The 72089-nt window shown below is 39.8% G+C and overlaps 1 protein-coding gene and 1 long non-coding RNA gene across 2 annotated transcripts in view; both read left to right on the top strand.

Annotated features, from left to right (window-relative positions):
* The window catches only part of LOC138904290 (uncharacterized), a 15058-nt gene extending 6556 nt beyond the window's left edge, over positions 1–8502 (top strand). Inside the window, exon 2 of the long non-coding RNA XR_011413421.1 lies at positions 8085–8502. This is a non-coding gene — a long non-coding RNA (uncharacterized lncRNA). The remainder of the gene's footprint in view (positions 1–8084) is intronic.
* A 15875-nt stretch (positions 8503–24377) lies between these two features.
* On the top strand, positions 24378–48278 carry LOC138904440 (uncharacterized). Its single transcript, XM_070192938.1, has 3 exons — positions 24378–24722; positions 47621–47767; positions 47949–48278. Exons 1-3 carry the CDS (start codon positions 24378–24380, stop codon positions 48276–48278), a joined length of 822 nt encoding a protein of 273 aa, XP_070049039.1.
* Positions 48279–72089: the final 23811 nt, after the last annotated feature.

Genomic DNA, 72089 nt, shown 5'->3' with positions numbered 1-72089 from the left:
TGGTGGAATAGAAATGGGCTGAGTGCCCGGAGCCAAATCAATGCAGAAGTCAATATCTCTATCGGGTGGCATCCCCGGCAGATCTGCAGGAAATGCTTCTGCAAATCCACGAACAACTGGTACTGAGTCTATAGAAGGAACATCTACACTAGGATCGCGAATATAAGCCAAATAGGCTAGACACCCTTTCTCTACCATACGCCGAGCTTTCATATAAGAAATAACACTGCTGGCAGAATGACCAGAAGTTCCTTTTCACTCTAACCAAGGTAACCCCGGCATAGCTAGGGTCACTGTCTTGGCATGACAATCCAATATAGCATGATAAAGGGACAGTCAATCCATACCCAAGATGATATCAAAATCTACCATATCAAGGAGTAGAAGATACACACTAGTCTCAAGATTACCAATAGTAACCACACACGAATGATAGACATGATCTACTATCACAGAGTCTCCCACCGGTGTAGATACACACACAGAAGCACTCAAAGAATCACAAGGCACAACCAAATATGAAGCAAAATAGGAGGACACATAGGAATAAGTAGATCCTGGATCAAATAGAACTGAAGCGACTCTATGGCAAACTGGAATAATACATGTGATCCCAGAATCGGATGAGTCGGCCTCAGGCCTAGCTGGAAAAGCATAAAATCGAGGTTGGGCCCCACCACTTTGAACAGCGTCCCTGGGACGGCCTCTAACTGGCTCGCCTCCACCTCTAACGGTCCGACCTCCACCTTTAATGGCCTGACCTCCACCTCTAGTTGCCTGACCCCTACCTCTAGCTGGCTGAGCAGGCGGGGAAACAACTGGTGCCGGTATGATGGCACGAGAATCTTCTCGAGATCTATTACTCGCCAATCTAGGGCAATACCTCATGATGTGACCAATGTTTCCACACTCATAACACCCATCCTGATGACGTGGCTGCTGAAGCTGAAGCTGACCCGAATGGTCCGGATAACTGCTGTAGTAACTCTGGAGTGGTGATGCACTAATAGGAGCTGAATGTGCACTGAATGCTGGCTGCCCAGAGTAAGGCATAATAGGACTATGACTCCCTGAAGCACCGGGAGATGCATGAAGTGCTTAATGAAACGGTCTGGGAGGATGACCCCTACCAAAATTACCCCTGCCTCCAGATGAGGCACCACTGAAGCCACCGAACTGACGAGGCCTCTTATCAGACCTCTTCCCTCTCTCTTGTGCAAGAATCATCTCGATCCTTCTCGCGACATTAGCAGCCGCCTGAAAAGAAATCTCACTTCCGGTCTCCTTGGCCATCTGAAGCCTGATAGGGTGAGTGAGTCCTTCAATAAACATCCTCACTCTCTCTCCCTCAGTAGGTAGTAAAAGGAGAGTATGACGGGCCAAATCCACAAAACAGGACTCATACTGAGTAATAGTCATACTGCCCTGCTGTAGACGCTCAAATTGCTTGCGGAATTCCTCTCTCAGTGTGATAGGAAGGAACTTCTCCAGAAATAGCCGAGAGAACTGCTCCCAGGTAAGTGCAGGTGATCCAACTGGTCTGGTCAATGTATAATCTCTCCACCATCTCTTGGCGGAACCCGTCATCTGAAATACAGCAGAATTAACCTCGTTAGTCTCAATTATACCCATGTTCCGTAACACCTCGTGGCAGTGTTCAAGATAATCCTGTGGGTCCTCAGAAGGTGTACCACTGAAGTGAACTGGAAAGAGCTTAGTAAACTTATCCAAACTCAATAAGGCCTCAAAAGACATGGCGGGCCTATCACCGGTCTGTGCCGCAACAACTGGCTGAACTACTCCAACTGGCGGGGCTGCTGGAGCCTGATTCTGGGGAGCCATCTACTTCGGAGCGGGAGTAGTGGGAATTTGTGCTCCTCCCCCAGCCTGTGAGACGGCTGGTGCCACTGGAAATGTACCATTCTGGGCCACGCCCTCCATAAGACTTACCAAAAGGACTAGAGCGTCCTGAAGTACTGGAGTGGCTATGAATCCTTCCGGGACCTGAACTGGTCCAACTGGTACATTCTGAACTGGAACCTCCTCCTGAAGGTCTACCTGAGGTTCTACAACAGGTGCAGCTGCTCGAGCTCTGGACTGAGCTCTACCTCGGCCTCTGCCTCTAGCATGACCTCGGCCTCGACCTATACCCCTGGCCATAGTTTCTACCGGGGGTTCTGGTCCCTGTCCATCGGTAGAGGTATTACGTGTTCTCACCATCTGCGAGAGAATAAAAGTAGAGTGATTAAATCATAGATGATAGAATAAATTCACACGATAGAATAAGAAAGAAGTGATATTATTCCTAAACTTTATAGCCTATGAGAGATAAGTACAGATGTCTCCGTACCGATCCTTCAGACTCTACTAAGCTTGCTCGTGACTCGTGAGACCTATGTAACATAGGGCTCTGATACCAACTGTCACGACCCGAAATTCTCACCTTCGGATCGTGATGGCGCCTAATATTTCACTTGCTAGGCAAGCCAATGTTAGAATAATATTATCAATTTTTAAAACAATTCTTTTCAAATTTATTAATAATAAAGAACTATTGGAGAATTAAATTCTGAAATATAGTGAATAATCCATAAAAACAATGGTGTCTAAATGCCATCCCAGAATTGGTGTCACAAGTGCACGAGCTTCTAGAATAATACAAATAAGGGTCTGAATAAAACAAAGCTGTCTGGAAATAAACACACAGCTAAAGTGAAGTAGACGGGGACTTCAGAACTGCGGACGCCGTGCAGTTATACCTCAAGTCTCCTTTGATAGCTGAAATCCGAGCAAGCCTATGATACGTCGCTGGGACCAACTCCGTAATCTGCACAAGAAGTGCAGAGTGTAGTATCAGTACAACCGACCCCATGTACTGGTAAGTGCTGAGCCTAACCTCGATGAAGTAGTGACGAGGCTAAGGCGGGTCACTTACATTAACCTGTATACAATATTAGTAACAACAACAAATAATACAAATAAATCAGATAACTCATTTATAATAATTGAAGCCAACTCAGCAGTCATAATCCATTTATCATTTCCATCAATTTCCGTTGCAGCGTGCAACCCGCTCTCACAATATATTCATATTCAATTCTGTTGCGGCGTGCAACCCACTCCTATAATATATTCATTTTAATCATGTATTTTGCGGTATATATATATATATATCGACTTTTAAATAAGTATGTTGCGGCGTGCAACCCGATCCTCCAATATGGACTTTTAATAAGTCTATTGCGGCGTGCAACCCGCTCCTCCTATATATTCATTTACCAATTCTTATAGAAGAAATTTTCTCAATAAATGCAACAATTAATATAAAATTACAAGACGACAATCATACAATAATTATGATTTAATTATGAAACAAACAATGAAAAATAGCAAGTTATTATGAAAATCAGGGAGAAAATAGGCAGTTTAATATTTAATATGCTAAATGTCAAATAACAATTAAGACACATAATTCAAATAGCATGTAACAATTAATACAGGAATTCAAGAATTAATATTTGACAAAGAATAGGAGAGAAATAATTATTATAATAATTAATTCATGATTTAAAACGATTTATGGTTTTTCAAGTAATTATGCAAACAATTAATTTTATGACGTATAGATACTCGTCACCTCGCCTATACGTCATTCACATGCATTTCATAAAATAACTAGTGTACGGTTTCTATTCCCTCAAGTCAAGGTTAACCGCGACACTTACCTCGTTTTGCAAATTCTAATCAATTACTCGACCACAACTTTTTCTTTTAAATTTGTCTCCAAAAGCTTCAAATCTATTCACAAACAATTCGATATACTCAATACGAATCATAAGAAAATAATTCCATATGAATTTATTAATTTTTCGGATAAAAATTTGAAATTCATTAAAATATTCGACAGTGGGACCCACGTCTCAAATCTCGAAAAAACTTACAAAATCCGAACACTCGTTCCGATTCGAGTCCAACCATACAAAATTTATCAAATTCCGATGTCAAATGGACCTTCAAATCTTAAATTTTCGTTTTTGGAAGATTTTATAAATATCTGATTTTTCTTCCATAAATTCACGGATTCATGATATAAATGAGTGAGGAATCATGAAATATAATCAATATAGGATAAGGAACACTTACCCAAAAATTTTCCTGTGAAAATCTCCCAAGAATCGCCTTACCCGAGCTCAAAAATGGAAAAGGGTTGAAATGGGACGAATCCCATTTTCTAGAATTTAAGTTTTGTTCGCCCAAATTTTACCTTACGCGATCACGTACAATGCTTCGCGATCGCGAAGCACATTTTTTTGGCTGCCCAGTTTTTTCTTAATCGCGATCGCACGAATAGCCTCGCGATCGCGAAGCTCTACTTTGCTGCCCCAAAAATTTACTCTACGCGAATGCGTGAAATGCCACGCGAACGGGATGCTTTGACTCGCAGACTTACGCGATCACAAACGACCTCACGCGATCGCGATGAGTAAGCGCGTGGCTCAGCTTTAGCCTCTTTAACTCTACGCGAACGCGACCTTGTTCACGCGTTCGCGAAGCACCACTTCACACCCCTATGCGATCGCGTCCTCAAATTCGCGAACGCGAAGAGCAACTTTGGTTGGCCTCTCAGTTTGCCTTACGTGATCGCGAACAACTTCACGCGATCGCGATGAGTAAGATTTCTGCAACAAAACACCAGAAATCTGCTATCTTCCTTAAGTCCAAAATGGCCCGTTGAGCATCTGAAACTCACCCGAGCCCTCGGGGCTCCAAACCAAACATGCACCCAAATCCTAAAACATCATACGAAATTGCTTGCTCGATCAAATCGCCAAAATAACATCTAGAACTACTTATCGGACATCAAATCAAAGGAAGTTTTCAAGAAAACTTTAAAACTTATATTTTCACAACCGGACGTCCGAATCACGTCAAGTCAACTCCGATTCTCACCAAATTTGGCAGACAAGTCATAAATATTATAGTGGACCTATACCAGGCTCCGGAACCAAAATACGGACCCGGAGTCAATAAATCCAACATCTGTAATTTCTTAAAAATCATTAAACTTTCATCTTTTAATTGTTCATCAAAATTCCATATCTCGGGTTAGGGACCTCGGAATTCGATTCCGGGAATACGCCCAAGTCCCAAATCACGATACGGACCTACTAAAATTATCAAAATACTGATCCGGGTCCGTTTGCTCAAAATATTAACCAAAGTCAATTTAGTTGAGTTTTAAAGCTCTATTTCATATTTTAATTCATTTTTCACATAAACATTTTTCGAAAAATTGTACGGACTGTGCACGCAAGTCGAGAAATAATAAATGGTGCTTTTCGAGGTCTTAGAACACATAATTACTTATTAAATTTAAAGATGACATTTTGGGTCATCACATGTTATGAGAAATAGTGAAGTCCCTCTATATTTCGTTTACTCTAAGCATAGATGGGGGGAACAACACATTGGATTTTTGAGGGGAGGTTGGCAACAATGTTCAGAGTCTTTTTTGTTCTTTTGTGTCACAGAACTCAAGTGTTGTTCGTTCTTATATTCACAAAACTTAAGTGATGTCGAAATTTTTGAGAAGCATGAACTTTGAGATGGAAAAGATAGATATTGAGATATAAAGTCTGATGAGATATACCTCCTGGTAAATTGATGAAAGTAAAGAATGTCATGCTTTTTGTTAGGGAATACGGCTATAAAGGTTTGCTTAGAAAGAAAAGGTGAATGCCTTTGAGAGCAACTAATCATAGGATAACTGACGATAGCCTGGAGCCTTGAGAGTAGTGTGTTGACACATGACCTTTTTCAATGATCACTCATTATTCCTATTAGAATATAGAACTTTGAAAGAATCACAGGAACAAAGACAACTTTTTTGCCTCCTGATGCTAAAACTAAAATTGGATGCAAAGTTGTTGAGCTCAATTTTGACATATTAAAAGGTATACTAAACCTTTCTCATTTTCTAGCCTGCTCAGAGGAAGGTTTGAGCTTTACATCTATTTTCTAAATGACTATTCATGCTACACATTCAATTTTGGAACATTTCATTAACAAGTTTGTGCAGTATATTATATAGAAATCCAGCAAATGTATCTTTGAAGTAAGTGTACTTAAGGTACATTTATTGTAATCGTATCTCTGGTAGCATCTTTATTTATCCAGCTAAACCTTTTCTCATCATGATAATTATTTTTTCTCTGTATGTAACTAATGACCTGCCATTACTATCTAAATGTTGTAAAAGGACTGTTCTTGATAGAAACTTTAATTCATTTTCTTTTATGAAAGGCTTTTTTCATATTTGCTGAGCTTTTTTTATCTTAGCTTTTTCGCAAATTTCCTACTTTAGGCTTCTTCATGTGATAGATGCAAAGTTAACATTAACTTCTAATTCGGAGAGCTAGGTTTTATGTTTCTGCTCGACTTTTATCACTATTTTCCCTGATAGTTGGATGTTGCTACAACTCGCTTTTATCATATTACTCTCTTGTGTAAATATATGTGTAGCTCACCGATTACTTCGATGATAGGAATAAGGACTAAGGATTAGTACTACAAGGCTGACACCTATAAAAGATTTTGGGATAAAATGAAAAAGGAGATATGGGATAGTTTATGCTGCTAGAGAATGAGTAGTTTTTCTTCCATGCCTACAACTTGAAAGCTGAAGGCTGCCTGTGAAAAATTTGAAATAAGCTACAGTATGGAAATTACTATAGAAACGTATTTATCGATTTATCCTTTTTTTTCTTTTAAAATTAATTGGTTTATTTGTTTATTTGATTTCTAATGATAGACTTGCGAAGCTATTTAATTCAACATTCAAACTCTTACATCAAACTCACAATCTCAATGTTCTCCTACAGTACATTTGGAATCCACTAAATTTGTTTCTCTATGTTCTCCTTCCCAATTTTCTACGGTTTTATTCAGATTCAGCAGAGTTCCTTTTTTTTCATTATAGACTTTAAAATTGACAAGTGTTCATATATTCTTTTGACAAACATTGGTGCGAGTGGCGGAACTAAGTGGGGTAAACTGTGAAGGTAAACCCCTTCATCTGAAAATTATATTACACAAATAGAGTAAAAATGATCTTTTTTTTTGGTTATATGTGAGCTATTAAATAGATCTCCATGATACAAAGAAAAATTCAACTATAACAGTAAATGGGTCCAATTTGCTTTAGGTCATAGGTTCAAATTACAACTGTCAGATAATAGATTTTTTTTTAATCCCCTTGTATAAATTTTAGATTCCACCACAGACTGTTGCTTTCTAAATTTGGCGTGGAATCAATATACAACCACAAAAATTCTACAATCTTCAATAACTAATGTATAACATTTTTCAGTTTTACAGACTCCGACTTTATAAATTCTTATTACTACTATTTTATTCATCTACTTTAATTGATAATGATTACTAAAAAGAAAAATAGGAGGTAGGTTTATCTTCAGTATTTTACTTATAATCATTTCTTATTTCTCTATTTTTGTGTAACTTGGTATAGTATTGAAGATTCATGATGGAGATGAACTTTCAATTGCTCAATAGATTGCGTTGGAAACAAAGAGATTTAAGATATTTTTGAATGTTGTTGATTAAATTATGAATGTGAATGGCACGATGTAGATAGTCATAGTACTCCCTGATTCGGTTAGTATATAATAATACTCTTCTCTATATATTTTCGTCACATTCGTTTCACTTTATGGTATATTCATACTTTTCTCTGTAAACGTGATCTTTTAAAGTAGGCGTCACTTGCTTATCAAAAAGAGCAGGCTTCACAGAAATTATCTTCTTTTTTTACCTTTCGTTGCTTTCTTCCCTTCATTTTTTCCTTGGGGGTAAAATGGTTAGTAAATTAAGAGAATCATATAATAATCAGGTACTTTTTCCTTTTTAATGCTTTATCATCTATCTTTTTGGTTACTTATTTTGGTTTAAGAGTACTCTATAGTTTTTATTTCTACAATGATCTGCGATTGCGTACTTTTCTACAGGACCAAAGTCGTCTATGTCTCTAATATAAGCTCTCTTTTTTCTATTTGGACATGAATTAGGATTCTCAGTTAAAGCTGGTGGTGTTGCCGTGATATTTTACAGGTTTGTTATGTGAAGTGAAGGAAAAAATGAGATGTGATGGTGTAATGAAAAAGAAACCAAAAGAGTGAAGAATGTGAAAAAATAAACGGGAGAAGGGGAGAGTGCTATTTTGTAATGTCGGTGATGATATAGTGATATGTGGTGAAGATTTGGTTTTCGTGCAGTTGTGAGTGATTACTTGCTTGTGCTCCTTAGGCTATTGCAACAATCAACGATGGAAAGGGAATCACATTCCAATTTGATAGAGCAACCTCTTTTTGAAAAAGTTTCTAACCTTCTAAGGTTCTATATCCTATACTTTTTAGTCTTTGAGGAGATGAGGCTAAGTGCTGGTTAGCACGTGGTTTGTTTTTCTTTTCCTCACTATTATAGAAATATTTGATGTTGTTTGGAACTAAGATTATATTATACTGTGTTGCTCTTTGTTTAGTGTCTAGAGAAGCTATTATAACAGATTATTTGTATTATAGGACTTGATGACACTTGTAATGATCCAACCGGTCATTTTGACTTTTAGAACCCCCGTTCCCCAAAATAAAACTCTGTGTATGTGCTTTTAATAATTTATGACTTGCGAGGACGGTTGGTTCGGAATTTGTAAGTGTTCAGGTTGAAATCAGAACACTTGGTTCCTTAAGTTGGCCTTAAAATGCTAAGTTTGACTTCGGTCAACATTTTGAGAAAACGACTCCGGAATCCGGATTTGATGGTTCCAATAGGTTCGTATGATAATTTTGGACTTGGGCGTATGTTCGAATCGAGTTTTGGACAACTTGGGAGCGTTTCGGCGCTTAATAGGAAAAATCAACTATTTTAAGGTTTAATGTTCTTTAAATTTGGTTTGGAGTAGGTTTTGGAATAATTGAGGTCCGTTTGGAATTTCGAGCCTTAGAATAGCTCTGTATGGTGATTTAAGACTTGCACGCAAAATTAGGTGTCATTCCGAGTAGTATAAGTATATTTTGGCATGTTAGGAGTAAGTTTGAAGAATTTGAAAATTTTAAGTTGAATCAATTTGGTTTGAGGTGTGATTCTTAGTTTTGATGTTGTTTTACACGTTCCTAGGGTTCGAGCGAGTTCGTTTTATGATTTCAAACTTGTTAGTATATTCGGACGGGGGCCCGAGTGTCAATCGGATGAGGCTCGGACCAAGTTGGAAATTGGGAGCCCAAAAACTGAAGCTCCCAGCTGCTGTCAGAATCGCACCTGCGCTTGGCCAGTCGCAGATGCGACATTTAGGTCGCAGAAGCGGACAATTCCGCAGGTGCGAAGGCTTGGGGCGCAGAAGCAGACGCGCAGGTGCGGATCCAGGCCAAGAGGAAAAATCTCGCACCTGCGAGACCTTTTCCGCAGGTGCGGCTAAGCCTCCACATGTGCGGAAATGATTGTTGGACCGAATGTTAAAAAGGGGGAAGCTCAGTCATTTTAGTCCATTTTTCCTCCATTTTTGGGCGATTTTGGAGCTCTTTGAGAGAGGATTTCAACTAGCAACTTGGAGGTAAGTTAATTCTACACACTTTGAGTTAAATACATAGATTATGGGCAAATTATAACCTGTAAATCTTGAAAATCAAGGGTTTAGATGAAAAACCTAGGTTTTGACAAAAATGAGATTTTAACCACGAAAATAGTTATGGAATTGGATGGAAATTGTATATTTGAGTTGTTGAGATTATGGGTAACGTTTTTCTCCAAATATTTTAAGAATCCGGGCACGTGAGCCCGTGGTGAATTTTAGGAATTTACCATTTTTGGATAGGGTAATTTATTTAATAGTCTAATTTCAAATTATTGAGCATGTATTAATTATTTTATATAACTTTTGGATAGTTTCGGATTTCTCGGCACCGAATTGAGATTTTTTGCGACATTATGATCGAGAGTGGGCTTTGAGACAAGGTAAATCTCTTGCCTAACCTTGTAAGAGGGAATTTACCCCATAGGTAATTTACATTAATAATTATTGCTAATTGTGGGGGCTACGTACGTACGAGATGACGAGAGTCCTTGCATAGCTACTAATTATATTTATGTCCGGATAGTTTTAGGATTCAAATCATGAATTACTTGTGATAATTACTCCTTTTATTTAATTAAATTACTGGAATTATATTATAAATTGTTTGAGGAAATAGTAAAAAATCGAAACTTCATATACTCGAATTTTTTGTAAATTATTAAATTGTTAATAGATATTGAACATCCTACGTGTTAATATTATAATAACTTCTCATTCTGGAGGTTCATAAGGAAATGTCTTCCTTTCTTCTGGAGCGGGCCGAACGTCTCGGCAATACAGATACATCTATGGATCGCGTCGCACGTTTCTCGACAGTGTACACGACACTCTGGATCCGGCCGCAGGACCTCGGCAAAATTTGTGCTTAATAATAATAATTACACGATACCTTGATACTTTAATTGCCGCTTGTGAAGTTAATTGATAAATTAGAAATTATTGGAATGTAAGGAATCAATTATTTCTGCTTGTTTAGAAATTTTTTGTTGTTCATCTAAAAATCATGTTTAATTAAATATCTCTATTGTAATATTATTGACCCATAGTGAGTGTCAAAGTCGACCTCTCGTCACTACTTCTTCGAGATTACGCTTGATACTTACTGAGTACACATTGTTTATGTACTCATGCTACACTTGCTGCACTTATTGTGCAGGACCTGAGACAGGTACTATCGGAGGACCTATCGGAGCGCACCCACGTTGTCTAGAGGCTTAGTGGTGAGCTGCCTTTCTGAGCCGTTCTGCAGCAACTAGTACCTCTTCTTGTATTTGTATTCTATCTATTTTATTTCAGACAGTGTTTAGAATTTTGTATAATCTACTAGATGCTCATATACTCGTGACACCAGGTCTTGGCACACACACTAGTAGAATTTTTGGATTTAATTAATTTACTTGGGTTTTAATTTATCTTATTTTTTACATTGTCTTAATTTTTGCAAATACTCCGAGTTTTATTACTCGGATAATTTTTAAAGAAATGAATATATGTTTAAATCATTAGTTGGCTTGCCTAGCTGGGATGTTGGGCGCCATCACTACCTATAGGTGAATTTGGGTCGTGACAACATGGTATCAGAGTACTAGGTTCACGTAGGTTTCACAAGTTATCAGCAGGCCTAATAGAGTCTTGCGGATCAGTACGGAGACGTCTGTACTTAACTTCGAGACGCTATAGGGTGTTAGGAAATCTACATTTCTTCATCTCCCATCGTGCAAATAATGTAATACTAAATATCGTTCTCTTATTCTCTCACAGATGGTGAGAACGCGCTCTAATAAGGTTCCATACCAGGGAAGAGCTACTCCCCTTATTGTTAGAGGCTAAGGGAGGGCTCCAGTCCGGGGTAGGGAACGAGGACGTCCCAGAGTTGTTCCAGTTATGCCACTAGTGGGTCCAATAGAGGATCCTATTATTGAGGAACAGGGCGAGGTGCCCGTAGCAGAGCCAGCTCTGGTGGATTTTACGTATGCACCGTGATTCCAGGTGGTCAAGGGCCGTATGCTGCGGTTCATGGACACTATGACTCAGGCCGGTTTATTTCCGGCAGATCCAGCCACATATCAAGTGGGCGGGGAAGCACAGACCCCTACCACATAGGCTCATGGGCAGGAAGCTGCTGTATATCAGACCCAGGGTGCACTACCCATGGGTGGAGTCCAGTCAGTGGCAACAGCTACACCTGAGCCCAGACCAGCTGTGCCCGCCAAGCCGCAGAAGCTATTGGACCGATTGACTAGACTTCATCCTTCTATCTTTGGGGTTGAGCGACATGAGGATCCCTAGGATTTCATTGATCGGTGCAGGGACAGACTGCACAACATGAGGATATTGGAGTCTCATGGGGTAGACTTTGCTACTTTTCAGCTTGAGGGCAAAGCCCGTAGATGGTGGAAGTCTTATCTTCTTGGAAGACCAGCAGATTCTCCTCCCATGACTTGGGACAGGTTCACCCGTATTTTCCTGGACAGGTATATTCCACCCTCCCAGAGGGAAGAGTTGTGGTTTCAGTTTGAGCAGCTCCAGCAAGGTTAGATGTCAGTGATCAATTATGAGGCGAGGTTCTCTGAGTTATCTCGCCATGCACTTATGATACTCTCTACTGAGTCGGAGAGATTGCTGAGGTTTGTTGAGGGTTTACATACTGGCATTCACACCACTAGGGACCGAGAGGTTGAGATGGGGACTTCTTATGAGTTGGTTGTGGAGATAGCCCGAAGGATTGAGGGTGTGCGTCAGCGTAGCCGAGAGCAGGTTATGAGGGATAAGCGGTTTAGATATTCTGGAGAGTTCATAGGTGCTCCGTCCGGGGGTAGAGGTCAGTTCGCGAGAGGGCAGTCCAACAGGCCCCCATATCCAGCACCACCGCCTCCTCGGGGTGGCCCAGTGCGACCTTATTTTAATGCTATGCTAGAGAGTTCTTATCGCCCACCAGCTATTCAAGGTTCTTCCAGTGGGTATTTAGGTCCCCAGGGTCAGACTTCTAGTCAGAAGCCCATCGCACTGAAAAGTTATTACGAGTGCGGGGATCCTAGTCATATGCGGAGATTCTGCCCTAGGCTTTGAGGTAGACCAGTGCATTCAGGGTCAGCAACCTATGATTACCGCACCAGTTTCTCCACTAGCCATCCGACAACCCAGAGGTAGAGGGAAGGTGGGTAGGGGCCATCCTCGAGGTGGAGGCCAGCCAGTTGGCGCTCCAGCTCGGTTCTATGCTTTTCCGGCTAGACCAGATGCAGAGGCCTCAAATGTAGTGATTACAGGTATTGTTTCTGTTTGCGACAAAGATCCCTTTGTATTATTTGATCCATGATCTACGTATTCATATATGTACTCTCTATTTGTTCATTTCCTAGGTGTTTCTCGAGAGTCCTTGAGTACTCTTGTTTATGTGTCCACTCCTGTAGGCGATTCTATTGTAGTGAATCAGATTTATCGGTCCTGTGTTGTTACATTCTATGGTTATGAGACTAGAGCAGATCTTTTGCTACTTGATATGACCGACTTTGAGATTATCCTAGGTATGGACTTTATATCCCCATATCATGCCGTCCTAAATTGCCATGCTAAGACTGTTACTTTCGCAATGCCGAAATTTCCTAGGTTAGAGTGGAAGGGTTCATTTTTTAGCGCATCTAATCATGTTATTTCCTTTCTAAAAGCTTGACATATGGTCGAGAAGGGTTGTTTGGCTTATCTAGCCTATGTTCGGGATGCTACTACAGAGACTCCGGTTATTGATTCAATGCCTGTAGTTTCGGAGTTCTCCAATGTAATTCCTTCAGATCTTCCAGGCATGCCACCAGATCGTGATATTGATTTTTGTATTGACTTGGCTCCATATACCCAGCCTATATCTATCACACCGTATCGCATGGCTCCGAAAGAATTAAAGGAATTGAAAGAACAACTTAAGGAGTTATTAGCAAAAGGGTTCGTCAGACCAAATGTATTGGCTTGGGGTGCACCAGTGTTATTTGTGAAGAAAAAGGATGGAACTATGCGAATGCGTATTGACTATTGCCAACTGAACAAAGTCACCATTAAGAACAAGTATCCGTTGTTGCGTATTTATGATCTATTTGACCAGTTGCAAGGTGCTAGGGTGTTTTCTACGATCGACTTGAGGTCGGAGTACCATCAGTTAAAGATTCGGGATTCGGATGTTCCGAAGACTGCTTTCCGACTAGATATGGTCATTATGAATCTCTGGTAATGTCTTTTGGTTTGAGTAACGCCCCGGCGGCGTTTATGGATTTCATGAACAAGGTATTCAGGACATATATTGATTCGTTTGTCATTGTCTTCGTTAATGACAGTTTTATTTACTCGCGCAGTAAGGAAGAGCACGAGCTACATATGAGAGTGGTGCTACAGACCTTGCGGGAACAAAAGTTATATGCTATGTTCTCCAAGTGTTAGTTTTGGCTAAATTCTGTGGCATTTTTGGGGCATTTTGTATCAGGCAAGAGCATTAAAGTTGATCCCAAAAAGATCGAGGCAGTTCAGAATTGGCAACGTCCCACTTCGGCAACTGAGATCAGGAGTTTCCTAGGATTAACAGGTTATTATCGTCGGTTCGTGGAAAGATTTTTATCTATTGCAGCACCTTTGACCAAATTAACCCAGTAGGGTGATCCATTCCGATTGTCTGATGATTGTGAGGTGAGCTTTCAGAAGCTCAAGACAGCATTGACTACTGCACCAGTGTTAGTGTTGCCTTCCGGTTCGGGGATGTATACAGTGTATTGTGACGCTTCACCCGTTGGTTTGGGTTATGTAATAATACAGGAGGGGTGAGATATTGCATATGCTTCACGTCAACTGAAACCCCACGAGAAGAATTTCCCGGTATATGATTTGGAGTTAGCTGCAATTGTTCACGCTCTTAAGGTTTGGAGGCATTATCTTTATGGGGTGTCTTGTGAGGTTTACACTAATCATCGCAGTTTACAACATTTGTTCAAGCCGAGGGACCTAAATTTGAGGCAGCGCAGATGGCTTGAGTTACTAAAAGATTATGACATTACTATCTTGTATCATCCGGGCAAAGCAAATGTAGTTGCAGACGCTTTGAGTAGAAAGGCAGAGAGTATGGGTAGTTTGGCTTTCATTTCAGCAGAGGAGAGGCCATTAGCGTTGGATATTCAGTCCTTGGCTAACAGACTTGTGAGGCTGGATATTTCAGAGCCCAGCTGAGTTCTTGCATGTGTTGTGGCCCAATCTTCATTATTTGAGCAGATCAAGGCTCGCCAGTATGATGATCCACACTTAATGGTTCTTCGAGAAATGGTACTACGGGGTGGTGCCAAGGAAGTTACTATTGGCGCGGATGATGTTCTGCGACTCCAGGAACGTTTATGTGTTCCTAATGTGGATGGACTGAGGAAAAGGATTCTAGAAGAGGCACACAGTTCTCGGTATTCTATTTATCCATATGCTACGAAGATGTACCATGACTTGAGTCAGCATTATTGGTGGCGGAGGATGAAAAAGGACATAGTTGAGTATGTATCTAGGTGTCTAAATTGCCAGCAAGTTAATATGAGCATTAGATGCCAGGTGGCCTACTTCAGCAGATGACTATACTGGAGTGAAAATGGGAACGCATTACTATGGACTTTGTAGTTGGTTGCCACGGACCTTGCGGAAGTTTGATGGAGTTTGGGTCATTGTGGACAGATTGACCAAGTCGGCACACTTTATTCCCGTTGTGACTACGTATACTTCGGAGAGGTTGGCCCAGATTTATATTCAGGAGATAGTTCGGTTGCACGGTGTTCCAATTTCCATCATATCAGATAGAGGCCTTCAATTTACTTCACATTTCTGGAGATCATTACAGAGTGAATTGGGGACCCGCATAGAGCTCAGCACAGCCTTTCATCCGCAGACCGACGGGCAGTCGGAGCGGACAGTTCAAATTTTGGAGTATATGCTCAGGGCATGTGTGATCGACTTTGGAGTTCAGTGGGATCGTTTCTTGCCTTTGGCCGAGTTTTCTTATAATAACACTTACTAATCCAGCATCAAGATGGTTCCATTTGAGGCTTTATATGGTCGGCGATGTCATTCGCCCATCGGATGGTTTGAGCCCAATGAGGCTAAGTTATATGGTACTGATTTGGTAAAGGATGCCTTAGAAAAGGTAAAGTTGATGCAGGAGCGACTTCGTACAACACAGTCCAGACACAAGAGTTACGCGGATCAAAAAGTGCGTGATTTATCATTTATGGTGGGTGAAAACGTTCTCTTGAAGGTTTCGCCGATGAAAGGAATCATGAGATTTGGGAAGAAGGGCAAGTTGAGCCCAAGGTTTATAGGACCATTTGAGGTGTTGAAAGGAGTTGGGGAGGTTGCTTACCAGCTTGCTTTGCCTCCCAACCTATCAGGAGTTCATCTGGCTTTCCATGTATCTATTCTCCGAAAATATCATGCTGACCTGTCTGATGTGTTAGACTTCAACACGGTTCAGCTAGATAAGAGCTTGGGTTATGAAGAGGAGCCAGTTGCCATTATTGATAAACAAGTTCGCCAGTTGAGGTCCAAGAAGATTACTGCAGCAAAAGTCCAGTGGAGGGGCCAACCAGCCGAGGAAGCGACTTGGGAGGCCGAGGAGGACATGCAGAGCAGATATCCACACTTATTCAGCACTCCAGGTAAAATTCTAAACTCGTTCGAGGATGAACGTTTGTGTTAAGAGGTGGAAAATATAATGAACCAACTGGTCATTTTGACTTTTAGAACCACGTTCCCCTAAATAAAACTCCATGTATGTTCTTTTACTAATTTATGACTTGCGGGGACGGTTGGTTCGGAATTTGGAAGTGTTCGGGTTGAAATCGGAACACTTGGTTCCTTAAGTTGGCCTTAAAATGTTGAGTTTGACTTCGGTCAACATTTTGAGAGAACGATCCTGGAATCAGGATTTGACGGTTCCAATAGGTTTGTATGATGATTTTGGACTTGGGTGTATGTTTGAATCGGGTTTTGGATAACCCGGGGGCATTTCGACGCTTATTAGGAAAAATTAACTATTTGAAGGTATAATGTTCTTTAAATTTGGTTTGGAGTAGGTTTTGGAGTAATTGAGGTCCGTTTGAAATTCCGAGCCTGAGAATAGCTCCGTATGGTGATTTATGACTTGCACGCAAAATTTTGTATCATTCCGAGTAGTATAAGTATATTTCGGCATGTTCGTAGTAAGTTCGAAGAATTTGAAAATTTTAAGTTGAATCAATTTGGTTTGAGGTATGATTCTTAGTTTTGATGTTGTTTTACACGTTCCGAGGGTTCGAGCGAGTCCCTTTTATGATTTCAAACTTGTTGATATGTTCGAGCGGGGTCCCGGGGCCCCGAGTGTCAATCGGACGAGGCTCATACCAAGTTGGAAATTGGGAGCCCAAAAACTCAAGCTCCCAGCTGCTGTCAGAATCATACCTGCGCTTGGCCAGCCGCAGGTGCGAAACTCACAGGTGCGGCATTTAGCTCGCAGAAGCAAACAATTCCACAGGTGCGAAGGCTTGGGGCGCAGAAGTGGACGCGCAAGTGCGGTCCTTTGGGCGCTGGTGCGGAGCCAGACCAAGAGGAAATATCTCGAGTCCATCGACTTTAGCCAATGAAATCGGGACAAGCCTGCCCAGTATCATAACCTCTCGATGGGAAATGGAACTTTTTTCCTTCTCGTTGATTCCCCACCTGAGAGACTTTTTCCGCAGGTGTGGCTAATCCTCCGCATGTGCGGAAATGGCTGGTGGACAGAATGTTAAAAAGAGAGGCGAGGCTCGCTCATTTTAGTCCATTTTTCTTCCAGATTTTGGCGATTTGGGAGCTTTTTGATGGAGGATTTCAACTAGCAACTTGGAGGTAAGTTAATTCTACACACTTTGAGTTAAATACATAGATTATGGGTTGATTATAACCTATAAATCTTATAAATCAAGGGTTTAAATGAAAAACCTACGTTTTGAGAAAATTGAGATTTTAACCATGAAAATGGTTATGGAATTGGATGAAAATTCGAAATTGTATATTTGAGTTCCTCCAAACATTTCCAGAATCCGGGCACGTGGGCCCGGGGTGAATTTTAGGAATTTACCATTTTTGGATAGGGTAATTTATTTAATAGTCTAATTTTGAATTATTGAGCATGCATTAATTATTATAAAGCTTTTGGATAGTTTCGGATTTTTCGGCACAGAATTGAGATTTATCGCGACATTGTGATCGGGAGTGGGCTTTGAGACAAGGTAAGTCTCTTGCCTAACCTTGTAAGAGGGAAACTACCCCATAGGTGATTTACATTAATAATTGTTGCTAATTGTGGGGGCTACGTACGCACGAGGTGACGAGAGTCCGTGCGTAGCTACTAATTACGTTAATGTCCGGGTAGTTTTAGGACTCAAATCATGAATTACTTGTGATAATTACTCCTTTTATTTAATTAAATTATTGGAATTATATTGTAAATTGTTTGAGAAAATAGTAAAAGATCGAAACTTCATATACTCGAATTATGTGTAAATTATTGAATTGTTAATAGAGATTGAACATCCTACGTGTTAATATTATAATAACTTCTCATTTCGGAGGTTCATAAGGAAATGTCCTCCTTTCTTGTAGAGCGGGCCGAATGCCTCGGCGGTTTTGATGCATCTATGGATCGCGCCGCACGTCCCTCGGCGGTGTACACGATACTCTGGATCGGGCCGTACGGCCTCGACAGAATTCTTGCCTAAATATAACAATTACACGATACCTTGATACTTTAATTGTAGCTTGTGAAGTTAATTGATAAATTGGAAATTATTGGAATGTAAGGAATTAATTATTTCTGCTTGTTTATAAATTTATTGTTGTTCATCTAATAATCATGTTTAATTAAATATCTCTATTGTAATATTATTGACCCATAGTGAGTGTCAAAGTCGACCTCTCGTCACTACTTCTTCGAGATTAGGCTTGATACTTACTGGTTACACGTTGTTTACGTACTCATGCTACGCTTGCTGCACTTTTTGTGCAGGACCTGAGACAGGTACTATCGGAGGACCTATCGGAGCGCACCCACATTATCCAGAGGCTTAGTGGTGAGCTGCCTTTCCGAGCCGTTCTGCAGCAACTAGTGCCTCTTCTTGTATTTGTATTATGTCTATTTTATTTCAGACAGTATTTAGAATTTTGTATAATCTACTAGATGCTCCTATACTCGTGATACCGGGTCTTGGCACACACACTAGTTGAATTTTTTGATTTAATTATTTTACTTGTGTTTTAATTTATCTTATTTTTCACATTGTCTTCATTTTTGCAAGTACTCCGAGTTTTATTATTCGGATAATTTTAAAGAAATGAATATATGGTTAAATCATTAGTTGGCTTGCTTAGCTGGGATGTTGGGCGCCATCACGATTTATAGGTGAATTTGGGTCGTGACAATACTTTTTACACTTGTATTATTGAATATTGCCAAAAGATGAGTGAGTAATTGTTTGCACTTCACTTTGTCATTTCATATACAATTATAGGACTTGATGATACTTTTTATACCAGAACTATTTTTCTAGCATTTCAGAATTTTGTCAAAAGATAGAGTAAGTAATTGTTTGCACTTTAATTTATTATTCCAAATATACCAATAAACTCATAAAAATAGTGTGGCCCTATAACAACCCAATCATTCAGCGATCGCCAAGATGGTTGGTGAATTTGAAATGTAGATAAGTTTTCAATTACTTGTACTTTAAATCTCACCTTCTAACATATTGCAATATTACATGTAAAGGAAAGTTTCTTGATTTTTTACTACATAGAGTATCATTTTCATTCTTTTCATCAGCAAAATATCAAAGGAAAAGAAAAAGAAGAAAGTGTCAATCTTGAAGTTTGTAACTCTTATTTCACTAACTGATAATATTGAAAATGCTACTTCAATATTCAGAGGCTCCAATTTATCCAAAGATCAAATTAGTTCACGTTCATTACAAAATTTTCAACTTCCTTAGTATTTTTCGGAGTATATACAAACTCCATTCTAGAAAAAGAAATGTAATATACTCTTATAAAGAACTTGATTTTTGTTTACTTGATCTTATATATTATACGAAGGGGAGCCTTGACGTAACTGGTAAAGTTGTTGTCATGTGGCCAAGAGGTCACAGATTTGAGCTGTGGAAACCTCTTGCAGAAATATAGGGTAAAACTACGTACAATAGACCCATGTGGTCCGGCCCTTCCCTGAAAAATGCGCATAGCGAAAATTCAGTGCACCGGGCTGTCCGATCTTATATTTTATACAACCGCGCGAAGCGCGGTATATTCACTAGTTATATACATAATTGAAGAATTTACGCCGTTTTCCCCTGCAAAATCAATTTAAATTTTATTTTCAAAGTAATATTACAAATAATTCATTTTGTTCCCACTAATTCTTAAAGTGCGACGGAGAATATATAGATTTTCTGATTAGCACTAAGATCTCAATATTGAATCGTGTTTCTCCATTAGCATGAGCCAATAAATAATAAAGGAAAAAATAATTAGTACGGGAATGAAACAGAAGTACTAGATCTTGTGAAATTGCATAAAATATTGGACTAGTCTTGTCGTTTATTTCAAACAATATTACATAGAACTAATTGACAATTATTTAACTGACATGATTGTATTCTTTAGAGGTCTCATCAGATTACATATTAGAAGAATAAAAACTAGAGGCAAGCCGAAAAGTATTTGTAACGACTCGACTTGTCGTTTTGAGAATTGATATCCCCTTCAGTAGCTTAAGGTCCCGAACAGCTTTGTAATGTGCATTATGACTTGTGTGTATGGTCGAGTTTGGTTTACGGATGATACGGGACTAAATTGAAAGAACAATTCTTATTTTTGAAGCTTAAATGAAAAGAGTTGATCGGGGTTTGACTTTTGAGCAAACGAGTCCAGAATGGAATTTTGATGATGTCAATAGCTTCGTATGGTGATTTTTGACTTCGGGGTCAGAATTCAATTCTGGAAATTGTAACGGCTCCATTATGTCATTTATGACTTGCATGCAAAATTTGAAGTCATTACGGATTGATTTGATACGTTTCGGCACAAGATATAGAATTTGAAAATTTTCATAAACTCATAAGTTCGATTCGAGGTGTGATTCTTTGATTCAGTGTTATTTAATGAGATTTGAGGCTTCGACTAAGTCCGTAATATGTTCTGAGACTTGTTGGTATGTTCGGACGGGGTCCAGAAATGTAAACCATTCAACATTTGGACATTTGTACAGAGAGGTATGATCGATTAACTGAAACCTGGTACTGCAATTGTTTTGCCTGGTAGTGTGCATCGCATAAATATCTATTGCAGAGGGCTGACTTTGAAAGCTTATATCTCATAATCTATAAGGAATTTGGCAATGGTCCAAAAATGAAAGTTGTAGCCTTTTGTATCTAGTTTTCTTAAATTTATATCGTTTGGCAGTTGGTGTTGGGTACAAAAGGTTATGGTTGATATACCACAGGATATTTGGGAAGAGGTTTTGAAGAGTTTGGTGTTTTGAGCATAAGCATGTAATGATCCAAAGGTCTATTTTTTGTTTTAGAGATCGAAATTCGATTTTGAGACTTCCGAGAGTTTGATAAAGATTATAGGAATGATCTGGAATGTTTGGTCTAATTCATCAAGTCGCGATTGGGGTTTTAGCGAAAACATGAGTTAATTGTTTAACGAGCGAAATTGGTATCACATTTAGCAAATGAGCTCTGAATTGAGTTTCGATTGAACGACTAGGTTTGTATTATTATTTATGACTCATAGGAACAAGAATCGTCGAATTCCGAGTTCGTATGATAAAGTTAAAATCTTTTTAGTGAAATAATAAACTGTTGGTGCAAGCAGGTTTTGGTGCGGACCTTTAGTGACGAGAAATGGACTTTTAGTAACGGGCAATGGACTTTTAGTGACGGGAAATGAGTTTTTATTGAGCAGTTTTGTATTTTTTTAAGCTCATTTCAATATTTTTGGAGCTAGGGAACTCGGATTTGGGCGATTTTTGAGAGGATTTTTCCCAAATGGATTGGGGTAAGTGTTTCCTACTCGGTTTTCATTATATTTCATGATTCCATTATTATTTTTATCTTTTATTAGTGAATCAATTGGAAGAAAATGAGATTTTTGCAAAATCTTTCAAAAAAAAATTTTAAGATTTGGAGGTCGATTCGTTATCGAAATTTGGTAAATTTGGTATGGTTGAACTTGTATCAGAATGGGTGTTCAGATTTCATAAAAATTCTATCGAGGTCTGAGAGGTGAGCCCCGCGTTGACTTTTGATTGACTTTTTAATGTGAAATTTTAAGTTGACATTTTATTATCCAGAATTATTTTTGATGAATTTTAATGAAGTTATACAATCAATTTGGATAGATTTGAGCTGTCCGGAGATCAATTCAAGCAAGAAGACTATTTTTGAATATCAGCCTAACTTCAATAAGGTAAGTATCTTGCCTAACCTTGAGTGAGGGTATTACCCCTTAGGCATTGAGTCTTATGTGGAAATTGTGTGATTGAAAGCCGTGTATGCGAGGTGACGAGTACGTACTCGGGCTTATATGTGCAAATTTTATTGGTTTAAAGTCTTAGGCATTTTTATGTATTAAATTGGATAATTGTTGGCATTTATTAAATTCTCTATTTGCCATAACTTAAATCCTTGTTTGTCGTATTTGTTTTTATATCATAATTTGGTGTGATTGCCACTTTGATTTTTATGTGAATCCCGTGAGTTTGTTGAGTTAATAATTCTTGAAAATAATAAATTAAATATGTTTAAAAAGAGGCATTTGTATAATTATCTGAAATTTGGATTAAAGAAGGTGTTGTCCTGTGTTGAGCTATTTTTCCATCCTTGTTATTGTTTTTGAGGTTCTATACATGTTGTGTGGAGCCTTGATCTATTTTCTGTAAAATTAATTGATCTCGTTGTACTTTTGGAAAGGTTGTGGCCTACGGGCAATTTGTAATTACGAGTTGATTATGTTGTGTTGTTGTGATAATATTCTATGTGAATTATTGTGTGCTGTTATGCGTCGTATAAGGGTGGCATTCCATTGTTGATATTATGCGAGCATAAGGGTGGCATTTCACTGTTGTTATGTGTGATGGAATATTGTCTGGGCGGAGTGATAAGGGAGGATATTAAACGGAGCAATAAGAGAGGCTATTATAAGAGCGATAAAGGTGGCTATAGGAGAGATAAGGGTGGGTATATGAGTGATATGTGTGGCTATTGATATTGTCAGGGCGGAGGGATAAGGGAGGCTATTATAGGAGTGATAAGGGTGGCTATTGTTAGGGACGATATGTGATGATGTGGGGTTATTATATTGGTAATTTTTATGTGATGTTGTGATTTTTCTTGCGTTTATTTTTATAATTTGTGCAACTTGTCTTGTTGTTTCGGTAAACTTGATAATAGTTTAATCTATGTTGAAATTGTGAGCCTGGGGCTATTGCCTGGCGGAATATGTTATATGAGATCGGGTTGCACGCCGCAACAAATATGAAATGTGGGCACGAGGTGCCGGAAAAATATGAAAGTGGGTTGAGGCCCGTGTTACGAAAATATGAAATCGGGATGAGACCCGTGTTACGAAAATATGAAAAGGGGGCTGAGACCCGTGTTACAAAAATATGAAAGTGGGCTGAGACCCGTATTTTATGTTTATGAAATGAGGTGTCACATAGTGATATTTATTTGAAAGAAGTATATTCGAAAGATATTTATTAGAAAAAATTTTATATTCAAATGATATTTATTTGAAAGAATTTTATATCCGAAAGATATTTATTTGAAAGAAATATATTAGGAAGGTATTTATTTGAAAGAATTATATGTGAAAGATTTATATTTGAAGGACTTGTTTAATTGGTTGTACTTGTGTTCCTTATTCGTTTGAGTAATAAATATGGTGTTCTTGTTGCCTTACTGTTTATATCACTGGTTGATTTTTGTTGCTATCACTGCTAGTTATTTTCTAGTACTATTGTATACTGCTATATTGCACAGGTTATTTGACTAGTGAGTGTCTTGACTGTAACTCATCACTACTCCACCAAGGTTAGTCTTGATACTTACTGCGTACCGACTGTGGTGTACTCATACTACACTTCTGCACATTTTTGTGCAGAGCCAAATATTGGAGATATCGGACTCGAGAAGAGTTAGTGTGTTGATCGCAAGGATCTAAGGTAGAGTTGCTTGGTCGTCGCAGTCCCTTGGAGTCTTTCTATTTTATTGTATTATCAACTCATATTCGAACAATATTGTATATTCGATCCTTGAGATCATTGCATGTATTCAGATATAGTTCCTTACTCAGTATTACCAGTCTTAGGAAGTTGTTATATTTGTTTTCGCTTTTGGTTTTGACACTTGTATTGAAATAAAAAAAGGCTTGAAATGTGATTGTAATCGGCTTACCTAGTCTTAGAGACTAAGTTTCATCACGACGCCTGTGGTGAGATTTTGGGTCGTGACAAGTTGGTAACAGAGATCTAGGTTCATAGGTTCTACGAATCACGAATGCGTCTAGTAGAGTCTTGCGGATCGGTACGGAGAAGTCTGTACTTATCTTCGAGAGGCTACCAAACTGTTAGGAAATTTCTACTTCTTTCATTCCTATCGTGCAGATTTGTTGATTTTTGAATTTGAGCCTTTGTATCTCTATTCTCTAATAAATGGCGAGGATACGTGTTACTGAGTCAGCTGAGCAAACACCCGCGCATACTGCTAGGGCTGCAAGAGTTCGGGGTCGAGGTAAAAGCCGAGGTAGAGGCCGAGGAAGGGCATGTGTCGCAACTAGAGCACCTGTGAGAGTAACATTTGAGAAATCGCCAGAAGCTTCGGTTGGGGGACAGGTTCTGGAAGCACCTATTGTTACCCCCGGACTTCAGGAGACTTTAGCACAGTTCCTAAACATGTTTGATACATTAACTCAGTCAGGATTGATCTCCGTTTCACCAGATATTTCACAGATAGGGGGAGGAGCTCAGACTCCTACCGCCCGTACTCAAGAGCAACAGGTTCACATTTGTCAGGTTCCGGGTGTGGTGCCGATATAGCCTGTTATTCCGGTTTAGCCCGAGGTCAGGCCAAATGCATCAGAAGAAGAACAAAAGAGACTTGAGAGATTTAAGAGGTATAGTCCACCTACCTTTAGTGGCACAGCTACCGAGGATGCCCAGGGATTTCTAGAAAAGTTTCACCATATTCTCCGCACCATGGGTATTGTGGAAGTGAGCGGAGTTTCCTTTACTACATTTCAGCTGTCAGGAGCAGCGTATCAATGGTGGCAAGTTTATGAAGATGGTAGACCAGTCGATGCAATACCACCAACTTAGGCTCATTTTTCGGAGATGTTCTTGAAAGAGTTTGTTCCCCAGACTCTCCAGGATGCGTGGCACACAGAGTTTGAACGGTTGCGTCAGGGCACCATGACCGTGTCAGAATATGTTATCAGGTTCAGTAAGTTACCCGTCCATGCACCTATCTTGGTTCCTACAGTTAGAGAGTTAGTCCACATATTCATTGAAGGGCTCGATTATGATTTTAAAATATGTATGGCTCAAGAGTTGCAGACTGACATTCCACTTCAGCAAGTAGTAGAGACTGCGAGAATGTTAGAATGTGCTCGAAGTGAGGAAAATGAGTCTAAGGAGACCAACTGTTACTCTCACAAGGGAGAATTTAAAACATATGAATTTAACCACAAATATATCATGATAAAATTCATATGTTTTAAATTCTCCCTTGTGAAAATATTTACAATATAATACAGATAGGGAGTTATGCCTGCTGGGCTTGTTTGATAATTCTTGTATGTGTTTTTCTGTGCAAATTTAGCCATATTCGTGTTGCAATTATTGAGTTTTAGCCTACGATGTGAGTGCCCATGTGGCGTTAAATGTGACTCGTTAATTCGAGTAAATAATTATGAGGTCTTCATGCCTCGCGATTTGCTGACAGTATTGTAAAAATTTGGAATGAGGGTTTGATTAATATGAGGTTAAATGAGGATGCTGGAATTAATTATAAATAATTATTATGACCAGAGATGTGGTTATGGGCATACGTATGATGTGTGCGTAGGCACGAGATGCTACAACCAGTTGTGACTAATACCGTGTGTTGATGTGAAAATCGGGACTTTTTAAAATGTTTGGAGTGTAATAAATTTTGTTTTAAAGTTTATAAGTATGGATGGGAGAAATAATCTTCAATTGAGATGGCATTGTCGGATCCAGGTTAAATTTAAAGTTACATAGAATTACCCGCGAGTGTGTGTATAATAATACACTTAGTAAGTTAATGTCCTCAGAAAGATTCTTGGCACGTTCGAGGATGAACGTTTGTTTAAGAGGGAGAGAATGTAACGACCCGACTTGTCATTTTGAGAATTGACGTCCCCTTACACAGCTTAAGGTCCCGAAAAACTATGTAATGTGCATTATGACTTGTATGTATGGTCGAGTTTGATTTTCGGATGATACGAGACTAAATTGAAAGAACAATTCTTATTGTTGAAGCGTAAAGGAAAAGAGTTTATCGGAGTTTGACTTTTGAGCAAATGACTCCGGAATGGAATTTTGATGATGTCAATAGGTTTGTATGGTGATTTTTGACTTATGAGTGTGTCCAGATATTTATTTGGAAGTCCGTAATTGGTTTTGCCTTTAAATGGTGAAAGTTGGAAAATGGAAGATTTTTAGAAAGTTTGACCGGGAGTTAACTTTATTGATATCGGGGTTGAAATTATACTCTGGAAATTGTAACAGCTCCAGTATGTCATTTATGACTTGCATGCAAAATTTGAATTCATTCCGGATTGATTTTATACGTTTCGGCACAAGATATAAAATATGGAAAATTTCATAAACTCATAAGTTTGATTCAAGGTGTGATTCGTTGTTTTGGTGTTATTTGATGTGATTTGACTTCTCGACTAAGTCCGTAATATATTTTGAGACTTGTTGGTATGTTCAGACAGGGGTCCCGAGGAGCTCGGGTGAGTTTCGGAGTAGTTTCAGACCATTTCTAGGCCATTTTTAACTACTGGTTTTTGGCTACAGCAGTGTGCATCGTAGAAATTTCTGCTGCACAGGGCTGACTTTGGAAGTATATATCTAGTAATCTGTAAGGAATTTGGAGATGATCCAACAATAAAATTTATAGCCCTTTGAGTCTAATTTCAAGAAATGTAAACCATTCATCATTTGGACATTTGTACAGAAAGGTATATATGATTAACTGAAGCCTGGTACTACAGTTGTTTTGCCTGGTAGTGTGCAACGCAGAAATTTCTGTTGCACAAGGCTGACTTTGGAAGCTTATATCTCGTAATCTATAAGGAATTTGGCAATGATCCAAAAATGAAAGTTGTAGCCCTTTGGTTATGGTTGATACACTATAGGATGTTCGGGAAGCATTTTTGGAAGAGTTTGGTGTTTTGAACATAAGCATGTAATGATCCAAAGGTCCATTTTTAGTTCTAGAGATCGAAATTCGATTTCGAGACTTTCGAGAGTTTGATAATGAATTATAGGAATGATCTGGAATGTTTGGTCTAATTTCATCAAGTCGCGATTGGGTTTTTAGCGCAAAATATGAGTTAATTGTCTAACGAGCGAAATTGGTATCGCATTGAGCAAATGAGCTCTGAATTGAGTTTCGATTGAATGACTATGTTTATATTATTATTTTTTGTGACTCATAGGAATAAGAATCATCAAATTCCGAGTTCGTATGATGGAGTTAAAGCCTTTTTTGTAAAATAAAAAAATATTGGTGCAAGCAGGTACTGGTGCGGACCTTTAGTGACGAAAAATGGACTTTTAGTGATGGGCAAAGGACCTTTGGTAATGGGAAAATGTCACGCCCCGAACCTGGGCCTGAACGTAATACGGCACTCGGTGCCTGACTACATGTGACCGAGCGAACCAACTGGCTGGCTAAATCAACGTGTGATATCATAACATACTGGATGCGGAAGATAAACTAACACATGCTGATATACTTAATGTCTAAATGATATAAATCAAATGCGGAATCACTAATATAAGTCTGAAACATATATGTAGCAACATTGCTTAACCTAAATGCATGTGACTCTGTCTAACTGTTACTCTAGTCTATGAAGCCTCTAATGAAGCACTGAAAATACTGACTGTCTGAAAATACTGAAGACGGTAAGGTAATGATAATGCCCCGAAAGAACTAGGGATCACCAAATAACTGGTACGAGAATCCTAGCGCTCTTAATTGTCAACCTGTAAATCATTACCTGCATCGTGAGATGCAGTCCCTGTGCAAAAAGGGACATCAGTACATTTGAATTGAACTGGTATGTAAAACAACTGAAAGAAAGAATTATAAATACTAAAACTGAAACTAAGCTGATGATAGAGAATTGATAATTGATAACTGAAATGATAACTAGTGAAACTGAAACTAAAATGATAACTGATAACTGAAATGATAATGATAACTAATAACTGATAACTAAAATGATAATAATAACTAGTAACTGATAACTGATAATTGAACTTAACAAAGGAAGTAAGGATATGAATACTCTCTCTTCTGATTGATGAACCACCTGTTTATCTGAATAAATAAACTGCGGCTTCAGGTCCAATATATATGTGCACAAACTACGGCCTTGGGCCCAAGTATATGTATACATAATTGCAGCCTCATGCCCAAAGATGCATAAACTGCGGCCTCAAGCCCAAAGATGCATAAAGCATTAACTGCGGCCTCAGGCCCAAATACAGGGGTCAACATTCAGGGATTTAAAATCAGGAACTGAGAATCATACTGCAATACATGATACTGAAATACTGAATCATATTGAGTTACATGATACTCGAATGCTGGATAGAACTAGATTGAGACATGTATTCATGAATTGATTATGAAACCTGAAACTTTAACTGTTTATGACATGCTGAGTAATCTAGACTGAGACTAATGGGCATCAAACCCAAGTCTATATTGATCACACACTGATTTCACAACGTTCAGAATGAAAGTCATGAACGAGTTACTAAGCTAGAGAATAGAAGTTCTGCAACTATTCAAGGAACTAGGCTTAACTATATTTCTGAGGCAATTAGTAACGTGGTAAAAACACATAGTGTAGGGAGAATCATTAACATTCCCAAGCATAGAGAGTTAGCTTCACATACCTTAACTTCCTGCTCTTGAGCATAATACAACATTCTCCAACCCTTTCAACTTTAATCTATATCAATACAAATCAAAGGGATTCCAAATTAGCAACAATAGTCATGTTTTGGTCACTTAGGCATTTTGTCAAACACTTGGTAGCATAAAGCTTCATAGCCCTTATTAATGGTGTTTCTACACCAAACAAGTCATTCTCTTGCTCCTAGATAAATTCTAAAATCTCAAATTTCTTATAATCAAAATCATTCTTCTTCACCAAAGATAGAACAACACTCTTAACCAATAATCAACAATCAACAAACCAAACCTATAATTTTTCATTCTTTTCTTTCAAACCCATCAACTCATATATCATGAACATAGAGTCTATAATCATTAAACCAATGGTATAATCAATTAGAGGGTGAAGACATTACCTTTTTGAAGTTCAATCCTCTTGAATTCAAGTTCTAGGGTTCCTTATCTCAACAATGATGCCCCAATCGATTAACTAATGATTTGGAGGGTTTACCCATGTTAATATGGTGTTGGGGAATTGAAATTAATTTAGAATCACCATTAGAACTTACCTTGGATGGTGGAGGGACCTTTGAGGAGTTAGGTTCTTGAGATCTCCCCGCAAAGTTGTGTTTTAGGGGTGTGGGGGACGAAGTAGGGCTTTAAAATGACCTCCCCCCCAGGTGCGCCCCCACGCACCTATAGGCCTGACCGTGCACCTGACCATGCAAAATGGCAGTAGCACTGCCTCAAGTGCGCGGCCTCGCACATGACCCTCCGGGTGCGCGCCTGGGCACAAATATTGCACACTGCTTTGTAAAACACACGTAACATTTTACACAGAGATCTGTTTGAGCTCCATAATATATCATTGGAAAGCTATTTTAAAGGGTTACAACTTTCATTTTTTGCGTTATCCTAAATGTATTACACATGTTCACTAAATCCTACTGGAAGATGAACCTTTTGTAAACTTATTCGATTATTTCGAATCTTATGTACCTCACTCTCCATCTTGATTATGAAACAACTATTTGCACCCATACTCATCCCGCTAGGACTTCATATGTCTGAAAAATCAAATTAATACCCATTTAACATATTCACACCTAGTCCGAATGTACGGGGTATTACATTATCTCCCCCTTGGGATCATTGGTCCTCGAATGATTGTCGTGATTGTAACTTCTGCTAACTCTGGACCTTAAACGGGTCTGGTGGAAGCATAAAATTTTATTAGCACTTGCATACTAAAATGAATGAATACATGACTACTCAACTATTGAGATACTGAACTGAATGACTACTGCATTGACTGAATATTGGTTTGCCATGGATACGTGAATACTGAACTACCATAGATATACGAATATTTGAGTAATCTGAGTACTATGCTGGCATGAATATCTAAGTATTGTACTGACATGAGTAGCTGAGTATTGTACTGATATAAGTATCTGAGTATTGAACTGACATGAGTGTCTGAGTACTGAACTGACATGAGTAACTAAGTACTAGAAACTTTAATGCTATAGCATGATACGTGAAATAATGGCTGTATATGTCACGACCCAACTGGAGGGTCATGACTAGCACCCGGGCCATACTTGCCGAGCACCAATGTACATTTTATCTAACCTTCCTTATTATCTTTAAGGGCCGACAAGATCAATATAAATGGTAGACATGGATCATGAACATCCAACAATGAAAGATAATGTCATGAACATACATAACATGGGACGACAAGACTGTCAAGAAACTATATATAAGGTACGAGCTACCATGAGTCGACACCTGTCTATGAGCCTCTAAAAGAACATAAGTGCTACAACATTGCCGGAACAGGGCCCCGACATACCCATAAGGTCTATAACAAAAATGCATACCAAGACCACGGCAAGTCCGGAGAAAGGATCTTGCCAATAACGCTGAACCGGATAGCCTACTGTGATGGGGGAGCTGCGTCTACCCATCTATCAGGACCTGCAGCACGACATGCAGCGTCCACAAATAAAAAGGACATCAGTACGAATAAAGTACTGAGTATGTAAGGCAGAATAGCATAAGTAAGAACAATAATGTAAACAGTGATAGGGAATATACAACCTGTGACATCTGGGTACCTCTGAGGGCTACTGACATGAAATACATGATACATACATATATATATACATAAACGTTTAAAACATATGCCTTTGTGGGCATCATCATCATCATATCGTACCCGGCCATAATAGGCTCGGTAAAACGTACCCGGCCATCATAGGGCTCGGTAGAATCGTACCCGGCCACGTGGAGCTCGGTAAAACCCAACTGATCAGTGGTTGCACAATAGGTGCCATACCCGGCCGACTATAGCGCGGCTCGGTAGAGTAAAATAGATACATATATATGATGCATGCTGGACTCATTGGAATCACATTTTGAACCTTTCGGAGTGACGTAAGGTCGGTATCCTTCGTACACGTTATTAGGATTAACTCTTCATCAAGAAACTTATAAGAATCAGGAACTACCAACAACATTGATAATATAAGAATAAGAGAAGTAACATCAATACCAATCGTTTCATAAGAAGGGCAGCAATGTAAGTACTGCTAGCTTCTAAGAGTAGAGTATCTTTGGGAGCTCGTTCATTACATTATGTACAATCGGAGTCGTGCAAAAGAATGAAGGGGATAGCCTCACATACCTTGTATATACTGCCCAACCTCAAGCTATGCAAATATCACGACTCCTTAGTCTACAATAAGATAAATGACACTATCATTATCGTTTAAGCGTCGTAACTATTATGTATCGACCACAACCTATTTTACGATGAAACGGACAGCACCTCCCCTATTTATATGACTTCCCACAAGTCAATACAATCACCAAACAGCCCAAACAACATCATTAATAATCATATTGAGCTTCCAAAATAGTCCACCAACCAACAACATTACTACCAAGCTTTTCGATATATATATTTCACAAGTTCTAGCTTCAACGACTTAGCTGCAACTTGGATAATCTTAAATATATATAGAGTAAGAGGTTACTTACCTTTAAACAGAAAGAACAACTCCAATTTGACCTTAATTTTCTACGAAATATCCCTTCAATTCTGCCACAAGAACAAGGAAGCGAAACTAGCAATTAATTCGGGTTTTTCGGCACTAGAATTACTTTAGAAGACTTGAAATCACCTAGGGTTGATATTAAAAACTTGAAGGTGTATTTACAGAACATAAAGCACTTAAAACAACCTCCCACACGAGCTGGAACAACACAAAAATCAGCAACAACAAGAAAAACAAGAAACATACTAGCACCACGGGATTCCCGACATTTGATTTGTGTTGTTTGCCCTTTGTTTGGGTCTTGGATCATGAGAGAACCTTGAGAGAATGTTTTTAGGGTTATAAGGTCTGAATATACTGAAAAATAATGACTTAAAACGGGGTTGAGTTATCTTATATATGTCCAAATGTCTTAAACCGCCTTTGTGGGCCCCATAGAGAGCAGCTTGGCGCACTCTCGCGAAAACGCGAATATCTCTCTATTCCGAGATCGTATCGACGAACGGTTTAATGCGTTGGAAACTAGACTCATAGATCTTCAATTTGATAGGTAGATCACCCCATAATTCCAAGCACATTGGGAGTAAAATGCAGTAACATTTGACCTAAAGTTTAAGTAAAATTATAAACCTAAGTTGCGACAACTTTTATCGACTTTTATTTCATAACTCGCTTGACTTCAAGACTTATGATGCGGATATTATATGATTCAAATACATTAAAACAAGACCTCTTGGGACAGTTAATCACCTCTCGTGTTATCCGAAAATACGGGTTACAACATCCTTGATTAGCTTAACTTCAAATACTTGTTAACCACTCTTATACACCCTTGTATCGTTTAAGACCAATAGGATTAACTTATTATCATCTCAAAAATAATCTCTTCTTGGATTTACGTCGACTACCTTACGGCGTGATCTATGATATGCGAATTTGGGTTGTAACATCCTCTCCCCCTTAGGAACATTCGTCCTCGAATGTAAGGGTTTATGGGGTGTCTAACTCATCGTGGATTCCGACGGAGATTTCCGGCTGAGTTTCCCTTATAAAATGGACACTAGCCAAACTTGCAAGCAGTTAAACCCAACCTATGGCCATACAAGACTATACAAAGCATTATGGATATGTACATTATCTGCATATCACCATTTTGTATTTAAAAAAAGAGTATTCACAAGCTATTGCTTATCTCATAGAGCCGTTTCACCTTATAATGCGTCCTTCTTTCCCCCGGCATCCTCGTTATCTTCACTCTGGAATAGGTAAGGGTATTTAGACTTCATCTCCTCTTCTGCTTCCCATGTCATTTCTTCTATATTCTTGTTCCTCTATAATACTTTCACGGAAGCTACATCCTTTGTTCTCAGCTTGCGGACTTGTCGATCTAATATAGCCACTGGCACTTCATCATATGATAGATCCTTTGTAACTTGTACATCTTTGATAGGGATGACCCGAGAAGGGTCTCCAATACATTTCCTCAACATAGATACATGGAATACCGGGTGGACAAATTCCAATTCAGATGGCAATTCTAACTCGTAAGCAACCTGTCCAATTCGTCGAAGAATTTTGTACGGCCCAATATACCGCGGACTCAACTTACCCTTCTTCCCAAAACGCATAACACCCTTCATCGGCGAGATCTTCAGGAAAACCCAATCACCAACCTTAAATTCCAGATCACGACGTCGGACGTCGGAATAAGACTTTTGCCTGCTTTGTGCCGTCCTCAGTCGCTCTTGTATCACTTTCACCTTCTCAATGGCTTGGTGAATCAAATCTGGCCCATATAATTCTGTCTCACCGACTTCGAACCATCCAACTGGTGATCTACATCTCCTCCCGTACAGTGCCTCATACGGGGCCATTTTAATACTGGAATGATAGCTATTATTGTAGGCAAATTCTATAAGTGCCAGATGGTCATCCCAATTCCCCTTGAAATCTAGAACACATGCTCGTAGCATATCTTCAAGCATCTGGATGGTACGTTCAGCCTGTCCGTCAGTCTGCGGATGGAATGCAGTGCTGAGATTTACTTGTGTGCCTAAACCCTTCTGAAAAGACCTCCAAAAGTTAGCCGTAAATTGAGCTCCTCGGTCTGATATAATAGATACCGGCACACCATGAAGCCTAACAATCTCCTTGATATACAACTTCGCATAATCTTCAGCCGTGTAAGTTGTCTTAACTGGTAGAAAATGGGCAGATTTTGTAAGTCGATCAACTATCACCCAGATGGAGTCAAACTTATGATAAGAGCGAGGTAATCCAATAATGAAGTCCATATTAATCACCTCCCATTTGTAGGTCGGAATCTCTATATTCTGAATCAATCCACTGGGTTTCTGATGCTCGATCTTTACTTGTTGATAATTAGGACACTGGGCTACAAATTTTGCAATAGACTTCTTCATGTTATCCCACCAATACTGCTCCTTAACGTCATGATACATCTTTGTCGAGCCAGGATGGATAGAATATCGGGACTGGTGAATCTCAATCATAATCTTCTCTCGCAACCCTGCCACACTAGGTACACATAATCGGCCCTGGTATCTTAGTGTCCCATCTCCTCCGATCTTGAAAGCTGTAATCTTACACTGCTGAATTCCCTCTCTCAATCTTACTAAGGTAGGATCTTCATATTGCCGTGCTTTTACCTTGGCTACCAAAGATGATTCTACTGTATTCTGTACAGTAACACCTCTGTCATCAGAGTCCAACAATCTGATTCTCATATTGGCCAGCAGGTGAAGCTCTTTGGTCAACCCTTGTCTACCTGCCTCAATATGTATTAAGCTTCCCATTCACTTACGGCTGAGAGCGTCTGCCACAACATTGGCTTTACCAGGATGGTGCAATATCTCGATGTCGTAGTCTTTCAGTAATTCAAGACACCTACGCTGCCTCAAATTCAACTCCTTCTGCTTGAAGATGTATTGTAAACTCTTGTGATCTGTGTAGATATCAACATGGACGCCGTATAAGTAGTGCCGCCATATCTTCAAAGCATATATTACTGCAGCCAATTCCAAATCATGAGTCGGGTAATTCTTTTCATGCTTCTTCAATTGTCTTGATGCATAAGCAATCACCTTCCCACGTTGCATCAATACGCACCCCAAACCTATACCTGAGGCATCACAATATACCACATAACCTTCTGTTCCTTCTGGGAGAGTGAGCACTGGCGCGGATGTCAATCGATTCTTTAGCTCCTGAAAACTATGTTCACAAGCATCAGACCACTGGAACTTAGTTTTCTGTGTTAACTTAGTCAATGGTGCTGATATAGAGGAAAACCCTTCTACAAACCGCCTATAATATCCTGCTAGCCCCAGGAAGCTGCGGACTTCTGACGGTGTTGTAGGTCTCGGCCAATTCTTCACTGCATCGATCTTCTGAGTGTCGACACTAATACCCGCATCAGATATCACATGGCCAAGGAATGCTACTGAGTTCAGCAAGAATTCACATTTAGAGAGCTTAGCATATAACTTATGATCCTGAAGGGTCTGGGCATAAGCCTGAATACGGGAAATATCCATGCCCTCTACCAAGGAGGCTGTTGTGCACTCATTTATCAGATGTGGTCACCCTATCACTCATCTCGGCCACCATATGGGGAGTATACCTTGATAAAGAATCAAACTATATACTATACTCTCATGCACTCATATTACCCTGTCGAAGGTTCAAGAACTTATCAGCTCTAGCTCATCGTATCTCAGCTGGTAAGTAGTGATGAAGAAAGGCCTCAGAAAATTCCTTCCACACGGCTGGAGGAGCGTTCGGACCCCTAGATCTCTCCCAACTATCATACCATAAAATCGCTAAATCCCATAACCGATAAGAAGCCAACTCTACTGCCTCTGTATCACTAGCATGCATAACACGCAATGTACAATGAACCTGATCAATAAATGTTTGCGGGTCCTCCTTGGGGCTTGATCCGGTAAACACTGGAGGGTCTAGATTAATAAAATCACGAACTCCTGCACTAACCGGTTTATCAGCAGCACCGGTATTCTGCCTCTGAGCCTGAGCAGCTACTAAGCTACTCAACAACTGCACTGCACTGCGCATATCGTGGTCTGTAGTGCCAGACGGAGGAACTGGATGTACTGGGTGCCTCCTAATATCCTCTGGAGGAGACAGAGAGGTATGAGACGGCATCTCACTCTGAGGCTCACTTTGGCCTGCTATGGCTGGAGGCACCTGAATGTTACCCTCTCCTACAGCTGTATCAAGCCGTTTACTAATCGCTTGCTTCCTAGTCGAAGGCATCGCTAAAAGAAAACAAGGTGAATATTAGATATGAACACTTACGACTCAACTCTACGCACGATCTAGATTCAGGAAGAAGGTAACAACCCTAGATGTCACGTAGCCTCCTGATTATAAATGTGGCGCGCTACACATCCATAATCAAAACTCTACTAGACACGGCTCATAGACAACCCCTAGGACAGACTTGCTCTGATACCAAGTTTGTCACGACCCAACTGGAGGGTCATGACTAGCACCCGGGCCATACTTGCCGAGCACCAATGTACATTTTATCTAACCTTCCTTATTATCTTTAAGGGCCGACAAGATCAATATAAATGGTAGACATGGATCATGAACATCCAACAATGAAAGATAATGTCATGAACATACATAACATGGGACGACAAGACTGTCAAGAAACTATATATAAGGTACGAGCTACCATGAGTCGACACCTGTCTATGAGCCTCTAAAAGAACATAAGTGCTACAACATTGCCAGAACAGGGCCCCGACATACCCATAAGGTCTATAACAAAAATGCATACCAAGACCACGGCAAGTCCGGAGAAAGGATCTTGCCAATAACGCTGAACCGGATAGCCTACTGTGATGGGGGAGCTGCGTCTACCCGTCTATCAGGACCTGCAGCACGACATGCAGCGTCCACAAATAAAAAGGACGTCAGTACGAATAAAGTACTGAGTATGTAAGGCAGAATAGCATAAGTAAGAACAATAATGTAAACAGTGATAGGGAATATACAACCTGTGACATCTGGGTACCTCTGAGGGCTACTGACATGAAATACATGATACATACATATATATATATACATAAACGTTTAAAACATATGCCTTTGTGGGCATCATCATCATCATATCGTACCCGGCCATAATAGGCTCGGTAAAACGTACCCGGCCATCATAGGGCTCGGTAGAATCGTACCCGGCCACGTGGAGCTCGGTAAAACCCAACTGATCAGTGGTTGCACAATAGGTGCCATACCCGGCCGACTATAGCGCGGCTCGGTAGAGTAAAATAGATACATATATATGATGCATGCTGGACTCATTGGAATCACATTTTGAACCTTTCGGAGTGACGTAAGGTCGGTATCCTTCGTACACGTTATTAGGATTAACTCTTCATCAAGAAACTTATAAGAATCAGGAACTACCAACAACATTGATAATATAAGAATAAGAGAAGTAACATCAATACCAATCGTTTCATAAGAAGGGCAGCAATGTAAGTACTGCTAGCTTCTAAGAGTAGAGTATCTTTGGGAGCTCGTTCATTACATTATGTACAATCAGAGTCGTGCAAAAGAATGAAGGGGATAGCCTCACATACCTTGTATATACTGCCCAACCTCAAGCTATGCAAATATCACGACTCCTTAGTCTACAATAAGATAAATGACACTATCATTATCGTTTAAGCGTCGTAACTATTATGTATCGACCACAACCTATTTTACGATGAAACGGACAGCACCTCCCCTATTTATATGACTTCCCACAAGTCAATACAATCACCAAACAGCCCAAACAACATCATTAATAATCATATTGAGCCTCCAAAACAGTCCACCAACCAACAACATTACTACCAAGCTTTTCGATATATATTTCACAAGTTCTAGCTTCAACGACTTAGCTGCAACTTGGATAATCTTAAATATATATAGAGTAAGAGGTTACTTACCTTTAAACAGAAAGAACAACTCCAATTTGACCTTAATTTTCTACGAAATATCCCTTCAATTCTGCCACAAGAACAAGGAAGCGAAACTAGCAATTAATTCGGGTTTTTCGGCACTAGAATTACTTTAGAAGACTTGAAATCACCTAGGGTTGATATTAAAAACTTTAAGGTGTATTTACAGAACATAAAGCACTTAAAACAACCTCCCACACGAGCTGGAACAACACAAAAATCAGCAACAACAAGAAAAACAAGAAACATACTAGCACCACGGGATTCCCGACATTTGATTTGTGTTGTTTGCCCTTTGTTTGGGTCTTGGATCATGAGAGAACCTTGAGAGAATGTTTTTAGGGTTATAAGGTCTGAATATACTGAAAAATAATGACTTAAAACGGGGTTGAGTTATCTTATATATGTCCAAATGTCTTAAACCGCCTTTGTGGGCCCCATAGAGAGCAGCTTGGCGCACTCTCGCGAAAACGCGAATATCTCTCTATTCCGAGATCGTATCGACGAACGGTTTAATGCGTTGGAAACTAGACTCATAGATCTTCAATTTGATAGGTATATAACCCCATAATTCCAAGCACATTGGGAGTAAAATGCAGTAACATTTGACCTAAAGTTTAAGTAAAATTATAAACCTAAGTTGCGACAACTTTTATCGACTTTTATTTCATAACTCACTTGACTTCAAGACTTATGATGCGGATATTATATGATTCAAATACATTAAAACAAGACCTCTTGGGACAGTTAATCACCTCTCGTGTTATCCGAAAATACGGGTTACAACATCCTTGATTAGCTTAACTTCAAATACTTGTTAACCACTCTTATACACCCTTGTATCGTTTAAGACCAATAGGATTAACTTATTATCATCTCAAAGATAATCTCTTCTTGGATTTACGTCGACTACCTTACGGCGTGATCTATGATATGCGAATTTGGGTTGTAACAGTATAGCCACAAATTCTGGTGGTAGCTCTAACTTATAAGTTAATTGACCGATCCTTCGCAAGATTCTATATGGCCCAATATAGAATGGACTAAGCTTCCCCTTCTTACTAAATCTCATAACACCTTTCATAGGCGAAACTTTCAGAAACACCCAATCATCAACTTGAAACTCTAGGTCTCTATGCCGCACGTTCGAATAGGACTTTTGGCAGCTCTGAGCCGTCTTCAAATGCTCTTGAATCAACTTAACTTTCTCCATAGTCTGATAGACCATATTTGGTCCCAACAACTACTCTTCACCAACTTTGAACCAACCAATTGGTGATCTACACCTTCGCTCACATAGAGTCTCACACAGTGCCATCTTGATACTAGAATGATAGGTGTTATTTTTAGAAAACTTAATGATAGGTATGTGATCATCCCAATTACCTTTAAAATCAAGGATATCTTCAAGTGTTTGAATAATGCACTCTCCTTGCCCATCTTTCTGAGGATGGAAACTTGTGCCTAATCCTTTCTGAAAGGACTTCTAAAAGTTTATTGTAAACTGAGCACCATGATATAAAATGATGGACAACGGGGTCCCATGCACTCTGTCGATTTCTTGGATTTACAACTTGTCATAATCCTCTGCTGAATCTGTAGTCCTCATTGGCAAGAGGTGAGCCAACTTGGTATGTCGATCTACAATCACCCAATCAAATCGTGCTTTTAAATGAGTAAGATAATCCTGTTATAAAGTCCATACTTACAATCTCCCCTCAAGAGTATGTGTATTCAGTGGTAAAACACTAGGCTTCTTGCTGCTCGACTTTCACTTGCTGATAATTTGGACACTTGGCCAGAAAGTCTGTGACGTTCTTTTTCATGTTGGTCCACCAATAAACCTCCTTAAGATCATTTTACATCTTTGGGGGACCTTGGTGGGTAGAATACCTGGAATTATGGGCTTTTAAAATGACCCTTTTCTTTACGTCTACCTATATCTGGAACAGATAGTCCATCTTAGTACCTCAAAGTACCATCATATCCCCCTTATTCAAATGCTATCATTTTATGCTTGTGAATCCCTCTTTTTACTGCAACAAGTAGGGGCCATCAAGTCGTTTCTCCTTCACTTCGGCTTCTAAGAAGGAACAAGTCCTGTTCTGAAGAACAACGCCACCATCTTCGGATTCCAAAAGTTGAACTCCTAGACTTGCTAAGCGGTGAACTTCTTTCACTATATATCTATTGTCTGCCTCAATCATGAGTTGTACTTCCCATACTTGATTATCCTTTTAAAATACTTCCTGAAAACACTTATAGAATTGTTGTAAGCTATGTCTATACTCCGAAGATTAGAGTCTCATGCGATGGCACTACCCTAGTGATACATAACTGGGCATGATTTTATAGTTCTCTTTTTTTATATCCCATGCTAACTATGCGAGTTTCAAATCTACAACTGGACTTACTGATAATTCTCACATCTCCCCCTTAGACCAAAGGTTAAGGTCTTGTACCTACGGATCCTTCTCTTTTGTTGGGATCCGAACAACTTTTCTTATCTTCAGTAATTCTTTGCACTCTACGTCAATGAAGACTCACCTTCCGACTTACTTCTGAGTAATTCTTCTTACTAGGAAAAACTATATTACCTACATAAATGGAAAGCAAATATATTCACAACTATCATACACAATCTTAATAATTTAACTTTGCTCATACTGTTAATCTTGGGGAGATCCCTTTTCGATAATTCTTAAATGTTATTCTTCTGTAGTTGGCTCTCTTACTGCCTAGCTGATGTTTTTCCAACTATCACTGTACTTCGAGTTTAACTTAAACTCTTAAAGTTCTAACAAACATTTGGTATTTCAAATTGCCATGCATTCACTAGAGTTAACCTGGCTAAGTGAATCAAATTGTACTTCTACTAGCTTTGCTGAAATTGCTAATTCACTGTATCTACTCAAAACTTACTTACTATTCTTTTACTAACAAATGCTAGCATCATATTTTTTTGTTCTTCTTTGAATAACTAAAGTGAAGCATAAGGTTATTCCTAAATTTCCTTACCATCCGACCCTAGTCTACGATCACATACTATCCTTTTTTTTCTAAACTATGTACATGGATAACACTTAGGGAATTCTAATCTGTCTTAAACAAAATTGGAATATCTAACCCCAAACTTTCTATACACTTCAAAATCACTTCAGACTATAAACCTCCGGCCTAAACACAGTCACATCATTTGAAGGGAAATCTGTCATATCTTTTATCTCACAATAATAGCCACTTCTTATACAAATTCACTAACATAGTACTTTCTAGTTCTGATTTGAATAAATCTAAACAACTTAAAATCATTCCTTGAAATTCAATATCGACTGCTCTTGGTTCTCATTTCGTACATCATGTCTTCTTAGTCATATACATGAGTCGTACGAAAAATACAACTCTGATAATAACAATAGTTCCTAACTACTAGGTATTTTGCCCTTAGCCTCTTTTCTGTCCAAAACTATAATGACCAATGTTAGGGTCTCACATCTGAACTATCATCATCCAACTTGTGGCTCTATTTCCAAGAATTAAATGAAGTTGTTCTGGGAGGTAAAACACATACGAATACACTACCACGCACAAACTTATCCTTCAAAGTATACCATCATCTGATAAATCATTTCTTGTGCCATCCGGTAAGTCTTGGTCTTAATCCAGACCTAAAATATGTGAAGATTTTGCTATAATCAGCGTTACTTACATTTTCTTTTAGCACCCATAGGAATCATTGTATACTCACCAGTCACCAGAATTTTGATACACTGAAAATTGGAGATTTGGTAACTGAATAACTGATAACTGGCATACTGAATAACCATAAACTTGCTAATTAAAAGATAGTATAACTGGTAACTGATGTAAACTGATGACCATAAAATGTAATAACTTCTTTTGTACTTTCTAGTAAGGTTATGCTCTAATATGTACTACTATCCATTGCATCCCACTTCCAACATCCTCTCATGTCTCATTTGTTACTAACTTGTACTCCATAATTATACCCCAATAGGAAATCATCCTCTCTAGAACCTTGGATTTTTCTTGCCCATCGTTTGGGTATTCGATACGTCTGGAATTCGATAGGAAGATAATGTTACCTATTTTTCTAAGCTTAATGGCACAATCTAGATTAAAAAGAAATAAAACAATCCTGGATGTCTTAGTAGTTAACCGTTTATATGAGTGGCCGGCACACACATATAAAGGAAACTCTACTGGACATAATTTCATAGACTCCCTAGGACTCTTGAACCTAGTGCTTTGATACCAAACTTTGTCACGCCCCAAAACTGGGTCTGGACGTAACACGACACTCGGTGCCTGACTACATGTGACCGAGCGAACCAACTGACTGGCTGAATCAACATGTGATATCATAACATACTGAATGCGGAAGATAAACTAACACATGCTGATATACTGAAAGTCTAAATGATAAAAATCAAATGCGGAAACACTAATATAAGTCTGAAACATATATGTAGCAACATTGCTTAACCTTAAATGCATGTGACTTTGTCTAACTGTTACTCTTGTCTATGAAGCCTCTAATGAAGCACTGAAAACACTAACTGTCTGAAAATACTTAAGACGGTAAAGTAATGATAATGCCCCGAAAGAACTGGGGATCACCAAATAGCTGGTACGAGAATCCTAGTGCTTTGAATTGTCAACCTGTAAATCATTACTTGCATCGTGAGATGCAGACCCCGGGAAAAAAGGGATGTTAGAACATTTGAACTATACTGGTATGTAAAGCAACTGAAAGAAAGAATTATAAATACTAAAACTGAAACTAAGCTGATGACTGAGAACTGAAATGAAAACTATTGAAACTGAAACTAAAATGATAAACTGATAGCTGATAACTGATAACTGAAATGATTATGATAACTAATAACTGATAACTAAAATGATAATGATAACTAGTAACTGATAACTAATAACTGAACTTAACAAAGGAAGTAAGGATATGAATACTCCCTACTCTGAATGATGAACCACCTATTTATCTAAATAAATAAACTGCGGCCTCAGGCCCAATATATATGTGCAAAACCTGCGGCCTCGGGCCCAAGTATACGTATACATAACTGCAGCCTCAGGCCCAAAGATGCATAAAGCATAAACTGCGGCCTCAGGCCCAAATATAGGGGTTCAACATTAGGGATTTAAAATCAGGAAATGAGAATTATACTGCAATACATGATACTAAAATACTGAATCATATTGAGTTACATGATACTCGAATGCTGGATAGAACTAGACTGAGACATGTATTCATGAACTGATTATGAAAACTGAAACTTCAACTGTTTATGACATGCTGAGTAGTCTAGAGTGAAACTCATGGGCATCAAACCCAACTCAATATTGATTACGCACTGATTTCACAATGTTCAAAATGAAAGTCATGAACGAGTTACGAAGCTAGAGAATAGAAGTTCTGCAACTATTCAAGGAACTAGGAGTAACTATATTTCTGAGGCAATTAGTAACGTGGTAAAAGTGACATAATGTAGGGAGAATCATTAACATTTCCAAACATAGAGAGTAAGCCTCACATACCTTAATTTCCTGCTCTTGAGCATAATACGACATTTCCAACCCTTTCAACTTTAATCTAATATCAATACAAGTCAAAGGGATTCCAAATTAGCAACAATAGTCATATTTTGGTCACTTAGGCATTTTATCAAACACTTGGTGGCATAAAGCTTCATAGCCCTTATTAATGGTGTTTCTACACCCAACAAGCCATTCTCTTGCTCCTAGATAAATTCTAAAATCTCAAATTTCTTATAATCAAAATCATTCTTCTTTACCAAAGATAAATAACACCCTTAACCAATAATCAACAATCACTAAACCAAACCTATAATTTTTCATGCTTTTCTATTAAACCCATCAACTCATATCTCATGAACATAGAGTCCATAATCATTAATTCAATGGTATAATCAATTAGAGGGTGAAGACATAACCTTTTTGAAGTTCAATCCTCTTGAATACGAGTTCTAGGGTTTCTTCTCTAATGATTAACTAATGATTTGGAGGGTTTACCCATGTTAATAAGGTGTTGGGGAATTGAAATTAACTTAGAATCACCATTAGAATTTACCTTGGATGGTGGAGGGACCTTTGAGGAGTTAGGTTCTTGAGAGCTCCCCTTTCTATAGCAAGTTTTTGTGTTTTGGGGGTGTGGGGGATGAAGTAGGGCTTTAAAATGACCCCCCAGGTGCACCCCCCCCCCCACACACACACCTGAAGGCCTGACCACGCACATGACTACGCAAAATGGCAGTAGCACTGCCTCAAGTGCGCAGCCGCGCACGTGACTCTCCGGGCACGCATATTGCGCACTGCTCTGTAAAATGCACATAACCTTTTACACAGAGATCCGTTCGGGCTCAACAATACATCGTTGAAAAGCTATATCAAAGGGATACAACTTTCATCTTTTGCGTTATCCCAAATTCCTTACACAATTTCATTAAATCCTTCTTGAAGACAGACCTTTTGTAAACTTAGTTGATTTTGTCGAATCTTATGCACCTCACTCTCCATCTTGATTCTGAAACAACTATTTTCAGCCATACTCATCCCGCTAGGACTTCATATGTCTAAAAAATCAAATTAATACCCATTTAACATATCCACACCTAGTTTGAATGTACGGGGTGTTACAGAAATGGTTTTTTTTAGCTCATTTCAATATATTTGGAGCTCGGGAACTCGAATTTGGGCGATTTTTGAGAGGATTTTCACCAAATGGATTGGGGTAAGTATTTCCTACTCGGTTCATTATATTTCATGATTCCATAAATATTTTCATCTTTTATTAGTGAATTGATTGGAAGAAAATGGGAGTTTTGCAAACACTTTCAAAAACGAAAATTTAGGATTTGGAGGTCGATTCGTTATTGAAATTTGGTAAATTTGATATGATTGAACTCGTATCGTAATGGGTGTTCATATTTTGTGAAAATTCTACCGGGTTCTGAGGGGCGGGCCCCGTGTTAACTCTTGGTTGACTTTTTAATGTGAAATTTTAAGTTGACATTTTATTATCCGGAATTATTTCCGATAAATTTTAATGAAGATAAACAACCAATTTGGATAGATTTGAGATGTCTGGAGGTCAATTCAAGAAAGAAGGCTATTTTAGGATATCGGCCTAACTTCAAAAAGGTAAGTATCTTGCCTAATCTTGAGTGGGGGAATTACCCCTTAGGCAATGAGTCTTATGTGAAAATTATGTGATTGAAAGTCGTGTACGCGAGGTGACGTGTACGTACTCGGGCTTATATGTAAATATTTTATAGGTTTAAAGTCTTAGGCATTTTTATGTACTAAACTGGATAATTCTTGGCATTTATTAAATCCTCTATTTGCCATACCTCAAATCCTTTTTTGTCGAATTTCTTTTTATATGATAATTTTGTGTGATTTCCACCTTGATTTTTATGTGAATCCAGTGTGTTTGTTGAGTTGACATTTCTTGGAAATAATTAATTAAATAAGTTTAAAAAGAGGCATTTGTATAATTATCTGAAATTTGGATTAAAGAAGGCGTTTTTCTGTGCTGAGCTATTTTTCCATCCTTGTTATTGTTTTTGAGGTTTTTATATACTTTGTGTGGAGCCTTGGGTTATTTTCTGTGTAATTAATTGATTTCGTTGTACTTTTGGAAAGGTTGTGGCCTACGGGTAATTTGTAATTACGAGTTGATTATATTGTGTGGTATGATAATATTTTGTGCGAATTGTTGTGTGATTTGGGTTACTGTTATGAGGCGTATAAGGGTGGCATTCCATTGTTGACATTATGTGGGCATAAGGGTGGCATTTCACTGTTGTTATGTGTGTCAGGATATTGTCTGGGAGGAGTGATAAGGGAGGCTATTAAAAGGAGCGATAAGGGAGGCTATTATAAGAGCGATAACAAAGGCTATTATAGGGGAGATAAGGATGGCTATATGAGCGATAAGGGTGGATATTGATATTGTCAGGGCCGAGGGATAAGGGAGGCTATTATAGGAGTGAAAAAACTGGCTATAGGAGAGATATGGGTAGCTATTGTCAGGGATGATATGTGATGATGTGGGGTTATTGTGCTGGTAACTTTTATGTGATGATGTGGGGTTATTGCGTTGGTAATTGTTATGTGATGTTGTGATTTTTTTTGTGTTTATTTTTATATCTTGTGAAACTTGTCTTGTTGTTTTGGTAAACTTGATAATAGTTTGATCTATGTTGAAATTGTTAGCCTGTGGCTATTGGCGGGTGGATTATGTTATATGGGATCGGGTCGCATGCCGCAACAGATATGAAATGTGGGCACGAGGTTCCGGGGAAAAATAAAGATTTTTATTATTGGCACGTGAGTTGTCCGTGCGGTTTTGATGGAAATATGGGCACGAGGTGCCGTGGAAATATGAAAGTGGGCTGAGGCCCGTGTTACAAAAATATGAAAGTGGGTTGAGACCCGTGTTACAAAAATATGAAAGTGGGCTGAGACCCGTGTTACGAAAATATGAAAGCGGGCTGAGACTCGTGTTTTATGTTTATGAAATGAGGTGTTACATAGTGATATTTATTTGAAAGAAGTATATTCGAAAGATATTTATTTGAAAGAATTTTATATTCGAAAGATATTTATTTGAAATAATTTTATATCCGAAAGATATTTATTTGAAATAAATATATTAGGAAGTATTTATTTGAAAGAATTATATTTGAAAGATTTATATTTGAAGGACTTGTTTAATTGGTTGTACTTGTGTTCCTTATTTGTTTGAGTAATAAATATGGTGTTCTTGTGGCCTTGCTGTTTATATCACTGGTTGATTTTTGTTGCTATCACTGCTAGTTGTTTACCAATACTATTGTATACTGCTATATTGTACAGCTGCTTGGTCGTCGCAGTCCCTTGAAGTCTTTCTATTTTATTGTATTGTCAACTCTTATTCGAACAGTATTGTATATTCGATCCTTGAGATCATTGCATGTATTCAGTTAGATTTCGTGACTCAATATTACCAGTCTTGGGAGGCTGTTATATTTGTTTCCGCTTTTGATTTTGACACTTGTATTGAAATAAAAAAAAAAGGCTCGAAATATGATTGTAATTGGCTTACCTAGTCTTAGAGACTAAGTTCCATCACGGCGCCTGTGGTGGGATTTTGGGTCGTGACAAGTTGGTAACAAAGCTCTAGGTTCATAGATTCTACAGGTCACGAACGAGTATAGTAGAGTCTTGCGGATCGGTACAGAGACGTCTGTACTTATTTTTGAGAGGCTACCAAACTGTTAGGAAATTTCTACTTCTTTCATACCTATCGTGCAGATTTGTTGATTTTGGAATTTGAGACTTTGTTTCTCTATTCTCTAACAAATGGTGAGGACACATGCTACCGGGTCAGCTGAGAAAATACCCGCGCATACTACTAGGGCTGCAAGAGTTCAACGCCGAGGTAGAAGCCCGATTAGAGGCTGAGGAAGGGGACGTGTCGCAGCTAGAGCACCTATCAGAGTAACAGTTGAGGATCCGCCAGTAGCTCCGATTGGGGGACAGGTACCGGAAACACCTATTGTTACCCGCAAACTTCATGAGACTTTAGCACAGTTCCTAAACATGTTTGGTACATTAACTCAGTCAGGATTGATCTACGTTTCACCAAATATTTCACAGATAGAAGGAGGATCTCAGACTCCTACCGCCCGTACTCTAGAGCAACAGGTTCACATTGGTCTGGTTCGCGGTGTGGTGCCAGTACAACCTGTTATTCTGGTTCAGCCTGAGGTTAGGCCAGAGGCATCAGAAGAAGAACAAAAGAGACTTGAGAGATTTAAGAGGTATAGTCCACCTACCTTCAGTGGCACAGCTATCGAGGATGCCCAGGGATTTCTAGAAAAAGTGTCACTGTATTCTCTACACCATGCGCATTGTGTAAGTGAGTGGAGTTGCCTTTACTACATTTTAGCTGTCAGGAGCAGCGTATCAATGGTGGAAAGTTCACGAAGAGGGTAGACCGGACGATGCAATACCACCAACTTGGGCTCAATTTTCGGAGATATGTTTGAAAGCGTTTGTTCCCCAGACTCTCCGGGATGCGTGGCACACAGAGTTTGAACGGTTGTGTCAGGGCACCATGACAGTGTCAGAATATGCTATTAGGTTTGGTGAATTCTCCCTCTATGTACCTATATTGGTTCCTACAGTTAGAGAGCGAGTCCGAAGATTCATTGTAGGGCTCGATTATGATTTTAAAATATGTATGGCTCAAGAGTTACAGACTGACATTCCATTTTAGCAAGTAGTAGAGACTGTCAGAATGTTAAAATGTGTTCGAAGTGAGGAAAAGGAGTCTAAGGAGACCAAAAAGGTCTCGGAACTCTTAAGGATTCAGTGGATTCAACTCTGCAGCTATGACACACCATGGCGGAGGCCCGGGCAGTCGGTCATCCAAGTCCGTAATTTAGAGTACTCGTAGTACTCCAGTTAATACTTTTAGTGCACTACCGTTATCTGGCACAGACTCAATATGAGCAACCGCGACCTCAAAGGGGTTGTTATGAGTGTGGTGATACCAGGCACATCATGAGAGATTGTCCTAGAGGGTGAGGCGAATTTCATCAAAACACTTAGGATACATGTTTTATTCTAGTTAATACTATATGTGCACAGCCAGTTAGGGGTGGAGGACAGGCGGGTAGAGGGCGCCCAAGAGGGGGAGGCCCGACCTGTTGATATAATTGCTATGAATTGGCTAAGGCCGATACACTAGATGGTGCCATTACATGTATGATTTAATTTATAATAAAAGGAGCAATGTTCTTATTTTGATTCTATTCCGATTATCGAGGTGAGAACTCCTTTCATGCTCCTTATATGGTGGATTTGTGAATTTGTACTCCACTCCCGTGTTGTCACGACCCAATTTCCCATCTGTTGGGTATCGTGATGGCACCTAGTCTTAGGGACTAGGTAAGCGTAACATTTACTAAATAACAACAATAATAAATAACATCTAACGACTTGAAATAGAAATCTCTATAAAATTTATAATTCCCAAAACCGATAATACAAGTCATAAGCTCTACAGAGTTTTCTACAACTTTCTAAATACAACTGTTTGAAATAAAGTAAACAGTGTGAATACAAATAAGAAGGTGACTCTGAAGCCTGCGAACGCAACAGCAGGTTTACCTTGAGTCTCCACAGCAACAGTCCGCACAGCTAGCTAATGATCAACTGACTTCGAAATACCTGGATCTGCACAAAAATATGCAGAAGTGTAGTATTAGTACACCACAGCGGTACCCAGTAAGTATCAAGACTAACCTCAGTGGAGTCGTGATGAGGAACAGTCAAGACACCTACTGGACTAAATAACCTGAACAAGTATAAGTATAGGAACAACAGAGTATGATATCTACATAAAGAATACGCGAAATGGCAAATAATACGGTAATTTCAGTAAGAAAGGAAAAACAACAACTATCAGCGGAATACCATATTAATGACACAGTAGATGTACGGAAACCCGGTCTAAATCCGGTGATCACAAATAAAGATAGGACAAGTAACAACTCAACAAAACGACCGCTTTCACACCATGATTTAGTCAATAGACTCCACGAGGTCATGAACCTCAGACTACTCACCACTTATGGGTCCCAATACCTAAACCTTAACACTTAGCATCTTGTGCCCTCATTACACTTTATAACCGTACTGACAACTCACGTGCCAAATAGAGCCATTCTCACATAGAAGGCAAGTAAACAAGGGTGTGCATCTATACTCAGCAATATAAAGAAAACCTCTTACCGATAAGAGTATTTAACTACTTATATGCTTGTGCAAGTGTCCTAACACAGTTCATGCCAGCTAGTAAGTATAGGAAAAGAAATGGACAACACGTAGGATCTTTTCTCATAACTTTTCACAAGATAAAGCTCACACAGGTAAGTGTACCACTACACAAATATTAACAACAAGAATGCCCCCAGGCCATCACAAATCAATCCCTGACACAGCCTACCTTGTCTCTCCACGTGTGCAATAATATAGTAAGTACCCGCCTTGTATCGCCACACATGCATAACAATGTTCCCACCTTGTCTCGCCACATGCACAACCCATATATATATATATATATATATATATATATATATATATATATATCCCGCCTTTTCACGCCGCATGTGCAAATATCAATATTAACAATAACACGACAGAAACCTCGTGCAACCCCATAATAACAAACTGCATTGCAGAAACCTCGTGCATCACAATAACAACAACCGCACGGCAGAAACCTCATGCATCACCACAACAAGTACAACAACAACAATGACAATAATACAAGGGTGTAACAAATAAGTCAACTGAGAAATTCCAGAACTCAAAGAAACGGAGGAACTAATTCACAAGGAGTAGCCACAATAGATAATGCTAGTCATAATAAGGGAAGCTCAACAAAAAAGGAAATACTATGTAACAACGGTCCACAATATACTATTCGACAACGAGGGAGCTAACACAAGTCGAATAATTCCAAATAAGGACAAGTCAACTAAATTATAGGATATCTAACTTCTTTTAAGGTTGGGAAATTAGGAAAGAGATACAACAATTCAATAAGGATAAGCAGCAGAAAGTTAATCGTAGCCTCAATTAAGGGTGAACAATTACAGAAGAGATAATTATAACTTCAAACAAAGATAATGAGTTAGGAAAGGATAACATGGCAATAGAAGAGATAACAATTTCAGTTAAGGCACGGATGAATCAAATAAGTAACAAGAGTGGATCATGAAGCAATTAATTCTAATTAAAGCAGGTAGAGATGAAACTAGTAATTAAGAGACGTATTTATAACATAACAACTGCATAATCAATGAATAAAAAGACATAAGAACCTTAAAAGGCCAATTTTCCACAAATAAGTTTGAGCACGTGCTCGTCACCTCACGTACACTGACTACAATTAGCATAGAAGACTCAAATCCTAAGGGGCAGTTCCCCCACACAAGGTTAGGAAAGATACTAACCTCGAACCAAGCTCAATCAATCAGTAACAATGCCTTCCACGAATATCCGACTCCGAAAGGCCCAAATCTAGCCAAAATCAATTACATACCATAAATACAACTATAAGAAACTAATCTGATTAATGAAATCAAAGCTAAAGTAAGAAATTAGAAAATCGCCCCAAAAAGCCTCCCCGGGACCACGTCTTGGAATCGGGTAAAAGTCATAAACTATGAACACCCATTCACTCACGAGTTCCTTTGTACCAAAATTATCCAAATCCGATATCAAAATCCCAATCAAAACTCAAAAACTTAGTTGAAGAACTTCTCCCATTGTTTTCCAAATTTCTCAACCAAATTCCTTAATTAAATGATGAAATCAACTATAGATTAGTGGAATATAACCTTAAATGAGTTAAGAACCATTACCCCAAAGTTCTCTCTAAAACATTCTTGAATTTTTGTCTCAATCCGAGCTCTTAAAGACCCAAAATAAAAATGAGATCAAACCCTCAAAATCGACCTTTTCTGCCCAGCGATTCCGCATCTGCGGACTACCAGTCACACCTGTGGAATTCTCCATCGCAGGTGCAGAGATGGCTTGTGGTCCAAAGATACACTTATGCGGACCAGGGCACGCACCTGCGAGCCCACTTCTGCGGATGACCTTCCGCATTTGCGACTCTGCCTAGGCCGCCCTTTTCGCTCCTACGGTCAATCCTCCGCATCTGCGGATGCACAGATTCGGCTATCATTTCGCACATGCGCTCACATACCAAGCTTGACCAAACCGCACCTGCACTCCTCCTTCCGCACGTGCGATCCCGCACCTACGGTCTCCCCTCCGCAGGTGCAAAAACACTAGAAACCAGAAAATCTTCAGCAATTAGCCTAAGTCCAAATTCAATCCGTTAAGCATCTGAAACATACCCGAGGCCCCCGGGACCTCAACCAAACATACCAACCAGTCCTAAAACACTGTACAAATTTAGTTGAGCCCTCGAATCACATGAAACAACGCTAAAATCACGAATCACCCTCCAATTCAACCTAATGACCTTTGAAACTTCAAACTTCTACAATCGATGTTGAAATCTATCCAACCAACCCGGAATGACGTCAATTTTTTCAAGTAAGTTCCAAATAACATAACAGAGCTGTTACAACTCACAGAATTGCATTCCAACTTGCAGAAATGCTCCAACCTTCAAAACTTCACATTTTCAACCTTCAAAACTTGTCAACTCTTTGTCAAATCTCTTAACCTTCAAAAATTCACATTTTCCAACTTGCCGAAATGCTCCAAATTGCCCTACGGACCTCCAAATATAAATCCGGACGCACGCCTAAGTCCAAAATCACCATACAAAGCTGTTGAAATCATCCAAAAAACACTCCGGAGCCGTTTATACAAAAGTCAAATTCCGATCAACTCTTACCGCTTAAGCTTTCAAAACTTGAATCCTTCTTCCGATTTAACCCCACATCATCACTGCTAGTTGTTTTTCAGTATTATTATATACTTCTATATTGCACAAGTTATTTGACTAGTGAGTGTCTTAACTGTACCTCATCACTACTCTACCAAAGTTAGTCTTGATACTTATTGGGTACTGACTGTGGTGTACTCGTACTACACTTCTGCACATTTTTGTGCAGAGCCATGTATTGGATATATCAGACTCGGACAGAGTTAGTGTGTTGATCGTAAGGATTTAAGGCAAAGTTGTTTCTTCATTGCAGTCCCTTGGAGTCTTTCTATTTTATTGTACTGTCAACTCTTATTCGAACAGTATTGTATATTTGATCCTTATGATCATTGCATATATTCAGTTAGAGTTCGTGACTTAGTATTACCATTCTTGGGAGGTTGTTATATTTGTTTTCGCTTTTGGTTTTGACACTTGTATTGAAATAAAAAAAATGGCTCAAAATGTAATTGTAATCGGTTTACCTAGTCTTAGAGACAAAGTATCATCACGACACCTGTGGTAGAATTTTGGGTCGTGACAGTAATGGGGAGAGGCGATTGGCCTTAGAGGGCCTAAAGAGAGGTAGAAGCAGGCCGAAGAAGTATTGGGGAGATGTGATTAGATAGGATATGGTCTTGCTCTGACTTACTGAGGACATGACCAAGGATAGGAATGTATGGAAGTTGAGAATAAAGGTGAAGGGTTAGGATAGGTAGCCGAGCGTTGTCTTGTCTGCAACAGTAGCTCTTTTACATGACTTAGTGTCTTTTGTGTATTTTCGTATTCCTTGACTTCTGTTACTACTTGTTGTTTTCGTTTCGGCTTTCTGATTATAGTACCACTACTAAAAATCTGCTAAAAACCGACCAAATATTTCCGACCAATGTTGGCCGGTCAAAAAAAGTGACAAAAGACCGTCTAGCTTGGACGGAAACTGGAAAAAACATTTCTTACATTTTTTTAAAACTAAATACCGACCAACGTTGGTTGGTAAATTGGTCAACGAATTGACCCAGCTGGTCAGATAAGAAAATTTTGGATTACCGACCAACGTTGGTCGGTAATCTGGACCCAATTTTTTAAATTTTAATAATTATTTTATTATTTAAAATGTTTTATAATATTTAAGAATTTATATTTAAAATTACCGACCAACGTTGGTCGGTTAATGTAGTGGAAGCATTTACCGACCAACTTTGGTCGGTAATTGTTATTTTCTGCAAAATAACCGACCAAAGTTGGTCGGTTATTACGTCAACATTGGTCAAACTTTCGAATTACTTTTTTATTTACTATCTAAATAATATAAATGTAATTCGTTAACACTTTTGTTATACAAATAATGAATACACTAACATATACTATATATAACATGCTATATATGTAGTTAAAGTAGTACAACGAAGCGTGTTATATATATATATATACACACACACACACACACACACACACACACACACACACAAACATATGCTATAACAAGCTATATATATAGTTAAAGTATTACAATGAAGTGTGTGTGTGTGTGTGTGTATATATATATAGAGAGAGGTATAGCCGTATATATATAAGAACACGAAGCGCTAGGATCACGGGGTCGAGTTCTTTTAGGGATAGACTTGTGAAGATCCTAATTAGTATATATAATTTATCATCAAATATATCTATTTGTAAATTGATTCATCTACTTATAACTTACTTAGATGTATCGATGAATATTAAAAACAAAACGTTTGACCTATATAGACTAATAGTAAAAACAAAATATCTCGACCTATATCGATTAATCTATGTCATGCATTATTAGTGATGAATGAATGAAAAATAGAAGAATTAATACTAAACATATTTGACATATGTATATATATATATATATATATATATATATATATATATATATATATTGTAACGACCTGACTTGTCGTTTTAAGAAATTACGTCTCATTCAATGACTTAAGGTCTCGAGAAGCTTTGCAATATGTATTATCACCCGCATGTGTGGTCGAGTTTGGTTTTCGGAAGATTCGAAATTTTATTTAAAGAAGAATTCTCATTTTCAAACTTAAATGGAAAGAGTTGACCAGGGAGTTGACTTTTGAGAAAATGACCCAAGAATGGAATTTCAATGATGGAAATAGCTTCGTATGATGATTTTGGACTTAGGCGTATGTTCAGATTTGGATTTGGAAGTCCGTAGGATAATTCTACGTATTTTGGCGAAAGTTGGAAAAATATAAAAAAATTGGAAAAGTCCGACCGAAGGGTGAAATTTTGATAACATGGTCGTATTTCGATTTCGGAAATGGGAATAGCTCCCTTACGTCAATTATGACTTGTGTGCAAGATTTGAAGTCATTCAGGATTGATTTGATACGTTTCGGCGCAAAATATAGAAGTTGAAAGATTTGAAAACTTATAATTCGATTCGATGCGTGATTCGTAATTCCGGCGTTGTTTGATGTGGTTTGAAGCCTCGACTAAGTTCGTATTGTATTTTGGGACATGTTGGAATAATTGGTTGAAGTCCCGAGGGACTCGGGCGAGTTTCAGATGCTTAAACGGACCAAATTTGGACTTGAAGGTCTGTTGGAAATCTACCACTGGTTTCATCGCATCTGCGATGAAATTGATCGAAGATGCAACATCGCAAATGCAAGATTTAGGCCACAGAATAGAAAGGGAAAGGCCTGGGCTGTGGTCGTAGGTGCGAAGAAAATCCCGCACCTGCGGAAGCGCAGAAGCGAAGGGGCATCGCAGGTGCGCGTGAGGCATCGCAGAAGCGATTCCCATAGAAGCAGAAAAGCTTCCGCAAATGCGATGGTCGACTGGGCAGTGGCCTTCGCAGAAGCGAGATTTCACTCGCAAAAGCGAGCACGCAGGTGTGAAAATTAGTCCTCAGGTGCGAAACTGGGCAGAATGTTAAGGACCAAAAATGGTCATTTCGCCATATTTCGATTTAGATTTTGGAGCTCGATTTTTGGGCGATTTTGGAGGAGTTCTTCAAGACTTTGACTTGGGTTAGTGTTCTATATCCTAAAGTGATTATATTTCAGGAATCTATGATTATATCTATCATTTAGTTCGGACTTAAATGGAGAAAATCAAGATTTTTGTAAAAATCTTCCAAAAATAAAAATTTAAGATTTGGAAGTCAAGTTGTTATTGGAATTCAATAAAATTGGTATGGTTGAACTCATATCAGAATGGGTATTCGAGTTTCATGAAAATTATGTCGGGTTCCGAGAGGCGGGTCCCGCGTTGACTTTTGTTTATTTTTTTGGAATAAATGTTTAAGTCGACGTGTTATTATCCGGAATTATTTCCGATGAATTTTAATAAAATTATACAATTGAATTGGATAGATTTGAGCTATCCGGAGGTCAAATTCAAGCAAGAAGGCGATTTTGGAATATCTTCATAACTTCAATAAGGTAAGTGTCTTGCTTAACCTCGAGTGGGGGAATTACCCCTTAGGTATCGAGTCTTATGTGCCATTTGTGAAATGTGAAAAGCCATGTACGCGAGGTGACGAGTACGTACTCGGCTTATATGTGTAAATTTTATTGAGTTAAAGTCCTGAGCATATTGTGTGGTAAATTGGATAATTGTTGGTATATATTTAATCATATAATTGTTGTGCCTAAATCCTTGTTCTTGTTGAATATATTGTTATATGAAAATTTGATGTGACTGTTACTTGATTATTTATGTAATTCTGTGAATTTGTTTGTTTGATAATTATTGGAATTTAATTTCATTATGGATTTTTCCTCTGCAAATAATTAATTAAATTAGCTTAGGAAGAGGTGTTTATATAATTATTGAATGTTTGATTTTTATGAAGACTTTGCTTTATGTTGAGTAATTCATATCTATGTTGATTGTTTTTGGGTGTTGTACACATTGTGTGGAATTTTTGGCTATTTATTGTGAAATTAATTGGCTTGGTTGTAGCTTTGGAATTTGGTTGTGTACATTAGGCAAATTGTGATATGAATTGATTTTATTATAGTGTCATGTTAATTTCCCGTGTAAATTGTTGTGTTGTGTGAGTTATTATTTTGGGGAGATAAGGGTGGCATTTCACCGTTGATATTGTGTGGGTATAAGGGTGGCATTTCCCTGTTGTTGTATTTGTTGGAATATTGTCTGGGCGGAGCGATAAGGGTGACTATAGGAGAGATAAGGGTGGAAATAAGAGCGATAAGGGTGGCTATTGATATTGTCTGGGCTGAGTGAAAATGGTGGCTATAGGAGTGATAAGGGTGGCAATAGGAGCGATAAGGGTGGCTATTGTCAGGGACGATATGTGATGCTGTGGGATTGTGGTGTTGATGATTTTTACATGATGTTGTGATTTTTTTTGTGTTTATTTGTATGCCTTGTGCAATTGGTCTTGTTAATAGTAAATTGATAACAATCTGTTTTATGTTGAAATTGAGAACCTGTGGCTATTGCCAGGCACACTATAGATTGAAATGTGGGCACGAGATGCCGTGAGTAAATAATGATGATATTGGGCACGTGAATTGTCCATGCGGTTGTGATATGAAATTGTAACGACCCGGCCGGTTATTTTGAGAATTAGAGTCCCGATCCCCTATTAACTTGCCGGGATGTTTGGTTTTGAGTTTCGGAGTGTTTTGGGACACTTATTCCTAAATGAGAACTTAAGCCTTAGGATTTGGACTGTAGTCGGAACTGTGTGAAAATGACTCCATAATGGAACTCTGTCGGTTCCGTTAGCTCCGTTAGGTGATTTTGGGGTTAGAAGCACATCCGGAATGTGTTTTGGAGGTCTGTAGTAGTTTTAGGCTTGATTTGGCGGAAGTTAGTTTTTCGGCGATTACGGGCGATAGTGGAAATTTTGATATCGAGCTCGGAATGGAATTCCGAAAGTGGCTGTAGATTTGTAATGTCATTTGTGACCTGTGTGTAAATTTTGAGGTCATTCGGACTAGATTTGAAGTGGTTCGACGTCGTTTGTAGAATTTGGAAAATTCTAAATTCTTAAGCTTGAATATGTGCTTAATTCAAGATTTTGGTGTTGTTCGATGTAGTTTGAAGGCTCGACTAAGTTCGTATGGTGTTTTAGGATTGGTTGGTATGTTTGGTTGAGGTCCCGAGGGCCTCGGGTGTGTTTCAAATGCTTAACGGAATTAATTTGGACTTAGGAAACAAATTCTGGTGTTTTGTTGGTTGTGCTGTGATCGCACCTGCTTAAGGCAGCTCGCAGGTGCGAGCCCACATGTGTTAGAAAAGTGGCGCAGAAGCGGAATTGGGTGGATTGGTCAGGGGTCGCAGGTGCGTGGGAAGGACGCATCTGCGATGCCCGCTAATGCGCAAGTAACGCAGAAGCAGAAGGGATTTTCGCAGCCGCGCACGCACAGGTGCGGCCCTCTCGTCGCAGGTGCGAAGGCAGAGGGGAGCAAGTGAATTGTGCATATGCGCACTTTTTCCGCACAAGCGAGCCCGCACGTGCGAGCCCAGGTTCCGCAGGTGCGGAAGTACCTGGGCAGTGGTTAAAACAGAAGGGCTTCACGATTTTTGTCATTTTTGACTTTGCAAACTCGGTTTATGGCAATTTTTGAGAGCATTTTCGAGGCATTTCTGGAGGTAAGTCCCTTGTGCTTATTTTTTTTATCAATAATCTTGCCTTGCCATGTATTATCCCACCTAGTTAGCGTGTATTTAAGGTGGAAATTGGAAGTTGGAGGCTAGGGATTTGGAAGTTTGATTTATGGATTTGGAACACCATTTGGTGTCAGATTTTAGTAAATTTGATATGGTTAGACTCGTGAGTGAATGGGTGTTCAAAATTTGTAGTTTTTACCCGATTCTGAGACATGGGCCCGGGGAGACATTTTGGGCGTTTTTCCTAATTTCATGCTTTATCTTCGAATTAATTAGTTAAATTAGTTACTTGTAGTTATATTTACATTATGCAATTCATTTGAATATATTCGGGCTATTTGGAGTCGGATACTCCTGGCAAGAACGTGATATCGGGTTGATTTGAGCGGTTCGAGGTAAGTGGCTTGCCTAACCTTGTGCTGGGGACTTTCCCTTTAGGATATTTCAATATTATTTGGTGTATGTGCGCCGTGTACGTGAGGTGACGAATACGTACACAGGCTGTTATTGTTTAATTGTTCAGTTTAGACTAATATGTTTAATTGTTTAGTTTAGACTAGAAAAGCATGCTTACGTGTTTTAACTGCCTATTTGACATTCTGTGCGTCATGCTAAGTTAAATCCCTTATTCCTTATCCGTGTTCAGTATAAAATGTATAACTCGATGCCATACCTGCCATTTCATCTTGCGTTGCATATTTAAATTGGGACTACGAAAGTATTCCGAAAGATTCCCCCACCACTGCATATTTACTTTGGGACTACGGACGTATTCCGGAAGATCCCCCAGAATTGGATATTTACTTTGGGACTACGGACGTAGTCTGGGAGATTCCCCAGCACTGCATATTTACTTTGGGACTACGGACATATTCCGGGAGATCCCCCTATACTGCATATTCATTCGGAACTACGGGACGGTATCCCGGGAGTTTCCCCATTGTGTTTTACTTTGTTCTGAGCCGAGGGTTCCCTTAACTGCTAAAGTTTTGAGAATTTCTTTAACTGTGTTACCTATAAATTTTACTTATATCTTTTACTGTTTAATTTATTATATTTACTCCGATAGGGCCTTGACCTGACCTCGTCACTACTCATAGGAGTCGCGAGTCACAAGCCGGTTTATTAGAGTCTCGCGGATCGGTGCGGAGACATCTGTACTTATCTTTGGAAGGCTATGTAACTATTAAGAACATTTATATTTCTTTGATTTCCCTGTCCTATGAGTTATTGACCCCAAAAAAATTCTAAGATTCTATTCTATTATTTCTCACAGATGGTGAGGACCCGCAATGGGATGACCGACGATCAGGAACCCGAGCCCCCTACCAGAGCTGCCAGAGACTGGGGTCGGGGTAGAGGACGACCACGTGCTGAAGCTCGAGAACCTGCGAGAGCTGCATCAGAGGATTCCCCAGCAGCTCCAGTAGGAGGGCCAGCGCCAGCGCCAGAGATCCATATTGCTACTCTAGCCCTCTAGGAGTCTTTAGCTCAGTTCTTGAGCATGTTCAGCACTCTGACTCAGGCTGGACTATTTTCGATAGCTCCCGCTACATCTCAGGCCGGGGGAGGGGCACATACTCCCGCAGCCCACATTTCTGAGCAGAGGGTCCAGGTTGATCAGGCCCTAAAGTATATTCCTATACCCCAGTAGCTCCAGTTCAGCATGAGATCAGGGTAGCTGCTTCTGAGGCAGAGCAACTCAAACTTGAGAGGTACAAAAAGTACCACCCACCTACTTTCAGCGGACTAGCTTCAGATGATGCTCTAGGTTTCCTTGAGGAGTGTCATCTTATTATCCGCACTATGGGAATTGTGGAGACGAGTGAGGTTTCTTTCACCGCTTTCCAGCTGAGGGGAGCAACATATCAGTGGTGTCGTGCCTATGAGCTGAGTAGTCCAGACGAGGCAGCCTCACTCACTTGGACTCAATTTTCAGAGATGTTCTTGCGTGAGTATGTTCCTCAGAGCCTCAAGGATGCTTGGCACGCAGAGTTTGAGTAGTTGCGTCAGGGTGCAATGACTGTGTCGGAGTATGCAGTCTGTTTCAGTGAGTTAGCTCGCCATGCACTAGCTCTGGTTGCTACAGTCAGAGAGAGGGTTCGTCGCTTCATTGAGGGACTCCACCCCAGTATTCGGACCAGTATGGCCAGGGAGTTAGAGATGGACATCACCTATCAGCAGGCAGTGAGAATTGACAGCAGAGTGGAGGGCATGTTCGCACGGGACAGAGAGGAGAGAGAGGCCACGAGGTCTCGAGAGACTGGTCATTATTCAGGAGCACGTGCGTCAGCAGCATGCTATGGTAGGGGTTTTGTGAATTGCCCTGTTCATTCAGCTCTTCCAGAAGCTAGCGGTGTTCCAACTTCTCCTAGACCTCAGGAGCCCTATTATGCACTGCCAGTATCCAGTATGCCTCCTACTCGAGGTGCTATTACCGGCCATTCTAGCATGCCAGGTCTGAGTCAGTCTCAGCCGTCTCGTCCTCCGAGAGGTTGTTTTAAGTGTGGTGACACTCGTCACATGGTTAGAGATTTCCCCAGAGCTAGGAGGGGTACACCTTCATAGACTTATCAACCTTCACGTGCTCCATTGGGTCCTCCGGCCATTATTCCAGCACCAACTTCCACCCCACCTCCTCAGCCAACTCGAGGTGGAGGTCAGGGAGGTCGGGAAGGTTGAGATCGCCCTAGAGGGGGAGGCCAGGCCAAGTACTATGCCCTTCTAGCCTGTTTATAGGTCGTTGCTTCAGATTCAGTCATCATAGGTATCGTCCTTGTCTGTCATAGGGATGCATCGGTATTATTTGACCCAGGCTCTACGTACTCATAAGTGTCTTATTATTTTTCTCCACATTTGGGGATACCTCGGGATTATTTGATTTCCCATGTTTATGTATCTACTCCCGTGGGGGATTCTCTCATTGTGGATCGCGTATATCGGTCGTGTTTGATTGCTCTTAGTGGTTTGAGACCAGAGCCGATTTATTATTTCTCAGTATGGTAGATTTTGATGTTATCATGGGCATGGACTGGTTGTCGCATCATTATGCTATTCTTGATTGTCATGCTAAGACTGTGACGCTGGCTACGCCAGGCTTTCCGAGATTAGAGTGGAGAGGTACCTTAGAGTATACTCCTCGCATGGTCATTTCAATTCTTAAGGCTCAACGAATGGTTGAGAAGGGGTGTGACGCGTATTTGGCCTATGTGAGAGATGTCAGTATTGATACCCCTACAGTCGAGCCAGTTCCAATAGTGAGGGACTTTCCAGATGTGTTTCCAGCTGATCTGCCGGGCATGCCGCCCAACAGAAATATAGATTTTGGCATTGATTTATTGCCGGGCACTCAGCCCATTTCTATTCCTCCCTATTGTATGGCTTCTCCTGAGTTGAAGGAGTTGAAGGAGAAGTTGCAGGAGTGTGAATTCTGGCTTGATTTAGTGGCATTCTTGGGCCACATAGTGTCTTGTGATGGGATCAAGGTAGATCCGAAGAAGGTGGAGGCAGTGCAGAGTTGGCCCAGACCGTCATCAGCTACGGAGATCCGTGGTTTCCTTGGTTTAGCGGGGTATTATCGTCACTTTATGGAGGTATTTTTATCCATTGCAGCACCTATGACCAGGCCGACCCAGAAGGGTGCTCCATTCAGGTGGACCGAGGAGTATGGGGAGCTTTCAGAAGCTCAAGAGAGCTTTGACTACAGCACCAGTATTAGTATTGCCTACAGGTTCGGGGTCCTACACTATTTATTGTGATGCCTTGAGGATTGGTCTTGGAGCGGTATTGATGCAGGACGGTAGGGTGATTGCCTACGTGTCTAGACAGTTGAAGGTGCATGAGAAGAATTATACGGTTCAAGATCTCGAGTTAGCAGCTATTGTTCATGCCCTAAAGATCTGACGTCATTATTTGTACGGGGTTCCCTGTGAGATTTACACTGATCACGGGAGTTTGTAGTACTTGTCCAGGCAGAAGGACCTTAATTTGCGCTAGCGGAGGTTGTTGGAGCTACTTAAAACTATGATATCACTATATTGTACCCCCCGGGGAAGGCCAATGTAGTGGCCGACGCCTTGAGTCGTCGGGCAGAGAGTTTGGGGAGTTTGGCATATCATCCGGTAGCTGAGAGGCCTTAGCCTTGGATGTTCAGGCCTTAGCCAGCCAGTTGGTGAGATTGGATATTTCAGAGCCTAGCCGGGTATTAGCTTGTGTGGTTGCTCGGTCTTCTCTTTATGACCATATCAGGGAGCGCCAATATGATGATCCTCATCTTCTAGTACTTCAGGACAGGGTTCGACGATGAGATGCCAGAGATGTGACTATTGGTGATGACGGTGTGATGAGGATACAAGGCCGGATTTGTGTGCCCAATGTAGATGGGTTTCGGGAGTTGATTCTTGAGGAGGCCCATAGCTCGCGGTACTCCATTCATCCGGGTGCCGCGAAGATGTACCACGACTTGAGGCAGCACTACTGGTGGAAGAGGATGAAGAAGGATATAGTTGGGTTTGTTGCCAAGTGTCTCAATTGTTAGCAGGTCAAATATGAGCACTAGAGGCCGGGTGGATTGCTTCAGAGGTTAGAGATCCCAGAGTGGAAGTGGGAGCGGATCCCCATGGACTTTGTGGTTGGACTTCCTAGGACTTTGAGAAAGTTCGATGCTATTTGGGTGATTGTGGATCGGCTGACCAAGTCAGCCCATTTCATTCCAGTGTTGACTACATACTCTTCAGAGAGATTGGCTAAGATTTATATCAGGGAGATTGTCCGCTTTCACATAATTCCAATATCCATCATTTCAGACAGAGGTACACAATTCACATCCCGATTTTGGAGAGCCATACAGTAGGAGTTGGGTACTAGGGTGGAGCTGAGCACAGCCTTTCACCCTCAGACGGACGGGCAGTCCGAGCGCACGATTCAGATTCTTGAGGATATGCTCCATGCCTGTGTGATGGAGTTCAGAGGGTTATGGGACCAATACTTTCCACTTGCAGAGTTCGCTTACAGCAACAGTTACCAGTCCAGCATTCAGATGGCACCGTATAAGGCTTTGTATGGTAGGTGGTGTCGGTCCCCGGTGGGATGGTTTGAGCCGGGAGAGGCTCGATTATTGGGTACAGACTTGGTCCAGGATGCCCTGGATAAGGTGAAGGTGATTCAGGAGAGACTTCGCACAGCCCAGTCAAAGCAGAAGAGTTATGCGGACCGAAAGGTTCGTGACTTGGCATTTATGGTTGGTGAGCGGGTCTTGCTTTAGGTATTGCCTATAAAGGGCATCATGAGATTCGGGAAGAAGGGCAAGATGATCCCTAGGTTCAGTGGTCGTTTTGAGATATTGCGGCGAGTTGGGGAGGTTGCTTATGAGCTTGCCTTGCCTCCCAGCCTAGCAGGAGTTCAGTCGGTATTCCACGTGTCTATGCTCCGGAAGTATCACGGTGATCCAACTCATGTATTGGATTTCACCTCAGTCCAGCTGGGAGACCATGCAGGATATGCGCAGCCAGTATCCTCATATTTTCACTGTTTCAGGTATGTCTCTATACTCGTTCGAGGACGAACGATTGTTTTAAGAGGGGGAAAATGTAACGACCCGGCCGATCATTTTGAGAATTAGAGTCCCGATCCCCTATTAATTTCTTCCCCATATCTATTTCTGCTATTGGGACTTGCCGGGATGTTTGGTTTTGAGTTTTGGAGTGTTTTGGGACACTTAGTCCCTAAATGAGGGCTTAAGCCTTAGGATTTGGACCGTAGTCAGAACTGCATGAAGACAACTCCGGAATGGAATTTCGTCAATTTCGTTAGCTCCGTTAGGTGATTATGGGGTTAGGAGCGCATCTGTAATGTGTTTTGGAGGTCTGTAGTAGATTTAGGCTTGATTTGGCGGAAGTTAGTTTTACGGCGATTTCGGCCGATAGTGGAAATTTTGATATCAAGCTCGGAATGGAATTCCGAAAGTGGCTGTAGGTTCGTAATGTCATTTGTGACCTGTGTGTACAATTTGAGGTCATTCGGACTAGATTTGATGTGGTTCGGTGTCATTTGTAGAATTTGGAAAATTCTAAATTCGTAGCCTTGAATCTGTGCTTAATTTATGATTTTGGTGTTGTTCGATATAGTTTGAAGGCTCGACTAAGTTCGTATGGTGTTTTAGGATTGTTTGGTATGTTTGGTTGAGGTACCGGGGGCCTCGGGTGTGTTTCGGATGCTTAACGGAATGAATTTGAACTTAGGAAAAAAAATCTTGTGTTTTGTTGGTTCTGTTGTGATCGCACCTGCGCAAGGCAACCTTTAGGTGCGAGCCCTTAAGTGCAAGAAAAGTGGAGCATAAGCGAAATTGTGTGGATTGGTCAGGGGTCGCAGGTGAGTGGGAAGGCCGCAAATGCGCAAGACTGTTCACAAGTGCACAAGTTACACAGAAGCGGAAGGGATTTCCGCAGGCGCGCACGCACAGGTGCGGCCCTCTCGTTGCAGGTGCGAAGGCAGAGGGGGGCAAGTGAATTGCGCATATGCGCACTTTTTCCTCATAAGAGAGCCCGCAGGTGCGAGCCCAGGTTCCGTAGGTGCGGAAGTACCTGGGCAGTGGTTAAAAGCGAAGGGCTTCACGAATTTTTCATTTTTGACTTTGCAAACTCAGGTTAGGGCGATTTTTGAGAGCATTTTCGAGGCATTTCTGGAGGTAAGTCCCTTGTGCTTATTTTTTATCAATAATCTTGCCTTGCCATGTATTATCCCACCTAGTTAGCGTGTATTTAAGGTGGAAATTGGAAGTTGGAGGCTAGGGATTTGGAAGTTTGATTTATGGATTTGGAACACCATTTGGTGTCAGATTTTAGTAAATTTGATATGGTTAGACTCGTGAGTGAATAGGTGTTCAAAATTTTTAGTTTTTACCCGATTCCGAGACGTGGGCCCGGGGAGACATTTTGGGCGTTTTTCCTAATTTCATGCTTTATCTTCGAATTAATTAGTTAAATTAGTTACTTGTAGTTATATTTACATTATGAAATTCATTTGAATATATTCGGGCTATTTGGAGTTGGATACTCGTGGAAAGAACGTGATATCGGGTTGATTTGAGCGGTTCGAGGTAAATGGCTTGCCTAACCTTGTGTTGGGAACTTTCCCCTTAGGATATTTCGATATTATTTGGTGTGTGTGCGCCGTGTACGTGAGGTGACGAGTACGTACACGGGCTGTTATTGCAAAAATCCCGTTTATCCTTTTTTAATCATAAATTGTTTCTCTTATTAAAATTTCACTAATATGTTTAATTGTTTAGTTTAGACTAGAAAAGTATGCCTACGTGTTTTAACTGCCTATTTGACATTCTGTGCGCCATGCTTAGTTAAATCCCTATTTTCCTTATCTGTGTTCAATATAAACTGTATAACTCGATGTCATACTTGCCATTTCATCTTGCGTTGCATATTCAAATTGGGACTACAGACGTATTTCGGGAGATTCTCCCAGCACTGCATATTTAATTTGGGACTACAGACATATTCCGGGAGATCCCCCAGCACTGCATATTTACTTTGGGACTACGGACGTATTCCAGGAGATCCCCCAGCACTGCATAGTTACTTTGGGACTACGGACGTATTCCAGTAGATCCCCATGTACTGCATATTCATTCGAAACTATGGGATGGTATCCCGAAAGTTTCCCCATTGTGTTTTACTTTGTTCTGAGCCGAGGGCTCCCTTAACTGCTAAATTTTTGAGAATTTCTTTAACTGTGTTGCTGTAAATTTTACTTATATCTTTTAGTGTTTAATTTATTATATTTACTCTGGTAGGGCCTTGACCTGACCTCGTCACTACTCGACCGAGGTTAGGCTTGGCACTTACTGGGTACCATTGTAGTGTACTCATGCCCTTCCCTGCACATGTTTTCGTGTGCAGAGCCAGGTACGTGTTATTAGCCTTGGGGTTAGTACGTGCTGTTGATTCTAGGAGACTTCAAGGTACTTCTGCTTGCGTCCGCAGATCTTCGGAGTCCCCTTCTACTCCCTCGCCTAGAGACATTCTTTATTATCTTCACACATTTGTATAGAGCTACATAGATTATAGCAACTTGTGACTCAGTGATATTCCGGGTCTTGGGAAATTATTTTGTATATGTTGTTTATCTTTAAGATGTTGTGTTTTCCTTACATTGTTTTTTGTAATATTAGGCTTACCTAGTCGTAAAGACTAGGTTCCATCACGATACCTTACAGAGGGTTAATTTGGGTCGTGACAAAAATGTGGGCACGAGGTGTTGTGATGAAATGGTAATGATATTTGGCACGTGAATTGTCCGTGCAGTTGTGAGATGAAATGAGGGCACGAGGTGCCGGGGAAATATGATGATTTAATTAACGGCACTAGGTGCCGTGGAAATATGAAAATGGGTTGAGACCCGCGTTTACGAAAAATGTGAAAATGGGCTGAGACCCATATTTTTATGAATATGAAATGAGGTGTCACATGGTGACTTTTTACATGAAAGAATTGTATTTGAAAGAAATTTATTTGAGAAAATTATATTTGAAAAGATTTATTGAAAGAATTATATTCAAAATATTTATTTGAAAGGATTTTTACTTAGATAGTATTATATGAAGGAATTGTACTTGAAAGATATTTAGTTATATGTTTCCTATTATTTGCATATCATATTGTATAGGTTATTAGACTAGTGAGTGTCTTGACTGTACCTCGTCTCTACTTCATTGAGGTTAGTCTTGATACTTATTGGGTACTGACCGTGGCGTACTCATACTACACTTTTGCACATTTTTGTGCAGAGCCAGGCATTGAAGATATCGGACTTGAGCAGAGTTAAAGAGCGATCATAAGGATTTAAGGTAGAGCTACTTGGTCGTCGCAGTCCCTTGGAGTCTTTTCACTTCATTATACTGTTAATTTGTAATCAAACAGTATTGTATATTCGGTCCTCGTGATCATTCCATGTATTCAGTTAGAGTTCGTGACTCAGTACTACCAGTCATGGGAGGTTGTGTATTGTAATTATTTCTGCTGTTAGATTTTAATTCAAAAAACAAATGGCTTCAAAATGTAATACAAATCGACTTACCTAGTCTTAGAGACTAGGTGCCATCATGACGCCAGTGGTGGGATTTTAGGTCGTGACAAGTTGGTATCAGAGTTCTAGATTCATAGGTTCTACGAGTCACGAACGAGTCTAGTAGAGTCTTGCGGATCGTTACGGAGACGTCTGTACTTATCTTCGAGAGGCTACAGAACTGTTAGGAAATTTCCATTTCTTTCATTCCTGTCGTGCGGAAATTGTTGAATTTGGAATTTGAACCTTTGTATCTCCATTCTCTCACAGATGGTGAGGACATGTGCTACTGAGTTAGCTGAGCAAGCATCCGCACATACTGTTAGGGCTGCCAGAGGCCGGGGCCGAGGTAGAGGCCGAGGAAGGGCACGTGCTACGACTAGAGCACCTGTCAAAACAACAGTTGAGGAGCCACCAGCAGCTCCAGTTGGGGGACATGTACCAGAAGCACCTGTTGTTACCCCCGGACTTCAGAAGACTTTAGCACAGTTCCTGAGTATGTTTGGTACATTAACTAAGGCGGGATTGATCTCTATTGCCCCAAATATTCCGCAGATTGGGGGAGTAGCTCAGACTCCTATCACAACTCCAGAGCAGCAGGTTCACGTTGGTCAGGTTCCGGGTGTAGTACCGGTACGACCTGTTATTCCGGTTCAGCCTGAGGTCAGGCCAGAGGCATCAGAAGAATAACAAAAGAGACTTGAAAGGTTTAAGAGGTATAGTCCACCTACTTTCAGTGGCACAACTACAGATGATGCCCAAGAATTTCTAGAAAATTGTCACTGTATTCTCCGCACCATGGGTATTGTGGAGGTGAGCGGAGTTGCCTTTACTACATTTCAACTATCAGGTGCAGCGTATCGGTGGTGGAAAATCTATGAAGAAGGTAGACCAGCCGATGCAACACCACCAACTTGGGCTCAATTTTCGGAAATGTTCTTGAAAGAGTTTATTCCCCAGACTCTCAGAGATGCGTGGCGCACAGAGTTTGAACGGTTGCGTTAGGGCACTATGATAGTATCAGAATATGCTGTCAGGTTCAGTATGTTAGCCCGTCATGCACCTATCTTGGTTCCTACAATCAAAGAGCGAGTCCGCAGATTCATTGAGGGGCTCGAATATGATATTAAAATATACATGGCTCGAGAATTCCAAACTGATACACCATTTCAACAAGTAGTAGAGATTGCAAGGAAGATTGAGGGTGTTTTAGGCGAGGAAAGGGAGTCTAAGGAGGCCAAAAGGTCTCGAAGATCTGGAGGGTTCAGTGAATTTTACTCTTCAGCTAGAACCCATTATAGCGGAGAGCAATCGGTCAGCTTAGTCCGCACATCATATTACTTGGAGTGCTCCAGTTTACAGTGCACCACCGACATGAGATTCTTACAGTTGTTATTCTAGTTATCCAGCACAGACTCAATACGAGCAGTCGCGACCTCAGAGGGGTTGTTATGAGTGTGGTGATACTAGGCATATCATGAGAGATTGTCCCAGACTTGGGAGGGGTGGGTTTCATCAGAACACTCCAGCTACAAGCTTTATTCCATCTGATACTCCACGTGCACAGTCAGCTAGAGGTGGAGGACAGACTGGTAGTGGGCGCCTAATAGGTGGAGACCCGACCCGTTGATTTAAGCACTATGATTTGGCTTAAGCCAATACACCAGATGGTATCGATACAGGTACGATCTTGATTTTTATTATAAAAGGATATTTTCCTTAATTTGATACGGTTCTAAATATTGAGGTGAGTCCTCCTATTATGCTCTACTTATGGGTGAGCTTCGTAAATTTGTGACCCACTTATATGTGTATTCCTGTTGGGAGATTTAAAGGTGTGAGCTCGTGTCTGTCATTTTATTTTTGGTATACCATTGAGGGCTATAAGTCCAAAAGTAATTTTTATTATTCATTACAATGGGTTTAATGTATTTCGGAATAATTGATTCCAATTTTTATGAATTATATGCCCTACCGGTAGGAGAGTTCATTATATGTTGTGAAAATCGTTTATGAAATATATTGAAAAGAAGAAAGAAAGGAAATTGAAAATTTCAGCTAGCACAATGTGCAAAATACTTGTGATTGAGAGTGGAGGACGAGATCCTCACATTTTTATATATGATGTGAAATATTTAAACCGGGCTACAAGTTGCGATGAAAGTTATGTAAGGACGAGGTCCTTGTGGTAAAATATTTATGAGATTAAAATTTTCCCTTTGTGAAATTTAATTGTACAATAGTATTAATAGGGAGTCATGCCTGTTAGGCTTATTTGATAATTCTTGTATATTTTTTTGTGCATATTCAACCATTTTGGTGTTGTAAACATTGAATTTTAACCTATGAAATGAGTGCCCAGGTGACATTAAATGTGTCTCATTAATCTGAGTAAGTAATCATGAGGTCTTCATGCCTCACATTCCGCTGTCAATATTGTGAAAATTTGAAATTAGCTGGTGGTTAATATGAGATTAATTGATGATGTTAGAATTAATTATGAACAACTTCTACGACCAGAGATGTGGTGATGAGCATACATGTGATGTGCTTCATGTCCTGATTTCATTATGATAATGAAGTGCTTGTAATGCTGAGATTGGTGTTATTGATATATACTTTGTGGTATTGTGTTGGGTTGCGGATGTGTTGTTAGGAGTGGTTTTGGTGTTACTCTGGCAGGTGGACAGGCCCAATTACAGAAGAGACTCTGCCAAAATTTCTAAAAATTTTGGGAGTTAGTAAAATTTGGGGGATTGAGATTTGCAAAGGAAGAGATAAGTTATGTTATGTGTTTGAGGGCGAATGATCCTAAGCGGGGGAGAATGTAACACCCCAGAATTATTTTTTGAAGTACTTCAACACTATCAAGAAAATTGATGTGTGCATTGGCACGAGTTGCTATAGCCAGCTAAGACTAATACTGTGCGTTGTTGTGAAAAATCAGAACTTTTGAAATGTTGGAGTGTAAGAAATTGATCTTAAAGTTTACAAATATAGATAAAAGAAATAATCTCAAATGAGATGATGTTGTCGGGCTTATCTCAAATGCGGTAGCGTGGAATCAACCGGAAGTATATGTGTAAAACTAAAATCATCAATTTGGTAACCTCAGAATAATTCTTAGAACGTTCGAGGATGAACGTTTGTTTAAGAGGTGGAGAATGTAACGATCCGACATTTCATTGTAAGAAATTATGCCCCATTCAGTGACTAAAGGTCTAGAGAAGCTTCGCAATATGTATTATGACCCGCGTGTGTGGTCAAGTTTGGTTTTCAGAAGATTCGAAATTTTATTTAAAGAAAAATTCTCATTTTGAAGCATAAATGGAAAGAGTTGACCGGGGAGTTGACTTTTGAGCAAACGACCCCGGAATGGAATTTCTATGATGGCAATAGCTTCGTATGATGATTTCTGACTTAGGCGTATGTTCGGAGTTGGATTTGGAAGTCCGTAGGACTATTCGACATATTTTGGCGAAAGTTGGAAAAATATAAGATTTTTGGAAAAGTCCGACCGAAGGGTTAAATTTTGATAACGAGGTCAGATTTCGATTCTGGAAATGGGAATAGCTCCCTTACATCAATTATGACTTGTGTGCAAAATTTAAAATCATTCAGAATTGATTTGATACGATTCGGCGCAAAATATAGAAGTTGAAAGATTTGAAAACTTAAAATTCGATTCGATGCGCGATTCGTAATTTTGGCTTTCTTTGATGTGGTTTGAAGCCTCAACTAAGTTCGTATTATATTTTGGGATATGTTGGTATAATTGGTTGAGGTCCCGGGGGCCTCGGGCAAGTTTCAGATGGTTAAACGGACAAAAATTGGACTTGAAGGTCTGTTGGAAATCTGCCACTGGTTTCATCGCATCTGCAATGAAATTGATCGCATATGCGACATCGCAAATGCGAGATTCAGGCCGTAGAAGCAAAAGGGAAAGGCCTGGGTAGTGGTCGCAGGTGTGAAGAAAATCCCGCACCTGCGGAAGCATAGAAGCGGGCAGAGAAGGCGCAGAAGCGGAGGGGCATCGCAGGTGCGTGTGAGGCATCGCATAAGCAATTCCAGTAGAAGCGGAAAAGCTTCCGCAAATGCGATGGTCGACTGGGCAGTGGCCTTCGCAGAAGCGAGATTTCGCTCGCAAAAGCGAGCACGCAGGTGCGAAAATTAGTCCGCATGTGCGAAACTGGGCAGAATGTTAAGGACCAAAAATGGTCATTTCTCCAGTTTTCGATTTAGATTTTGGAGGAGTTCTTCAAGACTTTGACTTGGGTAAGTGTTCTATATCCTAAAGGGATTATATTTCATGAACCTATGATTATATTCATCGTTTTGTTTGGACTTTAATCTAGTAATTGCTCCTTCAATTCTTTTAGTTCGGGCGGGGCCATACGGTATGGTGGAATAGAAATGGGCTGAGTACCCGGAGCCAAATCAATACAGAAGTCAATATCTCTGTCGGGTGGTACCCCCGGCAAATCTGCAGGAAATACATCTGGAAACTCACGGACAACTAGGACTGAATCCATAGAAGGAACATCTGCACTAGAATCGTGAATATGATCCAAATAAGCTAGACAGCCCTTCTCGACCATACATCGAGCCATCACATAAGAGATAACCCTACTGGTAGAATGGTCAGGAATCCCTTTCCACTCTAATTGAGGCAACCCCGGCATGGCTAAGGTCATCATTTTGGCATGACAATCCAATATAGCATGATAAGGTGACAGTCAATCCATAGCCAAGATGACATAAAAATCTACTATATCAAGGAGTAGAAGATCCACGGTAGTCTCAAGACTCCTAATAGTAACCACACACGAACGATAGACATGATCTACCATAACAGAATCTCCCACCGGTGTGGACACACAAAGCAGCACTTAGAGAATC

This window comes from Nicotiana tomentosiformis, chromosome 2 (genome assembly GCF_000390325.3).
Source record: "Nicotiana tomentosiformis chromosome 2, ASM39032v3, whole genome shotgun sequence".
Taxonomy (NCBI): domain Eukaryota; kingdom Viridiplantae; phylum Streptophyta; class Magnoliopsida; order Solanales; family Solanaceae; genus Nicotiana; species Nicotiana tomentosiformis.
This window is presented reverse-complemented; position numbering and strand designations above follow the sequence as displayed.

Bases quoted from the DNA above. Each gene is read 5' to 3' on its own strand.
- LOC138904440 (XM_070192938.1), top strand. From the start codon at position 24,378: ATGGCGAGGATACGTGTTACTGAGTCAGCTGAGCAAACACCCGCGCAT. The intron at 24,723-47,620 runs GTTCACATTTGT...ACATTAACTCAG, and splicing joins CCCGTACTCAAGAGCAACAG to TCAGGATTGATCTACGTTTC. The intron at 47,768-47,948 runs GTTAGGCCAGAG...ACTACATTTTAG, and splicing joins TTATTCTGGTTCAGCCTGAG to CTGTCAGGAGCAGCGTATCA.